Here is a 64,161-nt window from a genome sequence, read left to right on the forward strand (position 1 = left end):
CTCCGATTTATTCTCTCTTTGCATTAAACTGCTTTCTGTTTGCCCTTTATTAGTGTCATAACTGCTTATGAGTGCTGCGGTACTATTTTACTTTTGTATCTGGTGAGGGTTTAGGGAGACCCTCATACCTGTGTGCACCACTTTTTTCCCTTTTATATATGTATAATAGTAGTGCTGACTGACCCTAGATTAAGAAAAAGTGCTGAGTCACATTTATTTGTTGCACAGATAATTACATTATTCTCTCATCCACAAGCTATGTGGCCGTCTAGGAAAGTAAACAGATGGAAGGAGATAAATGGCTGTTTGGTTGCCAATGTCTAAATCCACCTTAATGTACTGCAGAGAATTACACTTCTAATTGCACAATATTTGCCCAGCACAAAAAGACTTCACCTATTCAGATAAGAGAGAAGGACTGAACACACTGGTAGATTTGTTTAACACCACATAATACACTGGCCGGGCAAAAAATGCTGCTGTCATAGTGACAACTGAAATATTCTGTGTGTCAGAGTAAAAAAGACTATTGTTTGAGATTGAATTTTGATATGAGATAGACAACGGTTATGGTAACAAGCTCAACAACTCATCTTCTGCCACAGTGAGTCATTAATAACTGCAGTTTTACAACACACATGGCATTTATTTATTGGGCTATGCAATGGTATAAGACACCTTACAGCAGCAACAGACAACTTATTGCCCATTTAAGTAAATGGGCCATTAGGTGACTTCCAGCACAAGGGGTTGCCAAATGGAACAGCATCCCTTAGCAAATAGGGGCCTGTATAACTATAGACATTGCTTAATGAAGCAATTTTTTTTTTACTATATTCCTTGTTATTTGTCTTACCACTTACGTGAGAGGCATGTTGATGGTTAAGTTTAGGAAAGATAGAATATTGTTATATGCAGAAAGGTTAGGAATTATTGATAGGATATCACAGCATATGACATCAAAGTGGGTGAAGGAAATAGTGATGTACATATTTATAAATTAAGAAACTTACACATACTGTACAGATACAATGCCCCAATTTAATATGCTAGAGGCTCACGGCCTATTAAACAGGCACCAATCTGTGTGGAAGACGCTGGTAATAGTATCTTAGGGAATACGAAAAAGGTAACAAAGTTTGGATGTCATCATGCTTAATAGCTGGTTGTGATTAGCCATAACTTTGTCCCCTTATTTTTCCTTATTACAGAATTGTTTCTAATATTTACAATAGTTTAAAATATTGTATGTGATGACAGGGTACTCTCATATTATATAGCCAATTTTAGCTCCAAGTTATGTGATTGCGTAACCCCAAGCTAAAATGTGATAACGGTCTTTTGGCACACAAAAGCCATAATCAACTCATCAAACCACATATTTTTGATGGTACTGTAACACAAACCTTGCAAGACAAAACCTCTCTGGTTTCCTCTGCATGTAGATTTTTTTTAGCCATTGGAAAGGAAGTGAAACATTCAGGCCTATATTTACTAAGAGATGTTATTCCGTAAGACATCTCAAATAAGTACTGTAGTTACAATTTAACATAATGTAAGAAATGTGTGTACAGGTATATTTAATGGAGACCGATTAGGGTGAAATTAAAGTCAGGCTTTATTGCGTCTGTTCCTTTAACAAGGCAAAACATTCAAAATAAACAAAAAAAAAGGCCTACTCAGCTTTGGAGAATATCTAAACCTTTTCTCCAGCCCTCTCTAACTGGGTGGGTGCGTAGCTAAGCTGATTACCACCCCAAACACATGTGTGTGTGTGTGTGTGTGTGTGTGTGTGTGTGTGTGTGTGTGTGTGTGTGTGTGTGTGTGTGTGTGTGTGTGTGTGTGTGTGTGTGTGTGTGTGTGTGTGTGTGTGTGTGTGTATATATGTGTATTCACATATATATATACATACATACATATATATATATATTTATATATATACATACATACATACAAACAACAGTCCAACAAGAAAGTCTCTTATCTGTTTCTGTTGTTGTAGCTGTAGGGGAAGGCCTCTCTGCTCTCCTGGGTCAGCACCTTTGCGTTCTATGGAAATGTCAGTGTTTAGGTATAGAGGTCTCGTCCCCTTGTCTTGCTGTCAGCATACAGTCCGTCTGTGTGCATCTTCCTTCTCTTTATGTCAGCCCAAATGTGAGCTAAGGAATCTCTCTCCTGTTTCTCACATCAGGCTTTTTCTAAGAGTCCTAATAAGCCAGGTGGAGTCTGGTTGAATGTCTGTGTGCAATTAACCAACGCACTGCTGGATTTAGAGGCAGTTTGTCTCAAACAGTGATAAGTCCCTGTTACACATAGGTTGAACTCGACAGACATGTCTTTTTTCAACCTCATCTACTATGGAACTATGTAAGTCATAAGCTGTCTACCTGTGCCACAAGGTGTCCTATGGATAAGCACCGCTTAATGTATACGAAAAACTATCTCCAGATGAAGCGGAGTATGTTAAACACCCACATTTTATACGAATGTGAAAATGAAGTCAGCATCTCGTCATTTTCTTATAGCACTAAAATATAAAATATAGCACTCCAGGGTGGGTCATTCTGTTTTACAAGATAACACAAAAGCTGGCAGCTTACAGTATTCTAATGTTAATGAAGGTCAACTGAGTACAACTGTACAATTTAAACAAGACTGTTCCCACACAATCAATCCCAGACTGTACATGTTTGGCCACTTCTATGAAAAGCAATATAATGCAGTAGGTGTTGAGAGAGCAGAATGATAAAAAATGTAAACTTGCCAACATTTTACTTCCTGTTTTAGAAGGGGGTTCACAGATGTAATAAGACTTGCTGTTCTCTGTGTCGCAATCACGTGTGGTGCCGCCTGGATTAGACCCGAAAACAGTACGCGGCCAGACAGGATTAATACACATACAAATTAAATGTCCCAGGCGCTGTGCAATAAAATCCAATAGACCCAAATACCGTGAATCAATTGGGCAGTCTTTAGTATAGGATTCCTATGTCTGATAGATGGATGTTTTGATAGTTGATGGACAGGTAGGGGTGTTTTTCTATTTTGATGTGCTGGTGTCCCTGAAATCACAGAAAAAAACACAGCAGGGCACGCCAATTGCGTGGTATGTTTTGTCAATAGCCCCCTATCTAGAACCCTGAAATCCTACTTACAGGATATAGGCTCTCCATGTACAGTTGAGAGAATCTGTGCCACACGTCCCTGCTCCTTAGATCGTCTCACGGATCCCACGTGGTCTCGTCTGCAGGAGTCCCCTCACTCAGCGATGATATACTCCAAGCTCCCACAGATGTTTGCGTGCGGGAGGGGGGGGGGGGTTAGAAGGACGGGGAAGATATGAACAGAACTAGTGTGATAACGTCTGGGGTTTTATTAACATAAAAACAACAAGAAATCGCACTTACAATGTTAAAACTTCTCAAGCACAGCTCTCATTGCCGTCCGCAACCTGTGTGGTTCCAAATGCTGCCAAGGGGAGGATCGCCGCACACCGCACTCGATCCCGGAAATCGAAGTGACGTCAGTGGTAGGGCAGACCAGACTCTCCTTGCACTAGGAATTACGGGTGCCCGAACAGCTCAATTCACTAGGCTCCTCCTCCCTACGCGTTTCGTGACGAGTTGTCACTTCCTCAGGGGATAATGGAGCCTAGTGGATAGGCTATTTATATGCCAATCTTAAGTGGAGACCCTCCTACAAAAGGGGATGGACTATCCTTGACAGCTACACAATAATGAAGACTGCGATCTTATTAAAGGCAGAATGGGATCAAGAGTATTAATAAAGCATACCTAATCAACTGGAAGCCATCAATCGCATATAGATTAGAATAATAGCCTGAATTGCTAGTGAATTGATTGATACATAATTCTAAATGCAACATATATGATCAACTATTACTAAAAATCACATAAATGTTAAAAAATAACACCTATAATATAAATTGCATACGAATCTAAAATACATATATGTTTTAAAATAACAATAGCAGATAAAAAAGTTTATGTACTAATATTAAATGAACATGAAATGAACACTGATAATAGATGAACAATAAAACCTGTAGAACAATAAAGCATAAACGCATAGCTAATTTACTGATCTTTTAAAAAAGCGCTGCCAATTCATGGATCTTTTAAAAAGGACGCCAGGTCGAAATCGATATTGAGGCCAAGGGGGGACAGTGTTTTGAGTACATAGATCCAGTAACTCTCCCATTTGGACACTAAATTAAGTCTGTCTCCCCCCCGCCAGCTTGGTTTGGGGTTATCGATTCCTACACATAACAAACCCTCTGGGTTCTGGCCATGGTGTATTTTAAAATGATTGGAGACGCTGTGGGTCTCGAGACCCCTCTTAATATTATAGACGTGTTCAGCGAATCGTCTTTTGAGGGGTCTCCCAGTGCGGCCTACATATTGCAGGCCGCATGGACATTCTAATAAATAAACACAAAAATTGGTCCTACAATTGATAAAACTTTTTATATCAAAGCTTACCCCAGTGACATTGGATTTAAAATTTTTGGTCTTTTTGCTATGCTTGCAGCCGATGCAATTGGTGCATATTCTGAAGCCAGGGCACGTTGGTATGAATGGCTCCCGATAGCATTAACACAGTTCCCTTTTAAATCACTCCAAGTCCTGTAATATTTCCTCCACTTTATTGGGAAAAGGTAGCAGGGTACAGATGCTTGTGGATGGTGTGTATTGGTGATTATTAGTTAGGAACCGGTAAAAAGAGATGGCCTCACCAAGGGTTATAAACAGAGAAAGGTTCTTTACTCACTGTCTCCAGGGTTGAAAAGGAAGTGAGGTGCGGTGTGGGCAAAGGAAAAGTCTAGGGGCAGACCATATCTGAACAAACAGGAGGGGGGGCAGACTAGCCCATTCTGGTGAGGATCTCAGAGACTGCTGTAGCAGCTCACTGATGTCATGCTCGCAGGCAAGGAGTGCAACATTGTTGCAAGCCACGCAGGCACAGTATGTGTCTGCAGACTCCATGCAGCTGGGAATAAACTCTGACAGGCAGACACTGCAAAGGAGAGAGGGGGTGAGTCAGAAATGTGGCTCTTGTTCCATAACAGTGCATGTATAATACCCCTTTAGATCGTTCAGCCATGTCACATGGCGATCTCTAAGGCCATCAATGGGACAGCTGGGGGACAGGGAAGATTTCAAATTTCTGGCCCTTTTATAGACAATTTTCGGTTTATTTGGGAGAATAGATTTCAGGATTGGATCTTCACGGATAATTCCCCAATGTTTGTTGAAGGTCTTAGATATAACTGGGGCCAGACCGCTATATTGAGTGATAAAGAATGGAAACTGATCTTGTGTCTTGGGTTTTGGAACTTTATCCTTATCCTGAGTACATATTAGAGAAGCTCTATCTATTTTATTGACTTCTAATATAGCTCTGTCTAGTTCCTGGTTGTTATACCCTCTTTCGATAAATTTTGTTTTTAAATCCTTAGCCTGCTGCTGATAGATTGAGTCTTCTGAACAATTCCTCCTTATTCTAAGGGCCTGTCCTTTCGGGATGTTACGCAGCCACTGGGAGTGGTGGTGACTTGATGCCAACAGATAGGTGTTGGCATCCACGTCCTTATGATAAGTTTTAGTGTGGACCATATTGTCTACCACATACAAAGATAGGTCGAGGAAATTTACGCTAGTTTTGCTATCATTAAACGTGAATCTTAGATTTCTGGTATTGGTGTTTAAATAAACTTTAAATTGCTCTAGTTTATCAACAGGTCCCCTCCAGACACACAGCACGTCGTCAATATATCTCTTCCAGAGCACCAGGTTTGCCCCAAATGGGTTGGAGGACCATATAAAGTCCTCCTCCCATATGGACATGAATAAATTCGCGTAACTAGGGGCAAACCTGGTGCCCATTGTTGTGCCGCATGTCTGGAGGAAGAATTGGTGATTGTAGCTGAAAAAGTTATGGGTCAGGATGAAGCTGATCCCATCCAAAATGAATTTTCTCAGTCTGTCATCTATCCCACCATCACGTTCTAAGACTCTCCTAATAGCGTCTATGTCCATCTGGTGATCTATGACAGTGTAAAGGGACACTACGTCACACGTTACCCAACACATGTCATCTGTCCATATCAAATCCTGTATCAGGGTTAGTACCTGTGACGTGTCCCTTAGGTAGGATTGAACTTGTACCACATACTTTTGTAAAAGGTGGTCTAAAAACTGGGACAGATTTGATGTGAGGGAACGGATCCCTGATATGATCGGGCGGCCCGGGGGTCTAGTGAGGCTCTTATGTAACTTCGGGATGAAGTAGAACATTGGGATTCTAGGTTGTTCAATTGCTATGAATTCCATCTCCCTGATGGTAATTATCTCATCCCGAACGCCTTGATCCAAAAGTGTCTGTAACTCTTCTCTAAATGGTATGGTCGGGTTTGATTCTAGCCTCAAATAGGTGCTGCTATCACCCAGAATTCTGAGTGATTCCTCCTCATAATAGGAAGAATTCATAACAACTACTCCCCCCCCTTTGTCTGCTGCTTTGATCACTATGTTTGTATTAGACTCTAGGGATTTAACTGCCTCCTTCTCCTCTTTGCTAAGATTTTGTTTTGGACATTTAAAGTCTACACTGGCTGCCTCTAAGTCGGAGATGACCATCTGTGCAAAGGTATCAACAAAATTGCCCTTCATTCCTTTGGGGTAAAAAGTGGAGGGTTTTTTGAAGGGTGTGAGGGGAGGCTTGGTGGCCACAAGGTTGAGATTGGGTGAGATGACTGTCCTGCTGACTGCATCTTTGATGTAGTACTTTTTAAGAGAAATCTTTCTCAAAAACCGGTGGACGTCAACAAACGTGTTGAACATATTAGGTCCACTCACAGGTGCAAAGTTTAGGCCTCGTGATAGAACATCTAGCTCTACTTGTTTGAGTGGTGTATCGCTTAAGTTGAACACATTGCTCTTTACCAATCTCTCCCTTGGTCTAACCTTCTTCTTTCGCTTTCTCTTCCTTGACCCTCCTCTCTTCCCTCTGTATCTTCCAATCTCGATCTTTTCTTTTCTACCCTTGCAGGATCCTGTCTGACTGGGTGGGCCCTTGCTCCTCTCCATCTTTCCTGTAGTGGTGCTCTGCCTTGGCGCTGGTCCAAAAAAGAAATGTGGTTACTATTGCTATTGTCATGGCGGCCCCCATAGGTCCTATCCACTGGGGATCTATCTCTATAATGTTGACCCCCACGAGGTTTGTCAACCGGGGATTTTTCTCTGCCCTGATGCCCCTTGCTAAATTGCTCATCTGGATGTTCTCTATATTCCCGATGTTCGCCCTGATCTGGTTTAGTATTTTTCTTTTTACCTTTGTTGGAGCTAACTGAGGGTTTACTAACTGCATTGGGCAATTCACATTGTTTTTCTATAGTGAGCCTGTCTAGAGTGTCGCTTTGAGTTGAATCAATTCTATCCCTATAGATATTGCCTAGATGGATTGAATCTTGTCCACCTTGCTCTCCTCCAGCAATAGTGATGGTTTTATCTATTTTCCAATTCCTTTGTTTATTTTCATCATAATCTTTTTTGTCCCTTGTGAATTTTTTGTGTTTGGTTATTTTAACCTCTTTTTCTAATTTATCAATTCTTAAAGATGTTTTTTCTTCTAGGGCTTTATACTCTGGAAGATCCGTGAATGGTTCCAACTGTTCTTTAATTAAATTAATCTTACCATCCAGAACTTCCATTGTATTAGTCCTATGCTTAATGATAAGTAGCATAAGGTTAACCGAACATGTGTCCAATATACAGTTCCATTCTTTTAAAAATTCCTCATCCTCACAATCTGATGTTGGCGGTTTTTTTACTCTGAGTCCTCTGGGGATCCTTTTATTCTCTAGATATTGCTTGAGCGTAAAGGTCTCCCAGATTTGTCTCATCTCTTGTGTGAGTAATTTCTCTAGTGTGGAGAACTGAGTGTCTAGGCTGTCTTTATCTGTCTCCATACTGTCAGTATTTTCATTAAAGAAACCAGCTAAATTCTGCCCTCTCAGTGTTCTAGCTATGCGTTTATGCTTTATTGTTCTACAGGTTTTATTGTTCATCTATTATCAGTGTTCATTTCATGTTCATTTAATATTAGTACATAAACTTTTTTATCTGCTATTGTTATTTTAAAACATATATGTATTTTAGATTCGTATGCAATTTATATTATAGGTGTTATTTTTTAACATTTATGTGATTTTTAGTAATAGTTGATCATATATGTTGCATTTAGAATTATGTATCAATCAATTCACTAGCAATTCAGGCTATTATTCTAATCTATATGCGATTGATGGCTTCCAGTTGATTAGGTATGCTTTATTAATACTCTTGATCCCATTCTGCCTTTAATAAGATCGCAGTCTTCATTATTGTGTAGCTGTCAAGGATAGTCCATCCCCTTTTGTAGGAGGGTCTCCACTTAAGATTGGCATATAAATAGCCTATCCACTAGGCTCCATTATCCCCTGAGGAAGTGACAACTCGTCACGAAACGCGTAGGGAGGAGGAGCCTAGTGAATTGAGCTGTTCGGGCACCCGTAATTCCTAGTGCAAGGAGAGTCTGGTCTGCCCTACCACTGACGTCACTTCGATTTCCGGGATCGAGTGCGGTGTGCGGCGATCCTCCCCTTGGCAGCATTTGGAACCACACAGGTTGCGGACGGCAATGAGAGCTGTGCTTGAGAAGTTTTAACATTGTAAGTGCGATTTCTTGTTGTTTTTATGTTAATAAAACCCCAGACGTTATCACACTAGTTCTGTTCATATCTTCCCCGTCCTTCTAACCCCCCCCCCCCTCCCGCACGCAAACATCTGTGGGAGCTTGGAGTATATCATCGCTGAGTGAGGGGACTCCTGCAGACGAGACCACGTGGGATCCGTGAGACGATCTAAGGAGCAGGGACGTGTGGCACAGATTCTCTCAACTGTACATGGAGAGCCTATAGCCTGTAAGTAGGATTTCAGGGTTCTAGATAGGGGGCTATTGACAAAACATACCACGCAATTGGCGTGCCCTGCTGTGTTTTTTTCTGTGATTTCAGGGACACCAGCACATCAAAATAGAAAAACACCCCTACCTGTCCATCAACTATCAAAACATCCATCTATCAGACATAGGAATCCTATACTAAAGACTGCCCAATTGGTTCACGGTATTTGGGTCTATTGGATTTTATTGCACAGCGCCTGGGACATTTAATTTGTATGTGTATTTGCTTTATACAGATTTGGAATAATCTGTTGATTTTTGATCCACAGGCTGCTTTAATGTTTGATTAATTTTTGATCAATTTAAAGTTAATCACTTTATTTTTGGTTTTCACTGTTATCACTCTATCACAATCATTTATTGTAGGTCAGCGCTTCATAGAGGGCTTATAATTGTTTGTTTGCCAGACAGGATTAATGCTGCGGGGGCCCCTGTTTTTGAATGGGAACCTGCAGCGTTAATCCTATTGGGACATCAAGAGTAGAGAAACCTATACTAACCTGTGGAGGAGCTGCGCAGCTGTCTCCGGTTCCCGTCCCCTGCAGCTCTGCAGGTAAGAAAGATTCCAGTCTGTCCCAACCCCCTGAATGACGTAGATGCTCGAATATGGGTCTCCACGTCATGAGGGGATACTATAGGACCATATTTGGTCATCTATGTCATCAAAGGGGTTGGAACAGAACGGAGACTGCTTCTTACCTTCAGAGCTATTGGGACTGCACACGGAGACGGAGACAGCTGTGCAGCGCCTCCATAAGGTTAGTATTGGTTTCTCTCCTATCCTGACAGACCATCAGGTGAAGAATTAACACTGAGGGAGACCAATTACAGAAGCATGGACCCCTTCAGCGTTATTCCTCCAAGGCTGCAAGCTTTACTGTTTATGGTGCTGTGAGCCGTGGACTTCAGCATTTTGGTCCACTGCACCGAAAACAGTAAGTCTTACAATATCTGTAATTCTTTAAATGGACCCAAGCATGCACTGCAATAAGCTGGTATTGGTAACCTCACATTGATGCAATATCCATATTGCTACTATGTTAAATACAATTACAGCTGAACCCCATTATAACACGGTGCTCGGGGTCCACACGAGACCGTGTTATAACCAGGATCGCGTTATAGCCGGGATCACGAAATGGCCGCCATGCAAGGCATCTGAAGCTCCCATCTCTGCAGCTCTCTCCTCTCTCCCTGCTTCATCAGGCTGTGTCCACGTGCGCGGTGCACATCTCTAAGGTTTTTTTTTTATAACATTCAATGCTATATTGCTAACGGACACACACATACCTCCCCCCTACACTAATAATTTTAGCATACCATGCAGGAATCGAACCCATGACGCTTCATGCACTAGTAGCGATTCTCTACCTGCTACACTATAGGATTGGTGTGATGCCATTTACTCTATTATCAAACTTAACTTCTACTGCAAAGTACTGAAGTTGACATCACACCAATCCTACGGCCTGGGTTCGATTCCTGCATGCTATGCTCAAATTATTAGTGTAGGGGGGTGTGTGTGTGTGTGTGTGTGCGCGTGTGTGTGTCTGTTAGCAATAAAGCATTGAATGTTATATTTAAAATAAAAAAGGGATAAAAAAAATTGCTTTAGTATTAATGGGGCCCTGAAAATTATTTTGCCCAGGGACCCGCACATTTCTAGCTACGCAACTGTAATGGATTGCCTTTATATGTGTTTTATGCCAGCCTCACCCATCAATGTTATATTAACTCCTATTTTGCCAGAGTGACATATGATGCATTGCTTTGGTATTTGTTACGGATCCCTCTGGTTAGAAAATTATAATAGATATGTATCATCCACGTATTAATTCCCTTTTAATTAAACAAGTGTTAGTTTCACAATAAATCATTTTTCATTCATGCCATAAGACAATTTATGGATCTCTAAAATGAGAGGTTAAAATCAAGTTCACGTGCGGTTGTTTTAAAGTGCTGTGAATTGGATTGCAGAATGCCACTTCACAGTTGTGGTTAGTCTTTCTTACAAACTTGCTCTAAGGTGGAGATTTATCAATGCAAAGAAAGTGCAAATAGAAGTTTATTTTGACACATTGTTCCATTTTCTGCTTGCATGTGTCACATGTAGGAGTTTTATACATGTGGTGCCAATTGTTAGCCAGAAAAGTTTATGCCACTTCAGATTTGGAGGATTTTGTTGACACAAATACAAGATAAAAACATGACGTACTGAGAGAGTTTGACACATCCCATTGCAATCAGGCACCAAGATCTGGATACACTGAGGCAGACACAAATTTTGCTCCACATTTACCTATTTACCTTGATGCGTCAACCCTTTCTGAGATACAGATACACACACACACGAGAAAAACGAGAAAAAAAGAGAAAAATCTGCAGCACTCACCAAGATGATGTTGTCAAAAAAGGTATTTATTCACACCATGTGGAGTAACCAAACACAACAGTTTGAGCAACGTTTCAGACCACTATGGGTCCTTTATGAAGCTCTAGAGAGCAGTGCTACAGGCACTGAAATAGTGACACAGTGGAGCCAAACAAAGCAATTAGTAGTAAAGTTTGATCTTACTGACAGGACGCAATCGCGGGATACTGAGCAATTTGGTACTCCTATGATATCCTTATTGCTATTTGATTTCCTGAGTTGTAGATCATTTAAATATTTGCAGACGTGCAAATTCTTATGGGTACTCGTGTTCAGTGATTGTATATGCCACGGTTGATGTATGTTTTTGCTGCACATGTGCAGTCTCTCGTTTAACTATATATTCCTACTTTTCAAGGGCATGTTGACGTTTAAGTACTGTCCACGTTTAATTTTTTTTTTGCTTATTTGACTGATACCTAGAGATGGGCACATTTTTTTGGTGAATTTGGATCTGTCTCCAATCAACAAGTTCCTTTAGTCTGTGGATTTCGGTGAATCAGTCGCAAAAAGGCGGTTCGTCTTTTCCGGGCTGTTTTGTTTTTTTTGTTTTTTATCACCGACAATCCAATACGAGGATTCCACAATCCGTTGGTGGATTTTAACAACCCAATCCACGGATTCAGCAATTACTATATTACTTCATGTGAACACGCACCAATTGCAAATTTGTTGTAGCATTGCTTACATTTTCCCTGGTAAATTCAAACTTTATGTAGCATTTCAGAGCTATAGAAGTATAAAATGCGTTAAAGATCGCATACCACTATAGTTTAAAAACAGTTACAAAAGGAAAAAGTCCCAATTCTCCACAGCATACATTCAGATTGCACAGTTAAGTAAATTCACCAAATGTACATCATTTCAAATGATATACAGCTCAACCCCGTTATAGCGCGATCCGCTTAACACGGTTTGAGCATGGACCCCGAATATTTAAAAAAAAAAATAATAATAATTTGGACACACACAGCACACTTACAGCACACTGCACACACTGCACACACTGCACACACTCACAGCTCGTTCACAGCAACCCCCCCCCCCCCCCACCTCCCTACCTTTGGTGTCAGCTGCTGGGGGATCGGAGCGAGGCTGGCAGGAGAGGGGGGGGAAATCAGAGCGGGGCTGGCGGGGGGAGCAGGGCTGGCGGGGGGGAGCAGGGCTGGCGGGGGGAGAGCGGGGAAGGCGGGGGGAATCGGAGCGTGGCTGGCAGGGGGGGTATCGGAACAGGGCTGGCGGAGGGGGGGAATCGGAGCGTGGATGGTGGGGATTGGTGTGTAGCTGCTAGGGGAAGTGCGAGGGGATGTGTAAGGCTGCTGGGGGACGTGTAGGGCTGCCGGCCACATCTTCCCCCCTCCTCCCGATCGGGCGCCCGGTGGCCATTTTTAAAAAAAATTAGCGCGACCCCGGTTATAGCGCAGTCGGAACAGGTGGCCCCCGAGGACAGCGCTATAATGAGGCTGAGCTGTACTTTTTATGGGAGTGCTTTTTGGGTGTAATCTCATGTATTGTATGTCTTTATTTATACAGCGCCAAATGTGTACTCAGCGCTTCAAAAAGAATACAGTACAGGGAATTATAATAATACATTAAGCGCAGCAAAATCAGACAACAGGAAAGGAAATCCCAGCCCCGAAGAGCTTACCATTTAAGAGGTTTGATGAGACACTTACAGAGACAACAAGTGAGGGAATAAGTGCTGTAGATGGCAGTGCTTGGTCACAATGGGTGGTAGGAGTGATTGTGGGTGTGGGACAATAGCCATGAGTGCAGGCTATTGGGATGCTTGATTTGTGGGGCAAGTTTTAAGGTTGGTCAGGATTAAATCAGAAGGTTAACACCATTTACATGGGAGGAGATGGCAGGCAGGCGTGGGTGAGAGCAGGTGTGTCATGTGTGTCATGTGTCTAAAGGCAGGTGGCGTAACTGATCCGATGACAAAGAGTTAGGGAAGTTATACTAAACACTTCTTTATATTAGTATTATTGTTTTCAGATGTATTGTTTTTGTATTTGCATAAAAATATATATATTTTGATTGGTTAAATTATTTTTGCAATTATAAACAGGAAACAAGTTATTGAACCCAAATCACAGGTAGTGAAGTATGAAAGGAGTTGGTACAACGCAGGTTACATGTTATTTAGATACATTTATATATATAAAAAATTTTTTTTGGAGGTTGTTGAAGTTGATGCATAAGGTGTATGTATGTATGTATGTCTTTATTTAAATAGCGCCATTAATGTACATAGCGCTTCACAGCAGTAACCATCATATAAATAACAAATAATACAAATAACACAAAGGGAAGAAGTGCTTCAGACATAAAAGTAACATTTAGGAAAAAGGAGTCCCTGCTCCGAAGAGCTTACAATCTAATTTGTTGGTAGGAAGAACATTCAGAGACAGTAGGAGGGCATTCTGGTAAGTGCATCTGCGAGGGGCCAAGGTTAATGCATGAGGTGTTCATTATAAGCCATGGACGCAAGAGTCAGGATTGTGTATAGTGAGAAATTAGGGCTGAGATGTAAGGAGGAGCAGAAGTGTGTAAAGATTTAAAAGTGAGGAGGAAAATTGAGTATGTAATATGGTATTTGATAGGAAGCCAAGAGAGGGATGTAAAATGTTTTAAGGTTAAAGATACAATGGTACAGCGTAAATATGTTAGGCACATAAAAACAAAAAAAAGAGGCCCAAGGTAAGGCCATACATACAGGTGTTAGGGAATAAAAACTTAGAAAGCTGTAGGATACCCTCAAAGGCCCCAGGGCTGGACGACTACACAGGCCTGTATTTTAAAAAGTTTGCAAACATTTTGATTCCACACATGGTTATAATGCATGGTTAATAGTCTCTTAGAGACCAAAGAAATCCCTGCCAAGATGCTTAAAACATCTATAGTTCTTAGGCCTAGGACATAGTAAAATCAGCGTCGCTGAGGCGGGCTGAGCCACGCTGAACAGATGCACAAAGCCCCTGCATCTGTAATCAGCGCGGCTATAGTTTCTCCCTCCGCATGCTTGCTGATGCGTGCAGAGGTTGAGAAAATCAGAAGAGACAGGAGAGTTTGAAATGTTGCCGCTTGGGGGAGCAGAGGACCGCTCCCGTCCAATGACCGTCAAGTGACCGCTCCCATCCAATGGGGCTGCAGCCTTTTTTTTTCCTACTGTGTCGGTGTTCTGAGATAGCAGAGCCACCAGACAGAGTAGAGACAGCACAGAGGTGTGTATGTGTGTGTCTGTCTGTGTGTCTGTGTGTGTGTGTGTGTGTGTATATGTGTGTGTATGATGTATGCGTGTGAATATATTTATCAAAGTTGCACAATGTTAATAAATAATTTATTCTCACATGTCTTTTTTTATTTATTTATTTTTTTAATATATAATATACACACACACACAGGTTCCCCAGTGACAGACAAACACACAGACCACTTCAAAGTGACACACACACACACACACACACACACACACACAGGTTCCCCAGTGACAGACAAACACACAGACCACTTCAAAGTGACACACACACACACAAACACAGACAGCTACCAAGTGACACACACACACACAGTGATACCCGCCTCCCAAGCGCGCTTGCTGTCTCCTCTGCCAGGACAGCAAAAAGCTCCAGGAAGTGTGAGCGGCAGCAAGCAACAGCGAGCTGCAGCACAAAAGTGTTTACTATGTCCCAGGCCTTATACTCAATTTTCCTCCTCACTATTAAAGCTTTACACTCTTCTGCCCCTCCTTACATTTCCTGCCCTAATTTCCTCGCTGTACACCATCCCGACTCTTGCGTTCTGCTCAAGGATTTCTTCTCTCTACCCATTTTGTGTCTAAAGACCTCTCCCGCCTTAAACCTTTCTCACTGACTGCCCCACATCTCTGGAATACCCTTCCCCTCAATATCCGACTAGCACCCTCTCTTTCCACCTTTAAAGATCCATCTTAAAACACACCTCCTTATCGAAGCATGAGTAGCTCCGTGGCTGATACTTTACACCTCATACATCGACCCTGGCCCCTTGCAGACACACTACCAGAACACCTTCCTACTATCTCTGTGCATTCTTCCTACTTACCAATTAGATTGTGAGCTCTCCGGGGCAGAGAATCCTTTACTTAAGTGTCACTTATGTCTGAAGCACTTATTCCCACTATGTGTTATTTGTATTATTTGTTATATATACGATTGTCACGTGTATTGCTGCTGTGTGCATTAATGGAGCTATATAAATAAAGATATATATACATACATACATACATACATACATACATACATACATACATACATACATACATACATACACAAAAGGGGAAGAGACCCACTAGATTGTAAAAATTATCAACCTACAGTATTTCATTAATAAATCAAGATATTAAGCTCATCGCAAAGGTGATGGCAACAATATTGAACAGAGTGCTACCAAGCTTTGTCCACCCAGACCAAATGGGGTTTATTCCCAATAAACATGCACCGGACAACATCCGTAGAGTAGTAGACTTGATTTAGGCCTCGGCCAGGCTCCCTGCTTGCTCGCTGAGGCTCAGGGAAAGCGGGTGCTTTCCCTGGCCTTGCGGTTGCTTACCGCATGCGCTGTCAGGGGGCCGTCAGGGGGCCGTCAGGGGGGGGGGGGGCACGTCACTGGCCGGGGTTGGGCCAGTGACGTCACGGAGCTGGTTCGCCCTCATTGGGCGAACCGCTCACGTGACCGGCCTGTCGCGCCGGCAAGCGGGGGAATTTTAAATTCCCCTAAGACCTACGCTTCCGCGCGCTTGCGGAAGCATAGGTGAGCCCCTACTAAAGCCGCTCTAATTGCGGCTGTGGGGGCTTAGTGCTGAGCAGGATCGCGCGTCAGCGCGCTTCCGCCAGCAAGCAGGGAACATGGCCGAGGCCTTAGGTAGCCAACACCAAGACCCCAATGATTCTTCTGTCACTGGATATAGAGAAGGCATTCAATAGAGTGGACTGGTCATATCTTATCAGGACCCTTAGAGCCTTTGGGATTACTAGGAACTTCCTGAGCTGGACAAAACTATTGTACAGTTCACCAACAGCCTTCATAAAAAGCTCTGGGTTGTGCTCGGCGATCTGTTGCTGTTTGCTCAATCACTAAAACCCCACCTAGCAGAATTCTGTGGTGTCAGAATTGGGGCTAAGCTCTGCCCCCCAGACGCGTCACGGCAAATGCGCGCAAGGCTCCATCCGCGCGAACGCGCCGCCGGGAGGCAGAACTCTGGAGGAAAGGACTTCAAGCTCTGCTCCCTCGACGCAAACTTGGGGGACACACGCCACGCTGTAAGTAATAATGATAAGATCAATCTCTGCTGTTCCTCACCTTCTGCACATTCCGTTACCTCCAATCAGCCCACTGCTTATGTGTAATGACCTCCCTCCCTGTAGTCTTTCTATTCGCTCTCATTCCTTCATATGCTCAGTCAGCCTCTAAGGCAATTGGCTGAGCATAAACTTCTGTTTATGTACCTGTGCTTGCTATTATCAGTTTGTTGCTGTGCCTTGCCCTGTCCTTTCGTTGTGACCTCAGCTCGTACCAGGACCTCTGCCTTCTTGAACCCCTGGACCTCGGCTTGCTTCTGGATTCTCGTTCTCTCCTCACCTTGACCTCGTCTATGGATTATGACTACTCTCCACTCACTGACTACGGCACGTACCTTGACCTACCCAAACTCTCCTACCCTGACCCGGCTACACGACCCTGACTCTGCAATCCGGACCTGGTCACACGGTTGTAGGTCGGTGGTTATCTACATCCCCACCTCAGCCTTGCAGTTTTGTCCTGTTTGTGGTGAGCACCCATTACATGTGGAATCCAAAACATTTTTCGGAATAAAGATAGGTATTGATGAATATAAAATCAGCCTGTTTGCAGACGATGTGATAGCTACATTAACCAAACCAATGACCACACTACCCAACCTGTACAATACACTGGACATTTGAAACCATCAGGATTCAAAGTTAACAGTAGCAAATCGCAAGTGCTAAACATCAATATTTCCCCAGAAGTAGTAGAACTCATGGACATTCATTTTAATTTCAAGTGGCAGAAGGAAACAATTACCTACCTGGGTGTAAAAATAACTCAAAAATACCACACACTATACCAGGCCAACTACTCAGACATGCTAAAAACATTGAAAAAATGACCTAGAAACCTGGTCAAAATATTACATTTCATGGATAGGAAACATTTACTGAATTAAAATGACACTCCTTCCAAAGACCCTCTCTACCTCTTTACAGCACTCCCAATTAAGGTTACATTTTAAGATATAGAGGATCTACAAAAACAAACTATTAAAAACATTTGGGATAACCGCAAGGCAAGAACTAGGAGAGGCATTCTCCTTCAAACTAAAGCTAGGGGAGACTGGCAGTACCCAGCTATTGGGAATACTTATGTGCGGCACAAATAGCTCCGATGGTCCCCTGGCTCCATTTAAGCAATACGGTTCAATGGGTGGATATTGGGAATCACTACACCTCACCAACATCACTAGTAGATATAATGTTGATACCCAGGAACCAGAGTCACGGGAGGAAGGCTACTGCCCACCACACACCTGTCCCTCAGAATATAAGATGCCACAGGGGAAAATAAATAGTTAAAACACCCAAATAATACTGTAATTCCCCTGTTTAGTAACCCCATGTTTATTCCTTGGCAAGGGAGGAAAAGTTTGAAATGGTGGATAGACAATGAAAATCACTAGTACTAGAGATGTGATTGGAGTGGTTAAAACATTTGACTACCTAAATGAGACACACAATATACAGAATGCTGAACTTTTCCGTTACATTAATATTAGGCTCAAAGCACACTCAGACACTAGCACATACATAGAAATGGTATGTAAATGTGATCCACATGCCAAAAGCCTGATATCCAGTATATATCAGGAGCAGATCCCGGAAGGAAGGGGTTTGGAAGAATCACGTATATGACAATGGGACAACTTGGGCGGACATATTTATTTATTTATAAAATATTTTACCAGGAAGTAATACATTGAGAGTTACCTCTCGTTTTCAAGTATGTCCTGGGAACAGAGTAAAACAAATAATACATGGTTACAAGTACAGTTACATAAATGAACAGGGTATACATTATCTACAAGACATTGCGTGCACAGTTAAAGAAAATATATATTATGAGCGTATGAAACAGTTACAGACCAGGTTCAAATGTGAGACCTGAAACACAAAAAAGACAAAAGCGCAAACGCACATAGTGAAGTTTGTAAAAATGGGTGAATATAATTTTAGGGTATAATATCTGCGTACATCAGATTAATGGGTATAAAGCATTTCATGTGCAATACATGAGTTTACCAAACGCCGCACTGCCGCCTCCAGGCCTCAGGAATTCTCTCTCACAGCATCCAGGATAAGCTGTCTCAGTCGTGGTATGGAACCTCCACTGCGGTGCTGTATCGTGATCAGTCTCCTTCCCCAATCGCTGCCGTCACTGCCGCTCACTCCTTGGGTCTATTTCCGACTGCCACTGCGTCTCGGAACACTTTGATGGTAGGTCACGTGTCCCGCTGGGTTTTGCGACCGGCCGCAAAGTGAGGTTGGGACGTAAAGCGTGATCGTAGCTTTACTGCAGTTTGCCGAATGCAGTTTTTTTGTGTGAGAAATCAGTCCAATGCAGATATGCCACACAGTGTGGAGATACAGTTCTAGGACTTATAAAATCTTTATCCAACGCGTTTCGAAGCAAAAGCTTCTTCTTCAGGGATAATCAAAGGGATTAAAACCATTCCCCAAAATAGACGTGGAGGAGACAGAATAAAAGATATATCTGTCCAAGAAACTTATTGGATCCACCAATTGAAGTCTTTAGGTCCTAGAGGTCTAAATGAAAACATAGACCTATGGTGTCTATACTAAATAATATGTATAAATAGGCCCCTTATAGTTACATGTCTTTTTTCAGCTGAGTGCCTGGTCCTATGTATAAGATCTGAACAACATCAGTGATACCCATTCATAGTAAATATAAAGTATTTTTATATGTGTTATTAACACTTGTTTGTTTTATTTCAGAGCCTTTGAAATATTTACAGTCACTGGCATTTTTATTAAAGTGTTTTTAGTTGTTATGAGTTAATAATAAATGAATCAATGTATTGTGTTTTTAATATACCCCTGGACCAGCACTGAAATGGTCAACCCACAAGAGCACTCAAAGAAGTAAATACTTCAAATACCCACACCTGTGGGATGGTGCAGAGTGAGGATCAGATTGGTGTAGCCACCTCTGATTGTGACCAATCAGTAGCGGCCTATGGGTATAAATATGCTCTTAAATCTATTCAATTTATCCCTGAAGAAGCTTTTGCTTCGAAACGCGTTGGATAAAGATTTTATAAGTCCTAGAACTGTATCTCCACACTCTGTGTGGCATATCTGCATTGGACTGATTTCTCACACAAAAAAACTGCATTCGGCAAACTGCAGTAAAGCTACGATCACGCTTTACGTCCCAACCTCCCTTTGCGGCCGGTCGCAAAACCCCGCAGGACACGTGACCTACCATCAAAGTGTTCCGAGACGCAGTGGCAGTCGGAAATAGACCCAAGGAGTGAGCGGCAGTGACGGCAGCGATTGGGGAAGGAGACTGATCACGATACAGCACCGCAGTGGAGGTTCCATACCACGACTGAGACAGCTTATCCTGGATGCTGTGAGAGAGAATTCCTGAGGCCTGGAGGCGGCAGTGCGGCGTTTGGTAAACTCATGTATTGCACATGAAATGCTTTATACCCATTAATCTGATGTACGCAGATATTATACCCTAAAATTATATTCACCCATTTTTACAAACTTCACTATGTGCGTTTGCGCTTTTGTCTTTTTTGTGTTTCAGTTGCCTAGGGGTTTACCCCTGTTCACATAGCTGCAGGTCACCCATCGATTTAGAGGTTGTATTTTGTTATTAACACAACGGTGGTGAAGGGTTTAAATAATAGAAATAATAATTTGCGCACTTTATCTGTCTTTGTTAAAATGTGAGACCGCCTTAGATTTGAAAGAACTTAAACTGGTGGTGGATGTGAGAGTCTCTGGTAGGTTGTTCCAGTTTTGGAGTGCAAGGTAGGAGAAGGAGGAACGTCCGATACTTTGTTGAGCCTTGGGACCATGAACAGTCTTTTCGAGTCTGATCTCAGGTGATAAGTGCTGCAAGTGGTAGGGGTGAGGAGCTTGTTCAGGTAGCTGGGTAGCTTGCCCATGAAGAATTTAAAGGCAAGACAGGAAAGGTGAACTTTGCGCCTAGACTCTAGTGTTGACCAATCTAGTTCTTTGAGCATTTCGCAGTGATGTGTGTTGTAGTATGCATTGGAGAACAAAACGACAAATTGAATTGTAGAGGGTGTCAAGTTTGCTAAGGTGGGTTTGAGGTGCCGAGCCATATACTATGTCTCCATAGTCAATAATTGGCATTAGCATCTGCTGTGCGATACGCTTTCTGACCAGGAGACTTAGGGAGGATTTGTTCCTGTAAAGTACCCCTAGTTTGGCATAGGTCTTGGTTGTCAGGGTATCAATGTGCATCCCGAATGTTAAGTGGGAGTCAAACCATAAGCCTAGGTATTTAAAACTAGTGACAGGTGTTAGGGTGGTGTTAGCGTTGGTTCTAATCAGGAGCTCAGTCACTGGAAGCTTTACAAATTTAGTCTTGGTCCCAAATACCATTGTTACAGTATGGGAGGCCACAGCTTCAGTTTCCATGAATATTGTAATTAAGGAAAACAGCTCCAATATACTGTATAGGTGGTATTTGCTTCAAAGGGTGCGGTCAGGAAGGAACATACCTACATACCTAGTGGACCTGTGCACACGTAAGGAGGCGGTGGAGGCAGATATTAAAATTACTGAATAGTGTCCTGGATACACCGGCAACACCGGATCCCTGGGTGTCCCTATTGAATAACCCACTTCAGGGTATACTTAAAGCTACAGTTCAAGCAGTAGCCTACATGTGTTTTTTTTTTAAATAAATCAGTTCTGTACTATGAGAAAATACTTGTAGCATTTTAAAAAAAATAAAGAAATGTTTAATGTATTATAATGTAACAAGCATTTTGTTTCTATAGCAACCATTTACAAAGTCACATCCCCTCCCTCTTCTGAAACAGGCTCTGACACACCCGTTTGAGCCCTGCCCTCTCTCTAGCAGTGAACCAATTGTATCTAGTGACTGCCTGGTCACATGATCTTCCACACAGAACTTTGCATCTTAGGTCCCCTTCTGCTGCACTGACGGCTTTAGTGACCCCCCTGTAAGGGTTCCGGTCCTGGCTTTGGCTGGAGCTCACCCTTACAGGGCTATACAGCTTCCAGACAAATCCCTGACTGTACTGGGCAATTGAAATCACCTGGTCCTGGACTTACACTGCAGTCTGCTTCATGCTGCCTTCTATGCAGCTCTGTCCCTATTGGCTGCCCGTGCTATTTAGGTTCAGCCGTTCCATCAGGAAGTGGCTGAGCATAATTTTGGAATCACTGTTTACTGGTAACCTGTGCTTGCTACAAGCATCTCAGTTTGGCCTACCTTTGCCTTATGCATTCCTGTGCTGAAGCGCTGGAACCCCAGCGCTAGCTTCATTGTTCCTGTGGCCTGTCTGCATACCCTGCTTCCAGAGGCCTTCATTATGTACAGTTCCTGTCCTCCTTCCAGAGGCCATTCCTATGCTGAAGCACTACGCTCCTGCCTTCCTGTTGCCAAACCCTGCCTGTGACCTCGACCTTCGCTCCTGTGCTGCCTGCCTTGACCCCAGCCTGGATAACGTTTACCCTGCCTTCTCAAACCCGGCTACCCACGACGACGGAATCCGGACCAGTCTTCGCGGTCTCAGGTCGGTGCTTACCCATCCCCAACTCAGCCTCGCGGTCCAGGTTTGTGGGGAGCACGACCGTTATACCCCCGAGCCGAATCTTCGCCAATCGATCACAGGAGAACGTATCGATCGGCAACTTAGCTAATCACTTTAAAAACAGCAGCTTGAACTGCTGCTTTAATAGAGAGCATAAACTCTCTCTCTCCATATCCTGGCGGCTGTGTGATGCAACATAGTGGCCACAGGGAAGAATCCAACCCCAAGCCTCCAAGTGGTAAGAGAGAGAATATGGTGTGCTTTATTCTATGAAAAAATTACAACACTCCTTAATGACTCCTTAGAGAGATTCATGGCAGTCTGCGAACTCTGTGGATGATGAATATAGGGCGCGCAGAATATTAATCTTCTTAATATACTGTACTAGCTGATATACCCGGCGTTGCCCGGAGGCAGGGAGGGGGGGCGTGAAAGGCAGGGGGGGCGTGAAAGGCAGGGGGGAGGCGTGAAAGGCAGGGGGGGGACAAACACACAGTGTCACACACACACAGTGTCACACACACACACACACACACACAGTGTCACACACACAGTGTCACACACACAGTGTCACACACACACACAGTGTGTCCCCCCCCCCACACACACACACAGTGTCTCTCACACACACACAGTGTCTCACACACACACACACACACACACACACAATGTCCCACACACACAGTTTCCCCCCCCCCCCCAGGCCCCCCCCACACACACACATCTTAGGCGCCGCAAGGCAGCTGCAGCCTGGCCACTGCCTGTTCCCCCGCCGGGGAGGGAGATGAGTGGAGCACCGGGAGGGAGAGGTGAGCGGAGCGCCGGGAGGGAGAGGTGAGCGGAGCGCCGGGAGAAGTGAGCGGAGCGCCGGGAGGGAGAGGTGAGCAGAGCGCCGGGAGGGAGAGGTGAGCGGATCGCCGGGAGGGAGAGGTGAGCGGAGCGCCGGGAGGGAGAGGTGAGCTGAGCGCCGGGAGGGAGAGGTGAGCGCCGGTAGGGAGGGAGAGATGAGCGGAGCGCCGGGAGGGAGAGGTGTGTGTGTGTGTGGCCGAGGGGGAAGAGAGTGGCAGTTGGGTGACGTCAGACCCACCAATCTGATTGGCCAGAGGCTGAGGACCAATCAGATTCACCGCAGCTAGTACCAACCATTCGATTTTAAATATTAATTAGGATAAATCTGAAATTTGTGGGGTTGTAGATGTGGCCAATCAGATTGCTCCGTATCCCTGCCCCACCCCGCACGCCTCATTGGCCTGCGTGGCTCTATGGCTCTGACATCACCCAACTGCCACTCTCTTCTCCTCCTCACCCAACTGCCACACGCACGCGCACACACACACACACACACACACACGCACACGCACAAGCACCCGGCCACTGTCCTCTTCACCCAGCTCACCTCCCCACCCATCACCCCCCCCCCCCCCCCGCAGCTCACCTCGGAGCAATCTGATTGGCCACATCTACAACCCCACAAATTTCAGATTTATATATTAAGATGTGTGTGTTTTGTGTCCTAGCTTTGCAGCTAAAGACTTTGCTACACTTGTCTGGCAATAGAGCGATTTTTTTTAGATCACCAGGAAAAATGTGGTTTAAAAAAAAAAAAAATATATATATATATATATATATATATATATATATATTTAATTGTATAATTGAAGTCTAGCCTTGCAGGCCCAGGCGGCAGGGAAGCGGTTACTTGCTGGCCCAGGCGGCAGGGAAGCGGTTACTTGCTGGCACTGGCTGCGCATCTCTTCCCCCGCCTCTCATAGCAGAGAAAGTGCTGAGTCACGACAGGGTGTGACGAAACCAAAAGGCGGCTGCGCATGCGCGCGGCTTGAACAACCTGCACGCGGGCATCCTCCCGTTATATGGACAGGAGGGGACCGTCTGACAGCTCCGGGCACGTGACTCCACCCCCGATCCCTGTCACTCCCTACACACATCAAAGCGGTGGGAGTGGGCGAGGGAGGAGCGGTCGATAGCTACACGCTGACACAGCGCTGCATTCCCCGCATTGAAGAGCTGACAGCGGAGCTCTCCGCATCGCGCCTACTACAACAACGAAGCGGGACTGCACGCGCTCCGAGATCTCCAGCCGGCTGCGTGACGTAATTAACTGCGCGAGCAGTTCCCAACGGGCCAGTCCGTTCGCCTCGCCGGAGATCTCGCGTTGAGCGTCACAGCCGCCCCGAAGGAGAGTCACGAGGCCGCCGGTAACACAGCCGCCATGGGGCTGCTGTCTCACGGGTCGCCACTGAGCTGGGAAGAGACCAAAAAGTACGCGGATCACGTGAGGAAACACGGCATCATCCAGTTCCTCAACATCTACAACAAGGTGAAGGAAAGGCAGAAGGATGTGCTCAAGTGGGGAGACGAGGTAAGAAACCCGGTCTGTCTGTGCGTGTCACTTATTAACCCCCTCCCGTTCCCTATAGACGCCATGGGTGTTATACCAGCTCGGCTGTGTAACCGCCGGTACCGCCCGCTCACCTACCTGCTGAGCCGAGTGTGCGGCTGTCACGTGACCGCTCCGGGAAGGAGCCGCGCGCGCACATCCACGTGAATCAGTGCCCTGTGCTGTACTTCTCATGTGCACAACCTTTACAATACAAGCTAAATACATTATAACCCATTGCGTTAGATGCAATTGGTACCTGACAACAATAAGGCGAAAGGAGACCCTGTCCCAAAGAGCTTATAATGTTCGGGTAAGGGTTTTCACAAACATCAGGTTAGGCAGTGCAGGAAGAGGAGCTGAAATTCATTTTCAATTGATTTTATTTTCAACCGGAACCGGCACATCAGTAAAAGGCAGCCACAGCATTTACTCCTCAGCATTGCTGACCTAGCTCAATGTCATCATGAGATTTCTCTGCATTACAGGTTTTTCCAACGTGCCCTCCGCATTCTCCATTGTAATGCAGGGTTATTGTGGGGCCATAATGCATTGATGGGGTTAACCCAAGAAAGTCTGGATCAAGGTCTCATGATGACATATGGAGACAGGTTGGTAATCTAAAATCATTCATTGGCCTGCAGCTGTGGCTTTATTTATTTTTTTTGCTGGAAAACTGTGGGCCTGTAGTAGTTGGACTAAGAAGCACAGCCCTAATATACAAACAAGGTATTTGCTAAAGAGGTGGCCGCAAGTTTGGAATAATTAAGACACATGAGATGAGCAGCTGGGAGTTGTGCGGGGCACATCATTAGTTACTTTCTTAACATGATCAAGTGAATAAGTTGTGGCTCACCTGAAATTTGAAATCCTTACAATTATAGTCTGTGGAAATATGAGGGTGCTTTCCTTCAGAACCAATATGACTACTAGAGCTTTTTAAACTATATGCTTCTTATCTTGGAGAGAGATTTGACTATATCTGCTAAGCAGTGCTACTCCATAAAACACCTATGTGATTACCAACTAAATAATAACTACTTCATGAAATGTAGTACTTTTTTCCCAATGGGATCTGAAGCACTTCATTATAATATAGCTCTAGTTAGGCAGGGTTGTACATAGAATATTACAGACAGTTCCTACCCTGATGAGCTTAAAAATGTGCGCCTGAGGCACAGGGAGAACGTGACTTGCACAAGTCAATGACTTAGCATTTTGGGCAGTAGCATTTTTTTAATAAATGGAACTGCTAGTCTTTCCTTTTGAAAGGATAGTGGGTAGAATAGCTGGTCCTAAATTGGATCAGTACCCGTTGGTGTCATAAATGGCTAATAATAATAGTAATAATAATAGTTCTTGTATAGCGCTGCTCGTTTTATGTAGCTCTTTACCAAGACATTTTGCAAACACAGTCCCAGGCCAGTGGAGTTTACAATCTGTTTTTGGTGCCTGAGACACAGGGAGATAAAGTGACTTGCCCAAGTTCACAAGGAGCCGACAACGGGAATTGAACCAGGTTCACTTGATTCCCTTCTCCCTAAAGGCCAGTTAGAACAGGCTAACAGGCTAAAGGCCTGCTATGCTTGCATAATAAAACATTGAGAGACCATTATTGAATCTGAATGTTTGTTTTTAAAGATTTTTTTTTTAAATAAACAATATCCTTTCTTTTTACTTAATAGATGTGTATTGATGAATTCTGCCTAACCGGAACAGAAGCCATCAAATTAAGGATTGGTTGCTACACGTAATGTGTTCTTGTAATGTCAGGGTATGATTTGCCAGAGCAAGTGAATTTGGAAGTTTAGCGTGACAGACAAAGATTGATTACATACATGGTGCACATATTGTTGATAATGATCACTCAATCCCAAAATGATGCATCAGTCGCAGGATCAATAAAGGTAATGAAAGTTGCTTACCAAGTTTAAATTGCCATGAAGATGCTGGAGTATTAGTCAGAAATTCAGTTAGAGTAATTGTGTTCATTAAATATCCTAAATGTACTGCTACAAGCAAGATTAATTATCAATGAACATTTCAGAAGCTCTAACGAATCTCAAATAGACTGTCAAATACATTTTATGTTAAGAGGCCTTCTGTTGTAGGAAGAGACAACTTGCACACTAATTTTTGTAATCTGAAGATGATTTTAAATAAAACCATTGTCACAAATGAGTAGTGTTTAAAATAGACCATGGTCACTATATGCAAGAAGAGAGAGAGGCTGTAAAACCTATCTTTTTTTTTTTTCTTCAAAAAGTTATTGTGTTTTTTTTTTTTTTCTCAATGTTCTTTGCTATTAAAATGTCGGAAGGACACTGCTATGTTACAGGAGATCCTCCTGTTTGGTCCAGCATGTAGATGTATGCCAATTGAATGACAAGCATTTTAAAACTTGGAAAAACATTTTAAAACGAAACTTGAACTAGATTTTTTTTTTCCCCTGTCTTTACATAGTAGTTTTTAATACGACTATCTATTAATGTGCAATGATGTATCCAACTGATTTATGTATTGTACAATATATTTTAAATTCGAAGAAAAATAACACTGCACTCAATTATATTAAAAACATTATATCAAAATGATGTCATTACATAAAGAAAAATAAAATAGAGCAAAATTACAAATACAAAAGCCAAAAAAAATTTATCAGACAGTGACATCATACCAATGGCAGTGAGGCGCTAGCATGAGATTGTAGCCATCAGTCCCTGCCCTGTGGAACTTGCAAAGTAGGATGTGTGTTTAGTACTATATTAGAAAAATATAGCATTTCACATTTTGGTCATTCAGTTTGATTTCATACCAAGGCTGTCCTTGAACTACTGGGCATTTCTCTAATTTAATTAAGTATTTTTAGAATTGTGTACACAATATTTTGGGCACGACTGTACCCTGTGATTAGGTGAAGTTACAGAAAGTTTAGCATCTACTTCAGTATTTATTGGTGTCCGCTGGGGGTGGGACTATACATCAGAAGGCTATGACATCACTGATTACGATAGTAACCAACAAATGCTAAAACTATGTTGAAGAAAAGAGATGAACAATATTTATCAAACTGCATTAGAACCAACCTATGCAGATTGTCTTATAAATACCTTTCCTGTTCTAACCACACATTGATCTTCTAGAGTAAGACTGTATTGACATCTGTTTTCAGTGCCTTATTCGAGAAACTATCCTGACCTAAAAAGATTCCACTTGCAATGGATGATACTGTATGCACACAAAGGATAAGTCAAATGGCGATTTACATTAAAATAACAGGGAAGAAATTAAAAGAAATCATCCCATTTACTCTGCCATTGAGCATGGTATTGGTTATCGAGCTAATTAGAACCATACTCTATTGCACTCAAAGTCAAAGGGTTAAATATGTATTATATATATTTTTAAAACTAAATTAATGGGGTTGCATCTATATGGTCAAAATGGGGTAGGGGGAATTCTGTAGGGAAAACTGTGTGCCCAGCACAAAATGGGTACCAAAAGCAATGAAGCAGAGTTCCCCAAATGAAATGCAATGTAGAGCTCTACTCGCAAGTTTATTAATTGTCTTCCATTTATTTAGAAGGGCAGTAGAGTGAAACGTTTGAGGTCCTTTCATCAGGTGCGTAGTGACAAACCAAGCACAACTATATATTGTAGTGACATTTGGAGCCCAAAAAATTCCAGAGCAGGGATTGCCAATCATCAAAGGACTAAAATTCTGGTGTGTATGTCCAATGTAAAAATAAAGTAATCTTTTACTTTGATTTCAAATAAATGTGCTACCACTCCTCTTTGTTATGGCTGTGTATTTGATGAAAATAAATTAAGCAGAATTTCTCACAGTGCCAGACTAATTTGTTTCCATAGCATGTCAAGCATTCTGGGATGGTGTTGTTTTAGTGATAATCTACTGTAGGCTTCAGACAGAGGATAACATTCATTGTAACAAGCACCTATATTTTAGAACTACGGAAAGTCTTTCTTTTTTCTAATTTTATAAAATTATTAAAATAGATGCCCACATGTTTGTCCACTCAGACCAGAAACCTTTCTCTTGTAAAACCTTGAGTCTAAGGCTGAGTCCATGGTCAGCGCTGACGCTTGTCAGTGAGCCTCTGCAGCCGCAATGAGCGGCTTTAGCAGGGGCTCGTGCACCCTTCCGCGGGCGGAAGCGTAGCCAACAAGAACGTTTTAGTTTAAGCGCTCACGGGAGGGCAGGGCCGGTCACGGGAGCAGTTCGCCCAATTAGGGCGAACCCGCTCCGTGACGCCTCCGGACGGCGCGCGACCTAAGGCCAGGGAAAGCACCCGCTTTCCCTCAGCCTCCGCGCACCTCTGCACGACTGAATTCTCTATGGACTCGGCCTAAGGCTGCGCTTATAGTGCCTGACGACGACGATGCAACGTCGCTCCAAAACATATCAATTGAATCCGTCGTGACCGCGACGGAGCGACCAAATTTTTTTTTAAGCCAGTTACATTTAATTTTTTGGACAGTCGCCACATGTGAGTGTCTCTAAACCAATCAAAGAGCGCTGCCCTCCTCCTTGGTGACGTCACTGGCCTTGTCGCCAGCGACGTCTCTTTAAAACTAAAGTTTAACTTTTGCCAGTGGCGACGGGTGATGTCATCCATCGCCGGCACTATAAACGCGGCCTAACTCGGCTAGTTGGTGCAGTTCTGAGGATGAAGCTAAAACTGTATGCATAGTTGGATGTTTCTGAGCCTGCTAGCTTGTGTATTGAAAGGAATGTACCTCAAAATAATACTTGTAATTTAGGGGCAAATCCATCTTATCTCCATGTTTTCCGTAATGATTCTGTTAAAATTATAATGCCATTGTGAATGATGTAACAATTCCTTTGCTGAAGCATTAATTCCTTAATTAGCAAGGAGTCCTGCAATGGAAGATGTACAGTATGTATGGCCGGGAACATTACAAAAATACATAGTGCCTCTGTAATTACAGCTGTTGAGAATTGTGAGCCGTGTCGACCTGGGTGCAGCTTTTTAAAGCCTTTCTTTCTACAGTTTACAGACTGTCTCTCTAAGGTTTTAATCTGTCTTTTTCACCTTCCTTTCTTAGGCTGCGCCCATAGTGCAGGCAATGTGCACGCCAATGCCTTAATCTGCAAACGCAAACATGCTTTTTGAACAAGGTAAAACACAGATCAGGGTGGCTGTTTAACTGAGCAGCATGGTGCCAATAGGTGCTGCCTGCGACTCTAAATAATATTTAAAAAAAAACTTTCCCTTCCATGGTATGTTTTAGGTGTCAAATGTAAAGCTGTTTTTAAAGAGAAGGGAGGATCAGAGCCTCCAGGCAGCTGCTGCCAGATCACGGCTGCTTTGTGTTCTTTCAGCTGCTGTCCCAGCACCTCTGTGAAGCATTTTTAAAAGTTGTACTTAAAACATGGGGTTTTGAAATTGCCTCGTATTTTAAGAAGTTGAATGAAAAGTTGAGCTGGTAAAGGTACTGCTGGATTCACTCAGCAGGAGATTCTCGGCATTAGGCGGAGTCCCCGCTGGCGCTGAGCGCACCCGGCGCGCTTACCTTAGACAATGTGGATCGTCGCATCAACCACGCTCACGCTGTGAGTGGGGTCGCGCTTACCCACGCTTGGCGCTTGGGTAAACAACATTTTTTTTACTTTCAAGCACGCTCAATTTGCCCGCAATGCCCCCCGCGCGCGAGGACACCCAGCGCTCATGCTTGTAGAGCTGGTGACGTCTCAGCTCAAGCATGAGCGTGGTCAGCGCCAGCGGGGCCGCAGTCTTAGGCAACACAGGCATACGGATACATTACCAATAAAAACTATGGAAACTTTCCTTTTTAGTGTAAGGGTTATCCTGTAATGGTAATGATCTCCAATGAACAGAAAACCAAGACATTAAAAGCACTCTGCTGCACCTTAGCCCTTTAACTTCTCTTGCCATTATATTAATTACCAAGTAATGCCCCCTTAATCTGGGATAGTTACTTTAATTGTTTCTGATTTCAAGCATTTTAGGATATGGTACACAGGATCTCTCGCATTATTCCCATAACCTTAACCCTTCTGAAAATACGAGTCCTCTTTCACACAATCCTTGTTTGTTCATAGTACCCTGTCAAGTAATGTCTACCATTGTTCAAGCTCTTCTTTTTATTTTGTGAAAACAGAGTATACCGTAATTTTCACTGAATCAAAAATGTACTCTATTATGCATCTATGGACTGCACCATGGAAACTTTTTATGCAGGACTTAATGCCTGAATACTCAGCTATGAGAAACTGCAGTCGAATAGTCACATGATTTACTAAAATGATAAAAGGGTAGCTTATGGTGTGTTTCAGACAATCATAGTGGTAGCTTTTATTTGTGCTGGGGACAATTTTGATCTGTCCTTTTTGAACCACAGTTGCTTATTTATAGTGTTGCAAGTTTTCCCTTCATTAGCAGTTACAAAGGGATTATCCAAATGAAACAAACTGCTTCATCTTGGCCCCAAAATGGGACGTTTGGCACCTGCCCCAAAGCTCATCAGGTTTAGCCATCAGTACAAATTATCCCGTAAAACAGCAAGAACCAGACAGGCTTGACTGCTCAAACTTGGCATAGAACTATCCCCTAACTCCTGGGATTCAACAACTGCATGGGGTGAAATGGGAACAAGCACATTGTATGTGTATGTATTGGTGGGGTTTTTTTTTCTTTTTTTCTGCCCAGTAGATGCTCAAAATGCACTTTCGTCTTGTAATTATACCAACAAAAACAGATTATTCTTTGTTCATAGCTAGGCTTGGTGCCAGAGACTGGTGGGAGATTGGTACCTGTAATCGAGCGCCTATCATTCCAGGGTACTCTGAGGCGAACAGATTGTGATAGACCAGGAACACAAGCACCAGACAGAACGTAGGAGTTAAATAAACAGTTTATTTCAGCCGGAGTCAACAGAAGCAACACAATGCACTAAATTAATTTTAGAAAATGTTTTATCGGGAAGTAATTGGTAAATTGGAAGTGGCACCTTTTTTGACTTTGGATAGTATTGGGAGAAGAGAGTTTGGCCTATAGTTGGAGACAGGTTTTGTTCCCACTTTTGAAGATTGGGCCAACTTCAACATTTGCAGATTTTAGATTTCCAGGTCTTTAGTATATGGCCTAAGAGAAGAAAATGTACACACGGGACACCACGAATCAATATTAAAAATATATGGCAATTTTAACATCTGGTCAAATGACCACACATATATTCAGTGGCTGAATAATACAATATAAATGAAAACACAATGACAATTATATTAGACACCAGAACACTCCCACACAGGGATACTAAACTGGCACTTGCTTCTATGAAGCCTACACCATGAATCAAATTAATCTAAAAAAAACATTTATAATAGAAGTTCAACTTAGCAACATGATTCAATGCCACAATGAGGGGGACAGATACTGACCAAGCGACAGCGGGTAGCCATGGTTGGCGCTGATATTTACGGACTGCATCCGCACTCAGCAGAACTTCCATCCGCTCACGCTTCCTGGTCCCTCTGTCCCAGCCAATGAGTGAGCGCATTGAACAGCCTCTTGTGACCTCTACGCGTTTCGTCACAAAGCACACTGTTGCGAAACGCGTAGAGGTCACTAGAGGCTGTTCAATGCGCTCACCCATTGGCTGGGACAGAGAGACCAGGAAGCGCGAGCAGAGGGAAGTTCTGCTGAGTGCTGGTGTAGTCTGGACATATCATCGGCGCCAACCATGGCTACCCGCTGTTGCTTGGTCAGTATCTGTCCCCCTCGTGGCATTGAATCATGTTGCTAAGTTGAACTTCTATTATGAATGGGTGTTGTGTTTGTTTTTTTTGTTTTTTATAGATTAATTTGATTCATGGTGTAGGCTTCATATTGATTTTTATTGTTTTTTTTGTAAATTGTATCATTCAGTCTCTGAATATGTGTGTGGTCATTTGACCAGATATTAAAATTGCCATATATTTTTAATATTTATGGTGCACTGTGTGTGCATTTTCTTCTTTTGTCTCTTGAGATCCCCCTTCGGGAGTTCTCAACTTTAGGAGCGTTTTGGGGAGTTGCTCCAGCGTGCACAGATGCAAGCGGATCATTTCAGCTGATTTTTAAGGACAGTTTGAGCGCAGATTCCTTGCTTTTCACTTTAGGATATGGCCTGTAAACAAAATAGTTGATTAGGGAAGCAAGCGGTATGGCAATGGCTGTGCACCAATTGGTGGGAATTTTGATTGCAGTAGGTTCGGTCCACAAGCTTAACTCGCCAAAACAGAGGGTTACGGGGGGAATTCTAGCATGCTGGAAGCTGCCGTTGCTAATTTGCTCATGTCTTCCACGATCTGTCCACCTCACAATACCCCAGTACCTTGGGATGATAGCCGCTCGAATACAGGTTCCAATTTCCCGCCAGTCTCTGACAACAAGACTAGCTATGAACCAAGAATAATCTGTGGAGCTTTAATCGGTATCAGTTTACATACTTTCCCGGACTCTCTCTGAAACCATTGACGATCGGGTGCCGAATAATCGTCGAAGAGTTTGTCTTTGCTGGACAATCAGAGAGTGAGGGCTTGCCTGAGACAGACCAATCCGGGCTGTGGGAGATGAAGGCACTTTAGGGCAGCCCTCAGAGGTGCGCTTAAGGAGATTTGGAAATTCAAACTGACCTATGGGAATCGAGCCGACGGGGCTGGAACCCAGGCTTCTGTTCCCATTTTCAGCCCAATATCCCCTACAAAGATGGACGCCTCAGTCGGGGATGAACAATAGCTCCGCTTTTAGAATACATGTTCCCCTGACCTCTGTCCACAACCTTCCCCCAGTGTTCCCAAGCACTTCACCTAGCTCAAATTAAATTACAACCCAAGACTTCATTGTGTGCTTCCCTTGCTAAGTGAATTACCAGCCCACCACACAATGTATGTAGTCTTACAAAGTATCCCAGCAAAATGCACACTGGGGAATGTAAACAGTATTACAGGGGGAACACTATATACGTTTGTGCAAACATTTTAATATGCTTACCAAACTGCCCCTACTGTTGCATGAACAAATTGGAAGGGGGGGAGGCATTGTATGTATGTATGTATGTATGTATGTATATATGTTTATATTATACTTCCTTGGCAGTGATCCTTATGAGCACATTTATTATCTTAAGACCAGAGGTCAATCTTACAGCAGTCTATGCAGATCAACTTTTTTTTATTATATATATATATATATATATCTACTTCCTATAAATGGTGGGCATTGGGGGTAGGCCACTCCATAAAAGCTCATAATCGCAGACATGGTATGGTAAATGCCATTCATATCACTTACAGTATTAAATTCTGTAGAATCCAGACTCTCTTCCAAATTGTGAGAGAGGGGAATAAGGGCGAGTTCCCTCACGTGCTTCTGCAGCTCAGCGATCTGTGCCTTGGCTGCAGGAGTTGGATTGCGGCGTTGAGGGGTGTGGCGAACGTGTCACAGCGTCAACGCTGCACTTTGCCGCTGGTGGAGTTTTCAGTTTGAACACTCCCACCGAACAACCCGAAATTGTGACGGGCGCACGTTGCGTAGTAGCCACCCTGAACTCGGCCTAAGTTTGCAACATAAAATGCAACTTTGAGGTAATCTAGTCTCCATAGCATGTCAATATACTCTGCTGGTGTATGACTTTGTATACAAGAGGAAAAGTAAAAAGTGAAACATCTTTGTCTTTTGTCACAGAAATTGTATTTGTGACGGTGATGTTTTTAATTAAAAATCAAAACACAATTTCAGTGCCAAAACGCTCAGAAGTTTGACTTAGAACGTGTGTTTTTGACATTTGCACTTCTATATTTATAGTAACTGAATTCCGTGTGTGTGGTTTCCGTGTCCTGCTGCTTGAGCGCCAGTGCCGGAGCAGGCTCCACCCCCCCTGGCGGAGGTGCTGGGACATAGCCTGCTCCCGGCCGAAGAGGAGATTTCGGGGGAGTTTGGGCACAGGATCAGCAGTATTGCATATGTGTGAGGATGGCAATTGGCTTCTGTGCATGCGCGCCGTGGCTCACAACCCCTTGTGCGCATGCAAGGTCCGTGCAGCCTAGATTGCTGTTTGTGCGCAACGGTCGTGCGCCCATTAGTTTTGTGACGTCACTCGCGATATGATTTTTCGTTACAAGGCAAAGATATTTGCCCATGAAAACCCTTTAGGTGCCAGCAAAGAAATTTCACTTCAAAACATGCAAACACATCCCTCACATTTCTGTTTTCTGGCACCTAATGTGCCTTAACTCAGGGGAGCACAATTTAATTTTATTTTTTTTCCCCTGCGCCCCCCTGCCGGCTGTCCTGCTCTCGGCGCGCCCTCCCTCCTTACCGTGGTTCTCGGCGTCATGACATCACATGACCCTGCGGCGTCATTTTGACGTCTCCAGATTCCAGCTGAACCACGGTAAGTAAAGTTTACAGTGGCCCTCGCCGCTTCCCCGGCACTTAATTTAAGTGCCTTCAGAAAGCGCGCGGTGCCTCTATAAACCCCGTACCCCCCCCCCCCCAGTTGTGCGCCCCCCAGTATGCACACCGCTGTCTTAACTTACTACTCAAATAGAATTTAACTTTCTTCGCTCTTAATTCTAATTAGCATGCTGAAACAACTGATGCCCTTTCCTATTTTTAGTTCAAAACATCTTTTAGTTGCATTTAGTAGCCATAATATACTGTAAGCTTTTAAATGGTATAAATATTTGTAAGTAACTTGTCTCATGAACTGAATCTCTCCTGCTTCTTTCTCCTATTCATAGGGAAAGTACTCTAACGGCTTTACTTTTTAAAAAAAATTTAAAAAAATATATCACTTTCCTCTGACTAAAATATATTACATGGTGCGCTTCGCTGCACATAGAATGTACTAGGCACAGTGCATACCACAAGCCTACAGTCTGTTTAATGTCTGCGGTACTGGGTGGTAAAGGGACTTGCCCAAGGTCAGGAGGAGCGGACAGCAGGATTTCAATCAGGCTCCCCTGCTTCAGTTGGTGGTCCCGTTTTCAGGCCCTTGCTCTACTCACTGAGCAACTTCTTCAGTCCGTCATCGCTGATGCACTAATTTGTAGGCAGCAAGTGTTTTAAAACTTTGGATCATCTGTGCTTAGAAGTGTATTAGAAGCTTGCACCAAAGGAGTTAGTCCCAATCCTACAAAGCATAAATACCGAATCTACAGTTTGACAACCCCAACCAATACTAGTCACGTCAAACCTTCTATTTTCTATGGGAATGCCATTTTGGTTGTAACATTGTATGTAAGAGCAGGGCCATCTTGACTAGGCAGTCTTCATGGATCTTGCTTCCCATTGATATTTGGCAAATTATGCAAACTTGTTGGAAAATATTGTACACCTCTATTGACAATGCCTTTATCCACAATGCCTTCACTATCAATCCTAACCTGGTATCAATGACCTGAACCTCCAATGTTTTCTCTTTGAATAATGTATTTCCCTTGGCAGCCATCAAGACAGACATCTACATTCTAGTATTTTTTATGAACTTTATTTGTAGATGGAACGCCAAAGTTGGCAGATATGCACAATTAAATGTAAGGTCATTTTGTGGTCTCCAATATATCATGTCTTTTGTCAAATTAACTTGGCATAATCCCATTAATGTGGGTGCTTTAAATACTATACATGGCGAATAGTAGTGATGGTTACGAGACAGGAAGTAGTGAGATTTCCTCAAACAAAAACACTGTAGGCAAAAGATGCAATCTATACAAACCATGGCAGGAGGGAAAAAAACTTTTTTATTTGGTATAATTTTGTTATACAGTATATAAAAAATATATATTTTTTAAGATACACTGTTTTTGTTTGTTTTCTTTTTTTTTTTTTTTTTTTTTTTAAATATTTGGGTTTCTCAATTGCTGGTTTGTTTCCTGTTTAAAAGGTAAAAAGGGTTTCAACAAAATGTGTCCTTTCCACCATGAGGATAGTTTGGATTCTGTACAAATAAAACTAAAATTAATAAAAAGGATACAAACTTTTTTTTTTTATATATGCTTACAACTCTCCTAAAAATAAAAAGTATAATTTGATATATATACACAGCACATGTACCTAAAATTTCATCTTTGTAACGTGTTCTTAAATGTATCAACTGGGTTATTGCAATAACTGCTGGAAATCATTAGAGGGGCAGCCCAAAAGGCTCATTGAGTAAGATTACCACTTCTGGCTAGGGCGATTTAGTTTTGCACCATACTGTAATACTCTGTTCATTAGTTGTGTGCAAGAACCAAGCTAGATCCCTAGGTTTGTATTTTAGAAACATTTCGTCAAGATTACAATTATTTAATATGAATGTTTTGTGCTAATTACGGGCTCATTATTTCCTTCATATCCCCCATTTTTTTTTTTAATCTAATTTTCACACTAATCTGAGCTGGTTATCTGTATGCACTTTCAATGTTGTAGAAATCTACAATAGAAAGACAAGCAAATAAAAGTAACTCTCATTTTGCTTGCACAGTTTCTGAACATGGAGCGCTTGCATGTTGCAGTTTAGTATTAAAAAAAAAAAAGGAATCATTAAAAATCCTCCATTTCAAAGAAAATGATAATCATTTATGTAGATGATACCACTAGATTGTATTCTGGGAAGGTAAAAGACCATAACTTTAAGTGTACTCACACTGATGCGAAAGTTAGGGAGGGGCTTGGACGCATTAAGAATAGTGCTAAAGTAGATTGGATAAAAATCAGATTTGGTATAAATAATTGAGAAATATACAGACCAGAGCTCCACACCTTTACATGACCTAACTGCATTTTTTGTAATAAAAGTAAAAGCAAGCATAACCAGTGCACAATAAAAGCTATACAAGATGACATTTTACAATAAAAATAGACTACTCTTTGATTTCATGATGTCATCTGTCATGCTAATGGTGATATGCATTGAATCAGTTATAATTGCTGTAGCTCCTGGTATTCCCTCTTCCCAAGATCAATATGGTTATCGCTAAAGATGGGAGCAAAAGTCTGAATCCTTTCCGTGTATTTTCGGCACTGGTATTGCCAAAATTCAATCTGCACACTACAGTAGAATCCAAAGGCGGATTGGGCACTAAGAAAAAAAATCTGAATCCAGAATTGGATCTGTTCTGGATGGATTTCGTGGAATCCACCATCCGATTTTCGTACGGAATCCGATTCCAGATGATTGGAAATCTTGAGTTTGTTGGCTTCTGAATCATAAAAATATAGCTTGTGCTGGAGAGGAGAAACCTATTTTACGTGTGTGTGTGTGTGTGTGTGTGTGTCCAAACTTCCCTCTAAACCGCATACTGAGAGGCCCCTGTGCCCAAAAAGGAGCACACCTGAAGTATCAAGGATTATATACTAATGCTATATGCAAAGTATATTTAAATGACTGGCATCCCACACTTCCTAAAAGCGGAGTGCGCTTGCGCACTCATGCGACACGCGATTAAACTCGTGATTGCAATGACTCTTCAGCGTGCCAGTGAGTGCTCGGCGCTCAGCAGCTTGCAGAGACAAATACATTTGATGCTGGCGCGTCACATGAGCGGCTCGCCAATGAGGGCGAACCAACTCCGTGACGCCATGGCCGCGCGCAACTAGCTGGCCAGGAATTGCTTGGGCGTCTGACGTCACGGTGCGTCAGCGCACTCTGTTGCACTCTTGACGAGGCCTCAGGCACCTTGTGAGGAATAGGGTATTGGTGTCCAGCCCAACAGGATTAGAACCCGCAACCTTTGTTATTCTAGGCACCAAAAGCCATATTTCAGTGATTCGGAATCTGCCAGGAAATCAAAATGTGCTTTTTTTTTTAGACTACTCCACAGCTAAAGGAAACTGCTAATCCACGGCGCAATCCAAATTTGGGGTAAATTTTGCCCATCTATAGTTACCTCTGCTCCACACAATTCCCACATTAAATGAACTTGCAATTTGGGATTATTGGTGGAAGGCCATATTTAAGCTTTGTCATTTTAAGGATGAATATGTTATTTCTGTTTCCCTCAGGTGGAGTACATGTTGGTATCTTTTGACCACGCCAATCAAAAAGTGCGTTTAGTGCTTAAAGGAGAGGAAATGCTTGATAATCTTCAAGATCGGGGTGAAAAAATCAACCCAAAGTAAGTAGTGATTACATCCTGTGACTACTGTTATTGCATACTGTGCCACCACCAATGTTGCAGTCAATCTAGTTATTTATTTATTTATTTTTATATCTATATCTCTAATACTTGTGTGCCAGTGATCATTGTTTTTGGGAATTTAAAGTAAACGTACATTCACAGAGCAGATTATTTCGTGTTTACATTCAAGGTCGTAGTTATACTGCTACTTTTTTTTAATGTGGCCTCTGCTTTCAGAGCAGTTTATAAACCACACAAGAAAATTATTGTATTTTTCAGTAGCTGTTTAATTAGGCCTACTTGTTTGAAGTTAAAGGATGATACATTTGCAGTACATAATGAGTTGACAACGGTTACAGGATGTGGTGTGTTTTTTATTTATTTTTTATCCCACAGGAAAATTGCTCTTTTAATCCAAGTCCAGTAAAAGTATTTTTTAATAGTGACGACACCTGCTGTTTGTTATAGCTTTGTTAAAGATGCATGCATTGTAGAAGTAAGATTGTTGAAGCAAGACTGATCTCCATAAAATATATTTAATCTTTGCTAATGTTCACTAAATGTGATGTATTGTCATTCCTTCTCCAAATAAAGCCACCCAACCCTTTGGAGACCAGAGTATGGTAGTTACATGATTGAGGGAACACCAGGACAGCCATATGGCGGAACTATGTCGGAATTCAACACTGTGGAAGACAATATGAGGAAAAGACGCCAGGAAGCGTCATCGTTACTGACAGAAAATGATTCTATCTGCACAATCACCTCCTTTCCAAGGTGAGGGCTCAACTTCTTAATAGGATTTAAAGAACATTGAAATCTTTAGATGTTGGTACTGTAGCTGTAGTCATTTTTGCTTCTTGGTTCAATTGAACCATCAAAGTTACGCTTTGTATCCCATGAATGAGTGGGGGATGTGATGACATTGCTTGCTTCTGAGGGCTGGATCAGTTGCGTGAATGTTGTTTCACGATTAAGCATACATTTTTGCCGTTTGTAAACCTTTTCCATTTGGGTATGAACAAAAACAAATGCTGCAGGATCTTACTTCAAAGAACAAGCATTCAATAATATAATTTTGAATCCAAGATGGTGTTTATTTTAAGATGGTTGAATATTCTCCAGTCATCACATTTTTAATATATTATAGATTTTATATTACATTTTTGTTTTTCTTCTCTCCCACGCCCTTTCCGGCCCCCCACAAAAAAAAACCATGTTTGCCATGAACATCAATACATAGCGTCTCAAATGCTGAATAAATGCTGCTTCCTTACTGTTTATTCATTGAGTACCAGAAAAAGAAAGTATACAACACCTTACTTAAAATGCTACCATTCTGTATGACTTGTTTTCTCCCAGTAACAAGTAAGATCTTCTCTAGTTCTCAGACTTTGTGTGGTAAATTATGACTGGGATAGTCTGGTTTAAAAAAAAATGGCTTTGTACAGTAGTTTGCTGTTCTGTCTTTGTAATTTAGTAGATTCATGAAGATGCAATACAATACATGTGAAGGTTGATCTATGGTGCAAGGAAGTGCAGACATGTTGCTTTTGGCAGGGCCGGTGAAAGCTTCTCCTTTTGTATTTCATCCTTCTGTAGATTAGGATGTCCAGGCTTCACATTGCCAGAATCTACACCAACGCCCGTGGAAGAGGGAGCCTCAAAGTCTCTCTTCTTTCCAGATCAAGCAATTAACAAACATCCTAGGTTTAGGTGAGTTGAAGTTGAGTTCCAAAATAGATGTGTATGTGAGTTCCAAAATAGATGTAATAGAAAGGTTGAACATGAAATGATCCATGAGTTGCTTTTTTACATTTGCCCCAATGATTGCCTCAACTTTAATTATTACAATATTTACATTATATGTTACTCTTTACTATATAGAAATCTTAAACGGGCAACAATATATTCATAGGGTTAGGAAATTATGTAATCCACACAGCAGTATTTTAAATGTATGGATTTTTTTCCTCTTCTGTTCCCTTTCTTGCAGTACTTTGACCAGAAATATTCGACACCGAAGAGGAGAAAAAGTTGTTATTAATGTACCTAGTGAGTATAAACTTTAGACATTAGTTTTTATTTTTCACTGCTTTCGCGATTTGCATTTTACAATGGATTTATTTATTAATCTCATTCAGTTTTTAAAGACCGGAAGACGCCATCTCCTTTTATTGAAAGGTTTCACAATGATGATGGAGAAGGTGTTAGGGCAGCTAAACCAGATCACATATACATGGATGCTATGGGATTTGGCATGGGCAACTGCTGCCTTCAGGTAAGAGTGCCTAACAGTATCTTCCATTGTAATTTCAGAAGGTTTTGCTTGATGTGCTTTTCTCAGTAAGGTCACGCATGAATTAAGTTTCTATCAAATACAAATTCTGGTTGGCTGACAGACGTGTGCCCTCTGGCACTACTTGCAGTGAGAACACTTCAGGTCCTTGAACTATATGTTTTCTGCCAATGTTTTCTTTTTATTTAAAGTTTAAATTAAGCATTGTTATAAATGTTCTCTTCTGTATGCCAGGCGAGCTGAAATGCTTTACGGTTCTGTGTTGTCACAGGCGTCCTTCTTTTATGCTTCAAGATAGGACAGAGGTAACTAAAATGTCCGTGAGGTATCAATATGGTCACCATAGAGGGACCTTATATTTATTTCCAGCTTTTATTCCCCTTATATTATAACATATATTTATTTTTATTTTTTTTAATTTTTCTATTAAAGGGGAAATGTCCTGCTGCTATTTTCTCTTCAAGTACTGTCATGGCAGAAGGAGACTTCTGCTGCATGTGTTTACTGACACAGGACAGGGACTATACCACAGACTGTAAGTCTTTCTACCCAAATACAGCATTGGCTGAGGCTGCAGATCAAACTTTTGTCTTGTGAAAGTTGGAAGACTTCTACAAATTTCAGTTGGACGAGCTTGTTCTTTGCTGGTGATGCTTTTGTGGAATGTGGCTTAATTGCTTCCTTCCTGTCCTCTGCATAAGTCACAATTAAGGCTAATTTCCATTAAACTGCCAAAAAGGACGTGGATGAAGCATATCCCCTCCTAGAGCCTAAGAAAAGCGCAGACCTCATATTTTACTGAAGACTGAGGTCATCATATAATGTAAAGATGCAGGACTAATGAATTTGAGATGCGTGAATGATTATTGAGATGCAAGCGGCATGTCATCTGCATAGGGATGACCTGATATTACCTTCTCCCATCCTGACCCTCCATCTACATAAAGGTGCAGCAAAGATGACCATGACCGGTTTTTAAATTTTCTCAGTCTTAAAGAAAGACCAATGGATAATCTCTGGCACTTTTAGGGAGAAGCACAGATTGGTATGTGCTTTTGTCTTAAAATCTACTGAGGCAGGATTATTGCTATGTTCCTTATAGTGTTTTGCCTACACCTTTTATAACAAACTCCACTTCAATTTTCCATTGCTGGTCTTATTACATTTTAAACTTGTCTCAGTTCAGTAAACAAGAGGCTGGTATTGATGCTTTCACAAACGTGGACTACCCCCACATCCAAGGGAAAATAAAAGCCAAAAATGTTCATACAATAATACTCCATGGTTAAAAAGTTCCTTACAAAAAAGTCTGGAGACCATTGACTCCTTGCTGCATATGTATTGCAGGACAAAAGTCTTCAGTAGAGAAGAAGTCCTAGCATTCGGACACCACAATTTGTCCAATAGTACAGTTGTGGCATTATTTTTGACATTCTGAATGGTGGCCTAGATATACTGTAGACACTGGTTGAACATTATTTGAATGTGTTCATGTTGCCTTGGACACACTATCTCCCTCTGCATCAAAACATTACTGTGTAAGCTCTTTGGGGTAGCTACTTAGTTTGCCTGTAAATGGTACACAGCCCTGTATAGAAATAACTTTATTTTTTTTTCTTCTTTACTTTGCCATTCTTTATACAAAATATCCCTATTGATGCACTCGAGCTACCTCTAAGTAAAACTTAGCATTTAATGGAACTAAACATAAAATGAATGCAGTGCAGGAAACAAACTAAGGTATTGTAATTAAGAGAAATATAAATTTCTCAACTAGAGTCGACCAATGCTGAGTGAATAGTGAGGGACTACCACGATCTGCTGGACGCTGCTGATATATAAAAGTGCACAAATCACACATGCTGTGCCATAGAAATATATCGCTCCTCTGTCTGGGTTGTGAAATCGCCAGAGAGAATAGAAGGCTATCGGTAGTGTGCAGTAAGTGATGAGGTTTCAAAACCTGTGAGAGATAATAAATTCCTACCTATCGCTCACGCACTATATCTACAAGAGAGTAGATATTGTGCTGCAGAAAATGTGCCAAATGGCGCTGGTGTCTCAGACTTTGAGATGTTACGTGTGTTTTTTGTTTGTTTTTTGCCCAATAAATTACACATCCATTAGAATCCTAACGAGAGTAGGACAAAACGTCTTCTTGCCTCTAAACGAATAAAGGTATCCTACAATTCGTGCATCAATTAGTCTGAATACAAAGCTGGGAAATGCTTCTAGCTTGTGTAATTACATTGGAATAGCCCTCTTTTTTTTCTCTCTAATTGGGACCTTTCTAACGTTTCTGCTAAAATAAGTAATATTTTTATTAACCTTTTCAAATACACATCTGTGTATTTTTTAGTAGAGTAAGCTGCTGAATGCCACCTTGCCTTGTAAATGGGGTGATTTTAATGCATTGGGCGTAATGAGTTTGTTTTATATTTCATTAACACTTTTTTTATTATTATTATATATAGGTTACATTTCAAGCTTGTAGTATTTCAGAAGCCAGATGTCTTTATGACCAACTAGCTACAATATGTCCAATTGTGGTAAGTGTTATATTGTTCATTCAACATTTGATTAAAAAAAATAAAAACATGCCTCTAATAATTTTTTAAGACAGTTTTCCATCGGCAAAGGCTTATAAAACATTATTTAGCTTTTAAAGCAGCGGTTTTCAAACTTTGAGTAGAGTCCCCGCTCAACTCCTTGATAAAGGACCCGTTGGTCCGAAACGCGTAGGAGGTCCCTGTCTGTGTCCCCTAAGGGGGTGAATTTGTCTCCTACCATGCTGCAATAAAGGAAAAGTTTTTTATCCCACACCTGACTCCCTGGCTGTGCGCCATTCGTTTTTTCTACTACCTTAACACACACTCTGGGGCCAGTGCAACTGTATTTGGCGCCTCTTTTCTCTCTCTCCCCCACCCCCCTCCACAATTCGCTTTTGGGGAAAAAAATGTTCAAATACTATACCCCCATTCTAACTTCTCCTCCTTCCCCTTTCCCTCAATTAAAAATACCTGTCTGGCTGTGGTCCTGAAGGGAGGACCTGCACTTGAGCAGTGGTAGACACCAGAAGTCAGTGAAGACTTCTGGGTTGGATGACTGGGGCGTGCTCCTCCCCGGTCGTTGTCCTCCACTCCCACCTCTCTAGTCCACTCATACCACCGCCTTGCTTGTCTCCCACCACGCAGTCATCATCCGCCTGCCGTCCCCCTAAATGTGCCGCCTTAGGCGACCGCCTTGTTCGCGTGGGCCTTGCATGGGCACTTTATTCGCTGCTCTGTGTCCCGCTTACAGGGGATAGCAATATCACTGATCTTTAATCATCAGCTGCGAGCTGTCCGTGCATCCCCAGCAGCTTTCCAGGTCTTGCAGTACTTAGTGGGAGAAAGGAAGCTGCCAGGGCAGTCACTGACGTCATGTCTGATCAGCGTAGCACTTCGTTGTAAATATTGCCCTAAATCTCATCACAGCTGTTGACCTATGTGTAGGAATAGTTCTTGTGTTGTAATACAGGGTAAAAAACACAGAAATCTGAACTATTTTAATAAAATATTCCTTTATACACTTATGAAAGCTAACACTTTTTTTTATATTATTTTTTAGATGGCTTTGAGTGCTGCAGCCCCATTTTACAGAGGATATGTGTCTGATATCGACTGTCGTTGGGGTGTAATCTCTGCATCTGTAGACGATAGAACTAAAGAAGAAAGGGGATTGAAGGTAAACTTTTTCAATCCCTTCTGAACATTTGAAATGCTTTTTGGGACATTTTACTCTTTCAGTGTTGGTCTGGTTGACTACATTGCAAACTAATGTATTGATAACTACTGACCCTGGAGGGTTTCTTATACATCACTATATAATTAACATTTCTGTTTATCTCTGTTATATGTAGCCTCTGAAGAATGAGAAGTATCGAATCAGTAAATCTCGGTATGATTCCATAGACAGTTATTTGTCCAAATGTGGTGAAAAATACAATGACCTTGATTTGACAATAGATAAAGAGATCTACAAACAACTAACAGCAGAAGGTATGTTTCCACCTATCTAGTGCTTGCTATGTAGTGTTGAAGGCCCTACAGGTCTAAAAGAGTAAAATTGCACGTTATTTTGGAGAAATTGGTTGCTGTTTAAATATTTTAAAACTAATATATTGTAGGCTAAACAAAAGTGAGGTGAGCGGCACAGGCTAGTGGGCTCTCTCCATACATAGACGAGGGGCGCTGAAGCAACAAACATGGCCGTTCGGCCTCATGGCGCCAGCCTCATCAGTGCCTGGGTAGGCCAATGCGAGATATCTTGATCGTCCTGATGACACTGGGCCCATTGTGTTCGCTTTGCAGAGACGGACCTGGGCTTTAGGCTAGATGCCAAGCACCCGTCAATACCACGCTAAGGTTTGCGGCTCAAGCTACATCAATAACCTGCTTCAAACCCTTCCTCTGTTAAATGGTCCCATCATTTTCAGATTGCCTACGTATAGTCACACTTAAATGTATACTGCAGAATGGGGCTTACGAGCCAAGTATGCCTCCTGTTCCTTGTTGTGTTCCTGTGTTTTAAAAAAAAATAAAAAAAATCCCCCCTAGCGTAACATAGGTAAAATAATACCAACAGAGCTGGGATTTTCCATTTCCCCAGGGTCTCCTTGGTTATATCCCTGTCCCCAATGTCAAATATCGAATTCGTAATATTACGTTCCCCTTTTCCAAGATCCCTCTCCCCTATGGCTCTATTCCTAAATCCAATACGTTTATGGAAGATTATTATGACGCAAATTTTTGTTTTAAAAAGCATCAACTGTCTCCCGCTTTGCAGTAGGAATCGGAGAGACTGAATTTGGTATAAGCAGTTATCACGTTTGTATCACACTTGTTTTTTGCGCTGCGTGGTGTCGCTACGGGAGACACCATGGGCGTATTTTGGTATAATCGCAGCCTACTGTATCACTCATGACCTCGTTAAAAATAAAGCCTTTTACATTATGGGAAATTAACAGCCCACACAAATGCAAACTCACCATTACCAACCACAAAGATGCTGCTGATGTATTGTTTCTACAGAAAACACATTTCAGTAGAACCTTGTTTATGATTTTTTTTATCACAAATATATCCTCTGCTTCAGTGAAGAACGTTGAATTAACAATTATTTGGCGCTCAAATGTGAACTTCCAGCTTGAGATACTCAGGAAGGATAAAGAAAGCAGTTTTATTTGCCTGATGGGCTCTTTGGCTGGGGTGCAATTTACACTGTTCAGTATTTATTCCCGTTATTATACGTCAAGGCCTCTTTTTTTTTAATTATTACTTGAATTTTTATTGAATAGTTTTCAAAGATTATGGGGAAAGGGTACATAAAAGAAAAAGGGGGGACGGGGAGGGTGCATAGATTCAGATAGTTGTTATATCACATTTGGGGGAATGGGGGGAGGGGACAGCATTTGTACATATATAGCATAGTGAATAACATTTTTAATACAACATAAATCACAACATTCAGAATATTTTAATCTAGATATGGGGGCAAAATTGTCTGATGGCACTCACATATATAATGTTAAAAAAGAGGTGCTTGTCCCATAGGTAATGTGTACATAAATAGTTCCTTATCAGGCAGACCTCGAATCCCAGGACACCACAGCAAAGAAGAGACAGCACTCAAGATAATCCTGTGTCAAAAGTGTATTAAAGGAAACCTGGCACAATCACCCAACGTTTCGGTCCTAGGAACAGGACCCTTCTCTAGATATGGGGATATACCTGCCTTGTGAAACCAAGGGTCCCAAACCTCCGCAAATTGAATGGTGGAGGCATTCAGATATGCTGAAAGTTTTTCCATATAAACTATATGCCATCTTTTATTATTTATTTGGCTCAACGATGGGGGGTAGCTTGTTTCCAATTCTTGGCGATTGTGCATCTAGTAGCATTTAAAATTTGGGAGATAACTTTGGCTTCCTTTTTGTTTTGGTTGGTCGCTGGTTTTCCTAGTAGTAGTGAATATAAAGAGGGTCATGTGGAACAGTGATCCCCATGATCCTTTCTATAAGGGCAAATACTTCTCTCCATGTTGTCTGGATTTTAGGGCATGATTAAAATATATGCAATATATTCCCCATTTCACCACAGCCTCGCCAACACAATGGGGAAACACCTGGGAGAAAAGAGTGTAGCCTAGTAGGGGTCATGTACCACCTAAATATTAGTTTGTAAATGTTCTCTTTGATCACAACACATGAGTTCTTGGAGGCGGCCTCCCATATGTCTTTCCATGTATCGAGATCCAAATCTGTATTTAAATCTTTCTCCCAAGCCTCCCTTTTTATGAAAATATATTGGCTACGGAGCGGGAGGTTGCGAAAAGTCTCCTGATTTTAATAGGAGATTTCAATATAGTCCTAGATTGTAAACGTGAAAGGTCAGCCTTTGGGACATCTGCCAAACCGAAGAAATTCCCTGCAAACCAAAATGATTGTGGAATTCATGAGAGCTCCATTTTATAGATGTATGGAGAAACCTCAACCCAATGGGAGACATTTTTACGTTTTACACTGCACATCAACACCCATTCACACACTTTTTTTTTTCTAGCAAATGTGAGACTGCTATCCCAACATACACAGGCAATTATCTCTAACATTACATGGTCTGATCATGCAATGGTAAATATCATGATACCCATGCTAGCACTTCCATGTAAAGCCAGGCAATGCCACTGTAATCTCTTATGTGTAGCAGAAATAGTCATGCAAATAGGGGGAGACCTCTGATGAATTTTTTTTTTTTTTTTTTTTTTAATTACCCCAATTTCACAAACTTTCCAATCTCGATAATATGGAAGACACACATAGCTTTTATTGGAAGTACTTTCATTAAAATAGTCTCACATAGAAAAAAAAGTCATGTTTAAAGCAAGTAACAGATCTCTTGGTCAAACTAGCTAAGCTGGAGGCTGCACACAGACATAACACTTCAGATCTGCTGCTTGCGGAAATTAGAGGTCCGATGAGAATTAAACGTTTGCCTGTCAGTAAAAACAGAGCAAACGTTGCACGGAACATCCCAAAAATATTATGAGAGAGAAAAGGCCCACACAATACTGGCCAGACGTCTAAAAAAACACAGCCACAGCACAAAACATACAGGCAATATGCCTAGCAGACGGTTCATTGACTCACAACCCAGTCTAGATAGTGACGCAGTCTAACAATTTCTATCAACAACTATATGATGGGGAAAAAGTGGGTCCCGTGGGTGAAGACAACTGAACAATTTCTAGACACTTACCCAAGCTCAAACCAAACGATAGGATTAGCCTAAATTAAGCAATCTCTAGCGAAGAGGTAGCTTTAGCTAAGGAGGATCTAAAACAAACTCAAAATCGCCCAGATGGTTTCTCCGGAGCCTATTATAAAACAATGTGCGGGTATCCTTATCCCTTACTTAAGTAATAATCCCCTCAGAACAGGGCATTACTGGCCAATAATGACCTGGCTGGAAGAGTTGAAACCCCTAGGCGAAGCCGAGGGACTTTAACCCAGCCAGGGCATTATTGTCCAGTAATGCCCTGTTCTGAGGGGATTATTACTATTATAGGCTGAATGTAGGATTATTTCATAAATAATAGACACTTTTGTATAGTTAAATAGATTTTTTAACTAAAATAAAATGGTAAATACATGAAACCACCTCTATATACGCTTACACTGCAGATATCTATATCCACACACTGCCGCCCCCTCTGTGTACACACACACACACACCAGCTCAACACACACAAACTGCTGCTACACACACACACAGCAGCTCAACACACCACACACACACACACACACACACTGGAGCTTTAGACTCACAACACAGCACCTCTACACACACACAGCAGCTCTATACACACACAAACTCTGCTGCTACACACACATGCTACATCCATAAACACTGCTGCTGACACACACACACACTGGAGCTCTATACAAACACAGCACCTGTACACAGATATACAACACAACAGCACACACACACACACACACACTGCTACTGACACACTCGCACACAAACTGCAGCCACAAAGAAACTGCAGACAGCCACTTACTTATTTGCAGACTCCCCCCTCAAACCCCCCCCCGCCCCACCCTTCAACTCAATCTGCTCATGAAAATCTGTCAGCTCGGGAGGGGGAGGAGTCAACCCTTGGCTGATACTTCCTGACCAATCCCCTGCCCTGTCTCAGCTGTTCTGAAAGCTGATTGGCTGGAAATAAACACATTGAAAACTGCACTTTGCAAGATGCTAAAATTCCGGGCATTACTGATTGGTTAAAATTCTGGGCATTATCCAATCAGAGAGCAGGGATTTCAATAATGCCCGGAATTTTACTGCTTTAGCCTATAATTAGTAATAATGTTCAGCAAATTTTTTAAAGGCGCAGTAGTACCACAAAAATAGCTGCAGCCAATATACTTATCTTTAATAAAGACAAGGATCCCACAAATTGCACAAGTTATCGGCCAATATAACTTATAAATACTGAAATTAAATTTTATATGCAAAGTTTTTATGATATCTCATCCATCATGACCAGTTGGGCTTTATCAGCTCAAGAAATGCACCAGACAATGTCTGGTGGACCCTCAACGTAATCCACTCCCTGCATGCTACTCTCCTTAGATGCATTAAATGCTTTTGACAGGTTATACTGGCAATATCTTTTCAGGGTACTGATAAAGGGGATTCTCTGGAGACTTTCTCAAGGGTTCCTGTGAGAAAAATCATATAAAGTTGCCAGACTATGGGAACCCTGGTTGGCACAGGAGGGAAGTGCGGGGTTAGACTCAGATTTGAGGGAGTGGGAGTAGAAGATCCCCTGGCAGCGCTGCTCATAAAGTGTCCAGACTTAACACACATGTAATGTATAAATTCCCAAACAGCATCAGTCCATTGGTATTGTCCCACAAAGCCACAATAAACATCAATTGTACTGCATACCTCCAATACCCTATCGTGAAAGGCATATTGGGATGTAGTTGAAAAGCAGTAATCTTATTCCATTCATTTTGTAGGAAAAAATGACTCGCTGTTTGGCCGTGGGGGACTGGTTACTGTCGGCGTGCTCCTGCCGAAAAGGAACAGATTGGTGAAGCGGTGCAGCTGCCTTAGGGAAAAAGTGCAGACCGGGACTCTTCTAAGTCAGTACAAAACTATTTAATGGCACATGACAGCAAAAAATCCACTATTACGCGTTTCACACGACAGACTGCGCTTTATCAAAGAGATCTCTTTGACAAAGCACGGTCTGTCGCGTGAAACGCGTAAGAGTGGATTTTTTGCTGTCATGTGCCATTAAATAGTTTTGTACTGACTTAGAAGAGTCCCGGTCTGCACTTTTTCCCTAAGTCAGTACAAAACTATTTAATGGCACATGACAGCAAAAAATCCACTCTTACGCGTTTCACGCGACAGACCGTGCTTTGTCAAAGAGATCTCTTTGATAAAGCGCAGTCTGTCGTGTGAAACGCGTAATAGTGGATTTTTTGCTGTGATGTGCCATTAAATAGTTTTGTACTGACTTAGGGAAAAAGTGCAGACCGGGACTCTTCTAAGGCAGCTGCACCGCCTCACCAATCTGTTCCTACAGTAGACCCCGATTTAGCACTGTTGTTGGTGTCATAGTTTAGGTCGAAGAGATGAAAACCACAGTAGTTTAAAAGACAGATTGTCATCAGCATATAAGGGTTGAGCCATGGTGTAGGGGGAAACTGCCCTATTCCCAATACCTTCCCGTCCCCTCCAAAATATAATTTTTTTTCTTGTGTGCCTATGGTTGTTCTGTTCCTTCCTTTCAAAATGTCTGTTCCATATAAATGTTGGCAAGGTTTATGTTGAGTTTGTTAAAGCAGGAGTCCAAGTGAACATGGTGTGTGTTTTTTATTTTTTATGTATTTATTTAATTGTTCCCCTTTTTCATGTGTATCAATACAATCCACACAATAAGCAATTAGCTAAGTTGCCAATCGATCTGTTCTCCTGTGATCGATCGGTGAAGATTCGGCACAGGGGTTCACTAAATGGCTAAAAGTTCTGTGGGGTAGAGCATGTGACCAAGCATTCACTAGATACAATTGGGGCACTGCTAGAGAGAGGGCAGAGCTTAAAAAGGGGTGTGACAGTCTGTTTCAGAAGAGGACGGGGATGTGACTTTGTAAATGGTTGCTTTAGAAACAAAAATGCTTGTTACATTATAATACATTAAAAATGTCATTCAGGGTTTTTTTCTTTTCAAAATGCTACAATTATTTTCTCAAAGTACAGAACTCATTTATTTTAAAAAAAAATATGTATTTATATACATACATGGTATTGCTTGGTCTGCTGGTTTAAAAGACACTGCCTATTTTCCCATGGCTGTTGGCACTATGCATTGTATAACTGTCTTCTTAACCCCTCCTTCCTTTTTGTATCCCAAAAGCCTTAATAAAAATTCAGTCGGGGAAAAAAACTAATATTAAATCAATGAAGGAATTTTTAAAAGTCAATTTAAGAATAAATAAAACAAAGTAGTGTAACTTAATGTTGAGCAAAATACAGAAGGGTTTTGACATATGCTTTTTGTATAACAGGACTGAACTAAAGCAGTCTAATAAGGATTAGACGAAGCTTAGATGTAAAACAGAAAATGCACTGTTTACGATGCATAATGAAAGGATACAATACTGTACCATTGCTACTTTTACTGCAGCGTACAGTATCTTTCCTATACTATGGATTTATTACTTGATATTGCCACTCATGCTTTGTGTGTTCTAAGGATCTGCCCAGTTCTTACACTACTGATGAAGCCGAGTAGTCATGTGGGTGCTTTGATTTCTCTTGATACAGGCATCGACCATCTATTAGCCGAACATATTGCACATCTCTTTATTCGAGATCCTTTGACATTGTTTGAAGAGAAAATACATTTGGATGATGCCAATGAATCGGACCATTTTGAAGTAAGGGTTTCTATGGTGTTTTTTTTTTTGGTTTTGTTTTTTTTAACCTTTTAACTTGTTTGTTCAGTTAATGCATTCTTAGCCTTTTGTGTGCCATATGTTATGTTGTATATCTGTACAGTCCTATTCAATGTTTCCTTAACAAATACAACTTATTCATATTTGAGCATTGTCTTCATGCTCTCCCCTCTAACCCATGGTAATTACTAGAGCTGTTCACTTAACACAATGTTTTTTTGGTTTTAAATAGACAATGGGAGGTTGTCACAAATGATACATATATGGTGTATGTATAATGCAAAATGTTATCATACATTGACAACAAAAATGCTTTGATCCACTTAAGATTGCACTGCAATAAACACAAGCTTGTTAAAACCAAAATATATACGCAATATGCAAAAATAGAGGCGCAACACTCCTTTACCCATAGAAAAAACATCAGACTGGCACCTTGGCAAAAGACCGAGCGTTTCAGGTCCCAGGTAGCCCTTTGAGACTTTGTTCTCTTGACCAGTAAGTTGAATAGATAATTGTTTTCTAATTAAGGGCAACTGCTGTCATGAATTTCCTTAAAGTTGCTTTATTATTATGTGCAGACTTTTGTGTTAGGCGTTTCTGCAGTAATTGTGTTAAGGAGAACTTAGAACATTACCAATCATACACAACACACAGATATTAAGAACCTCCAAATATAGTGGTTTTCAGAGTAGGTGCACGATAAGTGTGTGAGCGGATGGGGCAGGGAATGCAAAATTTAATTGTTTCCTTCTCTTGTGCCTCATATCTTTGCACTACATTTGACTGTAGCACAAACTGTCACAGAACAAATACTTGGAGTGCAAAAAATGTTCTATTTAAAAAAATGTTAACATGGAAAACCTGAACGAGTAGAATAGTATTTTTGTGATGCACAGTACACTTGGTCGTTAAGAAATTCTTAATTGCAGCTATATTGTGCATTGATAACTATTATAGCACATTTAACATCTATAATACCAGAGGGATCTGATGTGTGTTGCAATGCAGTGTCTTTCTTATGCATTGAGGTGCAGTTGTTTGCTACAGGTAAATTATATCAGAAAATATGCTTTGCTTGAGAACACCATTTACCAGTATGCTGCTTATTTTCTTGATTTTTATTTTGTAGAACATTCAATCAACAAACTGGCAGACCATGAGGTTTAAGCCTCCCCCACCAAATTCTGACATTGGCTGGCGAGTAGAATTCCGCCCAATGGAGGTATGTAATTCTTTGTAGTTTTATGCATACAGGCATACCCCGGTTTAAGGACACTCACTTTAAGTACACTCGCAAGTAAGTACATATCGCCCAATAGGCAAACGGCAGCTCGCGCATGCGCCTGTCATGTCCTGAACAGCAATACCGGCTCCCTACCTGCACCGAAGCTGTGCGCAAGCGGGAAGACTATAGAGCCTGTTACAAATGCGTTATATACATCAGTTATGCACGTATATGACGATTGCAGTACAGTACATGCATCGATAAGTGGGAAAAGGGTAGTGCTTCACTGTAAGTACATTTTCGCTTTACATACATGCTCCGGTCCCATTGCGTACGTTAATGCGGGGTATGCCTGTACAAGGTTTGAAGCCCATAACAGCCATAAGTATCCATTTTACCCAAATACAGATTAGATATATAGACTTATGTCAGCTAATGTGTACAAGTTGTGTGAGCGGAAAATAAAATGTGTAAGTCAAACTGTCTTGCAGAGGAAGAGCTCTGACTTTAGGCAATTTCAGTAAATGTGATTTTCAACATGAAAACATAACTTCTGTTTACGCTCAAAGAGGGCTGCTGCCCTTATCAACACATTGAAATATCTTGGAAGTATGTAGGAAAGAAAACGCTCTGTTAAATCTGAAACCTTGTACTGGTTCAATTACACTACTTTAACAACATTGCCCTCAATCTGAAGTGCTATACTTATATTTACCTTACCAACAGAAGAATAGTTAATAGAACAGAAATACAGGTAATAGTTGAAAAGCTGACCTTAAATCACTATCTTCAATGATCAATGATTAAGCTCAATTGGCTTTTTTGAATACTGTGCAAATGTAATATTACTAGTTAATCATCCTGATCATAACCATTTTATGCTACACCAATTCACATTGCGAAATTGCATTTTTAAATACTAGATTACATAAAAATGTAAAATGGTGAAATCTCCCTCAAAAGCTATGCCAGTGTACTGCTAAGTTTGGTATGTCTTATCCATTATTCATTTATGCAAACATGAGGGGGGTCTGTTCAGATGGACAGAAACATGTACAGTAGGTATTAGAGGCCATTACTTATTACACATGTTCTGTAATGTATCTTATTGATTACTTCATTATCATATATTTTTGTTTAGTTGTGGCAATTATATAGACCTGTTTTTGTGGTTACAAACTCCCCTAAAACAAAAGTAATATGTGGTAATGTATGGTCCATTATTTTGTAGGTCCAATTAACAGACTTTGAAAACTCTGCCTATGTTGTGTTTGTGGTGTTGCTGACGAGGGTGATTCTCTCATACAAGCTGGATTTCCTTATTCCTTTGTCAAAGGTAAGAATGGTCTGAATCCATATCCCAAAACTGTAGCTACAGTACCAAGGAAACCACTCCCACTGTGTTCCCTATAGAGACCCATAGAGTCTTGGAGAACATAAATAGCTCAGTCAAGTTGCTGTAGATATTTGACTTTGCCTCTTTACTCCAACATGCCTATAACAGAGATCATGTGCCAGGAGAAAATTCAGCCACTTCTAATACCAGCTTCAACAGAGTCACTGCTGCTACTCACTTCTTGGGGGAGGAAAATAAAGTCTGAGAGAAGGCCAGTTACTAAGCAGCCCATGTTGGGAGACATGAAGGGTGGATTGTTGAACTCCTTTGCTATAATTAAGTATTGCTTTGCAGAATGTTTCTGGCTCCATAGGGGTTAAACCTTTTTGGGAGAAAAAAAAGTTTTGATCAATTGCACAATTTCTGTTCCATTTTCATGGGGCAGATTTATCCATTGCTACTTTAAAAAAAAGGTGTAAATATGCTGCACCGGCAATAAAATAGTTGACGGAGGAAAAAGCCCACCATCTTTAATTTATGCTCAAAAGTGACTTATCTTTTGACTTCCCTTTCTGATAGGTTGATGAGAATATGAAAGTGGCCCAGAAACGTGATGCAGTGCAGCAGGGAATGTTCTACTTCAAGAAGGATATTTGTAAAGGTATTATTGGTGATAACATTATTATTTTTATTTATTTATTTATTTTTTACATTATACAAAAAGATCAGTATCTGGTCAAATCCAATCCAAGGTGCATAATGTAGCACAAAGAGCTACGGTATAAAATGCCGTTTACACAACCAGTGGGACATGCACACGAAGAGATAACTTTGCATATTTCTTCTCTATCAATTTAAATTGTAAGATTTGTATCACAAACTATAAACACAATAAAATAATGTTACTGTTACTTGCATGCAAGGAGAAATTTATTAAACATCATTTAGATTTTGAGATGTCGTTGTAAATGTCCGTTTTTTTTTTCCCCCTCGACAGTTGGCATTGCAGTAGTGGATGGCTGTAATACAGCACATAATGGCACAGAGACTGACCCTGAAGAATATGCCCTAATGAGCATTGATACAATCATCAATGGAAAGGTGGTTTGTTTGCTTTTGTTCAAATATGTTCCTTATGTGGGTAAAATGAACCCTACTGTAATTGCTTATCGGCACATTTTTGTTTATTTTTACAGGAAGGGGTGTTTCCTGGTTTAATTCCAATCATTAACTCATACCTCGAAAACATGGAGGTGGATGTGGATACTCGCTGCACCATCCTAAACTATCTTAAACTTATTAAGAAAAGAGCTTCAGGTATGATGTCAATTTGCGTTATTTTTCCAGATACCATTCTATAATATCCTCACAAATGCAGGAGGTTATCTCATGCAGTAAAAAAAAATACACGCTTGTGCTTATATTCAAAGTGTAAATAATCCAAATACCATGAAGGTTAAGTGAATTTTCACCAATATTTCTAGGTACGTTGGCCCTTTTAGAACCTCCTTTAGAACCGCAGAGCAAAAATTTAATTTGCGTCCATATTCCCCTGCTTTCATATGTGTAAAGCTCATAATTTGAGTCTCTTGTACCTTTTTTTTTTTTTTTTTTTACTGAGCAAAAAAGTGAAAATCACCTCAGACTTAGCGGATTCAACTGATGCAACTGTTTCATTACAGATGTACCGTAGCAGAGGTTATTGCACCCGTTATCCTACAATAACAAGTCATCGCTGCAGAGTTTGATGTGATTTGCCTCAGCTTAATTCGATCGGATTTTGAGCATTCCCATGTGATAATGGGTGCAGTCATTTTTGCTTCATATGTATATTTGTGCAACTCATTGAGCCATTGCTTCAAACTCCTTCTCAAAATGCTCCAAAACAGTCCAAATCATTGATTCAAGTTGGGCAAAACTGAAGACAACCACTTTGATAGATTGAGGCAAGGGGGATGCGCTGTTAAATGGGTCATTTGTGGAGCAATGCTAAAGTTGCGATGCTTGACCCATATCCCTTGTAGTATTAGTAATGACAAGTTCTATTCATTTAATACATTCCATTATGTGTCTAAGTCCATTTCCTTTTCAGTCCTAAACTCGTGGCTAATGGTCGGCATCAAATGTAGTAATTTGATTTGCAAGTTTCATAACCAATGGGTTAAATAGAAAAGCAGTGTTAGTCCAGTTGCGATAGTGCTGAATAAATGAATACTAATGCAAACTTGTGTTAAATATCACCTTTTATTACCCTTGCCCTGCAGGTAAATTCACTTTTTGGGAACATTCAGCATATTCCCTAGTGTTCTGATCTCTAACAGTAGCAACCATGAAAGGAAAACGTCCTCTTCATTACAGTGTACTGAAATAAATGACAACTGTCCACAATATCAAATATCAGAATAGAAAGGCAAAATAAAGCGTTCAAGTGGGTGTGAAGAATATAATGCTCTATCCCTTTTGTAGACGTAGAAAACCTCAGTAAACCTTAGTAACCACTAATAGTAGTCCTTCCTTAGAGGGCAGTTGGGGTGAGGCTATGAAAATAAACTTACAGTACCTGGCTAGGGTAAATATTCCTAGTTGGAGAATGCTTTAGAATGGCCTCAATGCAACAGAACCTAGGAGGTTTGTATAGTTGTCAGTATGTAGGGTTACTCTAAGATCAGAAATTCAATTGCATAGTGAATACATTGGTCAAATTGAAATAATACCAGCCCCACACCATGCAGTCAAAAAAATTCCAGACCTATTGGCGAAATACTTTTTTCTGTTCTCCCTATGGCACAACCAGAACTAGGTCATATTGCCTGGGTGCTTGTGAAACAAATGGGGAATGTTTTGAGAAAAACAGGCACTCGCAAGACATACCAAAAAGGTGTGTAAAGATATTTAAATGGTCAACAGTTTGGTTCAGTTAAAAAGGTTCTAGGTTGAACCAAATCGTTTACCATTTAATTAACTTTACACATCTTTTTGATCAGTCCCTGTGAGTGCTTGTTTTTCTCATAGATATTATTGCAGTAGTGTCCTTTCCCTTTATATATGATGATGTGAAGACATTATCACTTTGGCATGCAGTATTGATGTTAGGATGTCCTTGTTTGTCGTGGGGTCCTAGTCAGATGTTTATTGGGGATCTTCATACAATCAAAGTGATGTAAAAAGTCAAGTATAAATTACTTTATTTTTATATCACTATATTTTGTTATTACTTTATTTTACATGAATTTACAAGAATTGGAGTAGGGTAGTTAAAGCATTTGCTAAAGATTTTCTGGAGCTAAATTTGCACAAGAGTAATTTGAATATTCTTCTGCAAATTTAGATATGGTCTGCAGCATTAGAAGAGGTTAATAAAAATAAATCCTAAATCGAGCATACATTTCTCCATTCCAAAGAAAATTGAGGAAGGTCTATGTCCTAAATGTTTGTGCGCAAGCAGATTTTGTACATGGCATATGTACCTGTGTAAAAATTGCCATATTCTGGAATAAGACTCAACTTTATCAATAATGCATTAAAAATTCGAATAACGTAAAACGAAACTAATAAGACATTGGATAATAACGTCCCCCCTCATAGAAGATCTAAATAGGGAAATAATATCTTATGTTAGAAGGGTAGCGTTTTCTGGCAGAAAATGGGAATGCGTTTTTTTAATAAATTAAATATATATTTGGAGTCTATGCCCTCCCAGCAGAGTGAAAACATAGATATTTGAAGGGTCCAAATGGACCATGAGCAGAATAAGTAGGACATGTTTTGTGAAAGACTATAATGAATAGGAAAACTCATGAATATTAAATGCAAAAAAAGGAAGGTAGAGGGTAACATTTTGAACCAACGTTTCATGAACAGAGTAGAGGTTGAAGTGACCTATGGTAAATGAATAGCAACCAAGCTATTTTAAATATGGTTTTGTTTCCTTTTTTATTTAAAGTAATTTGAAATAAATGTTGAAATAGGAGTTACATTGATTTTTCCTTAATTGTGAGTTTTTGTAACATAGAGTTCTTTACCAAGTAAGAATTCAATATAGAGCTGTATAAGGTATAACAAGAAAATAGGAAACAATTTGATGTAACAATTTTTTATTATGGAATGTAATTATAATTCATTGTTGTCATGGGCATGTTTGTAATCTGATATCATTAACTTTATTTTTTACAAGATTTGTACTTTTACAAAAACAAAACCACAAAGTATTACAAAAGAACCTCAAATGTTGAAGCTAAACAACTTTTTTTGTTTTTTTTTCCCTCCCCCTCACACACACACTAGGGGAGTTGATGACGGTTGCAAGATGGATGAGAGAATTTGTTTCAAACCACCCCGACTACAAGCAAGACAGTGTGATCACTGACAAAATAAATTATGACCTCCTGGTAAAATGCAACCAAATTGCAAATGAGTTGACCGACTGTCCAGAGTTGCATGGGTTTACAGTTGATAAAATAAAGCTTAGTGGAAATAAAACGGTCTCCTTATGATGTGCAATGTAGACCATTTAAGTGTAGTTTGTCAATCGTAATGCATTGTCTTGGTATAAAGACCAAACTGATAACACTGCACTATAAAACGGGCCAACATGCCTCCATACATTAGTAGCTTCCTAAATGGACATGTTCTTCTTGTTAGAGTTTATACAGTGTATATGTAAATAGTAAAATATTTTTATGACTAACATTGTATCCTAATAACATTGTATCAAGTTACTGTGAAATTTGCTTATAATTTTTTGTTTTACTCTGGAAAAAGCAATCATGTTCTTGAATTGTTCTGTCAGTAAGGTACCAGTGTTTCTACATCATACTGTAAGCTTTTTAAACACTATTTTTATTTTGTGGACAGTTACTAATGAATGTATCTCCTAAGCATAGTACAATACCCTATTCCCCAACTAGGATTATACTTGATCTATTTTAGGAGCGCACAAAGAATGCATTTGTCAACTCCTTGGCATAGCATGAGTCTGTCACTTGCTTATTCACAAACCCAAATGAGGCAGTCGGCTGAAAAATCTTTGAAGCACATTTTGCTCCGTTGTGTACTGCTGGCGCCCAAGGGGAGGTTGGGCTTGCATTCCATTTTGTTGTCACAGGATTTTATTCCCACAATCTGTTAAGCAAATTGCATGCACTGCCTGCTCTAGGATAAATGCTGCTTAACCGGTCACCTTTTTTTGCCTTTTTTTTTTCTGTTAAATCTACAAGCACTTATAAAATTCCAGAATGCCGCTAAATCTGTAGTAGAACTCTAAACTGTGACTTGTACATTATCAAAGTACATGCTGCTGTAGCAACCCCTGAAATGTTTCGATAACTTAAAGCAGCAATGTCTTATCGTAACAGAAAACCTCACTGGCCTTAAATAGTTCTTTACCCTGCCTGTTATGGAAAGGGTTCATCTTAATTGTGGTATTCACTTTGTGTACATAAATATTACCTGTAATACTGCACCTGTTTTAAATTGCTTTAATGGAAGAGGTACCGTATACTAAATAAAGGGTCATGGAATTGATTCAGTTTATATCTTCCTGAGGGCTTGGTAGCTTGTAAACTACCAATAGATATTTATCTTAGCATTATAGCTGTTTGTGTATATCATGCAAAATCGTATTAACCTATATACAAATATCACCAGCTTAAAATTGTATCATTTGGGGGGGAAAGGATCATAATGCTAATAGGTGCAAAGCTTTTCCATATACATTTGAATTGTTAGAAGTGTGCTTTTGATGACTGGGAATACCTGGTTAATGTCAGTCAACACCGTTTTAATATGGATGTACAATTAAAAACAAAATGCATAGGTGGTACTTACTGTTTGGAAAATAAAATTAAATACATATTTTCACTATGTCAAGTGATTTTTTTTTGTAATGTATTGTCATTTGAAAGGAATGTACAATCTGGTGAAGTTGTATTAAGAAAACAAAATACCCGGGCGCTACCTTTGTGTATAGTGAGTACGGGATATAGGTACTTGAAAACGAGAGGTAACTCTCAATGTATTACTTCCTGGTAAAATATTTTATAAATAAATAATAACAACCTTGGTAGTAGGCAAGGTATCCCTCTGCTTCTTTTCCTCCTGTGACTCAAAGGACCCCAAAAAAGGATCTACCCAGGATCCTTAAAAGTGAAGGAGACAAGAGAAAGGGATGGGGGAGCACTGGTGGAAGTGTGAAATGGAATACAGTCTAGTTCAGGTGTGTTGGACTCTGAAGCAATAAAAGTGGAGTTTTTAGGTGTATAATAATTCTTAACACTCACACGGCCTTGTGCAAATGCTGTCGCATCAAGGTATCTTTAGGTCCTCTCTTCTCTGTTTTGTAGATTCGTTCACCGCTTTGCGTATGCGCTCTTCTTCTCCTTCTTCTTTGGTGTAGTCTCACCCTCGGGATAAATGAAAAAACATATGAACAGAAAGTATTCACAATATGATGATGTTTCCAGGGATAAAAAACAGGGTTAGAATATACAAAAAACACTCACACGGGCATGTGTGCGTGCACTCTATGGGGTGGTTTCTTTGGCCTCCAGGGGGCAGTCCCACTTCTCCAATAGAGATTATTAAGTCTACGGTCAAAACACAACTCAGTATCAAGTGATGGAAAATAGATAGATAACAAGGTATTGCTACTCACACAGCCAAGTGTGAGTGCACACTTGGAAAGGTATCTTTTGTTGCTCCTCCTGTTATCCCCGGATATGAAATTAAAGCGGGGTGGGATGGTGATTCCTCACTCACAAGTGATAAGGAAAGTTCTAAGCCCAGAAGGTCAAGGACAAGGTCTTTATTTCAAACAAATAGAACAAAAAATACCGGCAACTCAACCAGTGAGCTGCGCTGTGGATAAAGTAAAAAGCCAGTCTTAGGGGAATATAATGCAGGACTCGTGGTATTGCAGCAAACTCTCTCCGCGTCCGGATGTAGCGCTGCACTTCCCGTGTCCCACTCCCGACGGTGGCTGCAAAGGGTCAAAACATCTGGGGGATTTCGAGCTACGCGTTTCGCCCTTTTGGGCTTCCTCAGGCTCCGTAGTAAGAATGGATTTGGCTCGCGGCTCCTGCTTTATATACTGCGGCCGGCCATTCTACCACACCCCCACTCTGCTGATTCCTAACTGGATCATCGAAATCGGCTGTTCTCAATAAATGCTTAACAAATAGAGGGAGTAATTTGGCCCCATTACGTGGTACTTAATTAGACCTTTACTGACGTCACATGAACCCTAACTTGGTGCTAAGTAAGGGAGCACTTTGTGGACAATACCAGGTTTCATCATTGAGGAATCTATATCTAGAAAACCCCAAATTCTCTCATTTATGTCTAAATATAGTTGACCAATAACATACAATCAAACAATTCTAATATAAAAAATCATTAATATAAATAAAGGAAATATCTAACACCTGCATACATATAACCCTTACAATATGATAACTCATTAGTAAGGGTAAACCATAAAATTGGATAAATGGCAATATAATTAATTGCCTTTTTATGAGCAGTAAGTCATAAGGGTGTACAGTCCAATCTTACGCAGAGATTGGTATTAAAACTCATAGTGTGGCTGGATGGCTATTCCTCAATAGGCATAATAGCTGTATTTAAAAAATGTATTTAAAAAATGCAAAATATACATTAATAACAATTTTATACACCAACTTGTAAAATGAAGTTAAAAAATCTTTTAAAATGCAGTTAAAAAAATGCAATAAACAATGGTTCATTGATATTTGAACTCATCTCCTTACAGTTGGTATATGGATGAACAAGATCTGCAAGGGAAAGCAAACAAGTAATCAGTACCCTATATCCTGGCATAATTTATGCCTAAAAAATGTGAAGTATAGAAATTCTAATGTCTTCAGGAAGTGTCAAAAATTGAATTACCAAGATGTCTTTTGTCCTAGTCTCAGGGGAACGGAGAGGGAGAGGGGGGGGGTGTTAGTGGAATGGGGAGGGGGGGGGAAGGGAAGGGGGTGGGGGAGGGTGAGCGACTGAAATGACTGGAGGGATGATGTGACATGTTGGATACTTAGTTGAATGCTCCCAGGTCTATGTCTATGTTTAGACCCTTTGGGGCTAGAGTCTGTAGATCCAATACGTCTCGCGTTGTCCGAGTTTGGTAAGCTGGTCTCCACCCCTCCAATGTGCATCTACTCTTTCTATTCCCTTGTAGGAAAGCCCTTCTGGGTTCCCTCCGTGGGACAGACTGAAATGTCTGGAGACACTATGGGTCATAACCTGCTTGCGTATATTGCCCACGTGCTCCAACACGCAGACCCTCAGGGGCCTCGATGTCCGCCCACGTATTGGAGACCACACGGGCACGCAAGCAGGTATACCACATATTCCGTCCGACAAGTGATTAAATGTTTTATTTTAAAATTTTCTTTAGTAGTGTGAGGTAAATTCAGTTCTATCACCTTTCACCTCCTGTTTGCAGGCCTTGCAACTGAAGCAGCCAAAGAAGCCTACTGGAGGAAGTTGTATTAAGTCTGATTTAATGGGCACCAAGATAGCGTTCCTACAATCTATTTTTTTTTTTGTCTTGCCATTTTATTTACGTTATAAAATTACGACATTAAATATTATTAAAATAACATTTAGCAGTATATTGGCGTGTGTGTGTGTTTACCATAAAAGATTTGTGTATATATACAATGAGTGAAGATTAGAAGTGTCTGTATTGTATGTGTGTTATAGATATACACTGTGTACATCAGTGTTTGTATGTGCCTTGGTGAAATTGAGTAGTAGTGTTACATATGGCACACCTGTGAGCATGTGATCTCCATACGGGACAGGGGTTAATACACAGCTCGCAAGCTGACCCACTTTTCACCTTCAAAGGTCGTTCAAATAAACAATATCTTCCCTTAATCCGTCCCCATATACCATCTGTCACGAACAGCACACAAGTGAGCACGTGACTTGGATATGCAACCAGGGTTAATACATGCGGCTACTCTAACCAACTCGCCTTTCTCCTCCACGGTACTTTCAATGAGTTAATATTAACCACTTGGTTAATTGCAATCAGGTCTATCCACTGCCACCACCCAAGAAATATGCAAAATATGTCATTTAATATATATCTATATATCTGCCAGGGTCTCCGGACCCTGTTTTATTATAGTAAAACTATGCACCTAACACAATCTGTTTGTAGCAAAATGTATCAGAAAAGATAACTTGCTCTACAAAGTGTACAACAGTTAATTCAGAGTCCCGAAGCATTGCTTATTAAAGAATTGTTTAATACAGGGGAGCACAAACTTTTTCAGCTGCGCCCCCCCCGCCAGCTCCCCCTCGCTTTCGCGCCCCCTTTGCCTTGTTTGGTGGCTTCAAATGA

At 41.1% G+C, this 64,161-nt stretch overlaps 1 protein-coding gene across 5 annotated transcripts; it reads left to right on the top strand.

Moving 5' to 3' along the window:
* The first annotated feature begins 24,181 nt into the window (after window positions 1-24,181).
* GCLC (glutamate-cysteine ligase catalytic subunit) lies at window positions 24,182-60,653 on the top strand. 5 transcript variants are annotated; one of them, XM_075598180.1, is made up of 20 exons: window positions 24,606-24,741; window positions 25,248-25,370; window positions 26,445-26,666; window positions 28,343-28,483; window positions 29,848-29,920; window positions 38,796-38,908; window positions 39,506-39,688; window positions 40,514-40,627; window positions 40,908-40,966; window positions 41,056-41,192; window positions 43,685-43,759; window positions 44,820-44,936; window positions 45,112-45,250; window positions 52,097-52,209; window positions 53,360-53,452; window positions 54,687-54,791; window positions 55,371-55,452; window positions 55,789-55,892; window positions 55,988-56,108; window positions 59,076-60,653. In XM_075598180.1, exons 6-20 carry the CDS (start codon window positions 38,805-38,807, stop codon window positions 59,282-59,284), a joined length of 1,755 nt encoding a protein of 584 aa, XP_075454295.1. In that variant the 5' UTR covers window positions 24,606-24,741; window positions 25,248-25,370; window positions 26,445-26,666; window positions 28,343-28,483; window positions 29,848-29,920; window positions 38,796-38,804; the 3' UTR covers window positions 59,285-60,653. The 5 variants fall into 5 exon arrangements, with proteins under 5 accessions (XP_075454292.1, XP_075454295.1, XP_075454293.1 ...); XM_075598178.1 differs by lacking the exons at window positions 28,343-28,483; window positions 29,848-29,920; XM_075598181.1 differs by lacking the exons at window positions 26,445-26,666; window positions 28,343-28,483; window positions 29,848-29,920.
* The last annotated feature ends 3,508 nt before the right edge of the window (window positions 60,654-64,161 follow it).

Source organism: Ascaphus truei, chromosome 4 (assembly GCF_040206685.1).
Source record: "Ascaphus truei isolate aAscTru1 chromosome 4, aAscTru1.hap1, whole genome shotgun sequence".
Classification (NCBI taxonomy): Eukaryota; Metazoa; Chordata; class Amphibia; order Anura; family Ascaphidae; genus Ascaphus; species Ascaphus truei.

Bases quoted from the DNA above. Each gene is read 5' to 3' on its own strand.
- GCLC (XM_075598177.1), top strand. From the start codon at position 24,592: ATGGGGCTGCTGTCTCACGGGTCGCCACTGAGCTGGGAAGAGACCAAA. The intron at 40,967-41,055 runs GTGAGTATAAAC...AATCTCATTCAG, and splicing joins AGTTGTTATTAATGTACCTA to TTTTTAAAGACCGGAAGACG. The intron at 52,210-53,359 runs GTAAGGGTTTCT...TTTATTTTGTAG, and splicing joins ATGAATCGGACCATTTTGAA to AACATTCAATCAACAAACTG.